A 60,948-nucleotide genomic window follows, 5' to 3' on the forward strand; every position below is an offset into this window, starting at 1 on the left:
TTTACTGTATTTTTGCGCAAGTTTTTTACCATTGTCTACATGTTACTCAGAAGCCACTGGTTGAGGATCACTGCTCTAGACTGAAGAAATGTAATGGTTCCAGGCCAGGGATAGCAAAATGATAGCTCCTACTTATAATAAGGCAAATATGTATGTATTGTTGGAATATATATATATATATACAGGTATATGGTAAGTTACAAGTTTCCTCCTTGTTGATGTGAGTGGTTTAAGTGTTGTGTTGCTGTCTAGAAAGTCTTGAGATGTTCAGCCACACAGCCTGAGTTATTGTTATTGGTCAATTCATCTACAGTGAAATATTTATTGGTTTTCCTTGTGGCCACACAGATGAAACTGAACCAATGACTCCATGCAGTGCCGTTGGCTTGCCCCTTTTTGTGTAGAAGGTTTTTTTTGTTTAGCAGCAAACAATATATATATCTCAAAGGACAGGCACAACATACATATACATAACAAAAGGGAAAATAACGAAACCTACTTCAATGTAGCAAATCATTTTAACATTGAAGCCTGTGCCCCAGGTCAGGAAGTATTTTGGCTAAAATTATTCTGTCTAGTGATATTATACATGGAATTATCATTGAATTTATTGTCCTAGTTTGTTTTTTATAATACATTAAACATAAGGAGGGCTTGGAGTCAATCCCAGTTACCCTGTAACCCCCCCCCCCCCAGGACTGTACCACTGATGAAACCCCAGGAAAGATGAAAGTCTTATTGCCTATAATGAAATCCTGGCCAATACTAATAGGTGAGATTTAGGGGCACATTTACTAAGCTCGAGTCAATGATTCGAAGTAAAAAAACTTCTACGTTTTTTTTGGGTATTTCGACCATCGGCTACTACGACTTCGATTCAAACGATTCGAACTAAAAATCGTTCGACTATTCGACCATTCGATAGTCGAAGTACTGTCTCTTTAAAAAAAACTTCGACTACCTACTTCGCCACTTTAAACCTACCGAGCTACAATGTTAGCCTATGGGGACCTTCGTCATAAGTTTTCTAAGCTTTTTCTGATCGAAGGAAAATCCTTCGATCGATCAAAATCCTTTAAATCGTTCGATTCAAAGGATTTAATTGTTCGAACGATTTTTCCTTAGATCGAAGTATTTGCGGTAAATCCTTCGACTTCGATATTCAAAGTCGAAGGATTTTACTTTGAGGGTCAAATATTGAGGGTTTTCCAGATAAAAAAGAATACAAACAAGAAAAACACATTAAAAGAAGAAAAATACAACAAAATACAAACATCACAAAAACAACAACAAGACTCATTTGATGTCCCTTGGTGGGCTACGCATATTCATTCATATCCGGCCTTATTCTCCTTTTCATTATCCTTAACCACTCCTCTCCCTCATCTATATACTCTGACAATTGGCCATATTCTATCCCCATTTTTAGCAATATTTCTTTATAAGGAGCCTCTCTCTTTTAAAGCTTCTAAGTATATATGGGCTTTTCACCCCTCATTTAAAGCCCACATATTCTTCAAGAAATATTGGCAGCCCGTTTCAGCCGTCCTATCCCCAGTCTGTGAATCCCATGTGATAAATGAAAAAAAAAAAAAAAAATATTCCCAAAAAGTGTATGTCTCTAATTAAATAAATATCAATTGTTCTTGCATATATGTCTTGCACTACTGTAGCTCTAACTGTAACAGGAAGAGGTGTGGAAGCAAAATACACAACTCTGTCTGTTAATTGGCTCACGTGACCTAATATATAAGGGGGCGGCCGTTATATATTAAAATGGCAATTTTCTATTTATGATTACCCAATGGCACATTCTACTAAAAAAGTATATTATTATGAAAATGGTTTATTTACATGAAGCAGAGGTTTTACATGTGAGCTGTTTTATGCAGTATCTTTTTATAGAGACCTACATTGTTCAGGGGTAGAGTTTTCCTTTAATGTCTTAGAACCACTGAGCTTCTGTCCTCTCTGGTTATACCAGTTGTTCTCAATTCAGTGCCACAATATGTGCCAATTACCTTGATGCACCTATTGACACAACTGGCAAGTGGAAATACTGAGTCATTCCAGGGTTCCTGAATGCCAATACTATTTCATCAGAGCAGGCTGGGCAAGCACATTGGCACGGCCCACATGTACATGGAAGTGTGAGGAGCATGGATGGACTCAGTATAGTTTATAAATGTGCATTTTAGTGATCCACATTTGCAGTTGTCCTCATAAATGAGCGACCTTATGACCACTAGGCATGGTTATATAGTTGGGGATATTATATTATTATGAAGCCATTTGTATTCTCTTGCTTTTAAAGGAGAAGGAAAGCTACGAAAGCAGTTTATTCCAGTAGATTGGCCACAATATTGCAAGCTATTAGGCATATATACTATAGCATAGTGCCATCTACTGTACACTTGAGAACTGCGAGGGGCGTAACTCAATGCAGGATAAGGAAATAGATCTCACCCGCTAACTGCATTCAGGACCCATTAAGGCGTCTATAACATTAGGGGATTACCTGCCAATATTAGTAAAGGTTTACCAGACCTCTACACATCCATTGGACAATTGTGTCAAAAACACACAGGTAACAAGTGACAAACAACAATATGAACTTCCCAAGGTCTTTACACAATGCTCAATAATCAACTGGGTCAGATTACTATGCGTGATTTGTAGTTGATATTTATCGGATGTGTAAACAGCCACCGCCCTGGAGCCGGTCGATTAACTCCAAGATAAAATATATCAGTAGCTCCTATAAACGAATGGAAACATCCTATAGCCACTAAAACAAACTGTGGTAGCATATCATGATTAAGAAGCCTAATAGTTTTAATAGGATAAAACAATTTTCTAAACCTCTCTGTTCTGACCTTAAAGGAGAACTAAAGTTTAACTAAAGAAGTAGCTAGAAATGTTGCACGTTATGTTTTGTGTTTCTGTACCAGCCCAAGGCAACCACAGTCCTTTAGCAGTAAAGATCTGTGTCTCCAAAGATGCCCCATTAGCTCCCCATCTTCTTTTCTGCTGATTCACTGCACATGCTCTGTGCTGCTGTCACTTACTGAGCTTAGGGAGCCACTCACAATATACAGTACAAATAGAATAGAAATGTCACAATATAAGGCTGATTAGTAGTTAATACAGATAATTACTACATGGCAGCACATAAACCAGTGCAATTAGCATCAGGATTTAGCAAACAAAATAAAAAATAGCATCCTCTCTTTGGGGCATAGAACAAGTAGCATGGGCCCAGTATTTCTGTACTACATTTGAATGGCACTAAATATATTTTGGGTAAAACGTGGAATATTTCTGAAACCCTTGAAACCTTATGTTATGTATTCTGATGAAAATAAGGAGTGCACCCCTTCCCCCAAAACAATGAAGGTACACTGGTTGGTTTAATAAACAGCCCAAAGAGATCTCTGCTATGGGGTCAGTCCATGGAGGTGTTCATATCTAGGGTTAGTGTTACTCAGTTGACCTATATCTAACTCTAGTGGTATTAGTAACAAGGCTGAAACCAGGGGTTCTGGCCACTGCCGAACATCAGACAGTTGAGACATGTCTTGTGACATGTAACAGCCAACCACAAATTATCTTTTTTCAGGGATACCACACCCAATAGGTGTTTGATGTATTTTGAGACATGACATGTCATGTAATAGCCAACCACAAAGTTTCTTTTTTTCAGGGATACCACACCCAATAGGTGTATTTTGAGACTATATAAGAGTCTTTACAGCTCTCATTGAGAAGATCATCCATTTTTAATAACCCTGTTGACACTCTAGGAGATCTGAGCAGTCAGCATAGTTTGCCAACATAATAACACAGTCGTAACCCTTTGCCAAAGGGAAGTCTTTTCAGTTTCACGGTTGGTCACGTCATTACAAATCTTTCTTAGGTGACTTGAGCTGCAACCTACAAACTCTGGGGTAAGTTTTAATTGTTGGTTTCATGTGAACCTTGGGTTCAGCCATCCTTAAACCCTACCTACATACAGTCTAGGAATCTCATTATCATAAGTAGCACCATCAAAACCACACGTTCAAACGAGAAGTACAGTATAGGATATACATACAAATCATACTGTATTAGAGATAGTCATTTGATATTTCAGTTATAAATAGCAAATACAAACATCAATTGCACAATACTCATTTCTATTCTCAGAATAAGAAAGATAGAGACCTGATTACTAAAAATGAAACCCAAGTGATGTTTATGGAATACCCTAAAATGCTGTCATAGGTCAGAAACAGCCCCTGGTTAGGTTGACGTAGGAGGAGACAAGCAGTGGACCTGACAGAATGCGTGGACCTGTTTTATGTGATTTTAAATAATGTAAATGAGCAGAACAATCCTAGCCTGGTATCTGCTTGATCTAGCAGGCACAGCCCAAGAGAGTCTTCCAGTTGACATTGTGCTCTGGAGCTGATTTAATCAATAGAGACTGGACATCTCATTAAAAGGTTAGGAAGAACTGGTGATGCAAAATACAGGTTGGTAGAAAGTTGTTGCAAGAAGACAATGATCCCAACAACAAGGTCAAGTAGAACTGAACTATCTTACAATGGCCCCATCACAGCCTTGATCTCAATTCAAGTCTATGGTCATCTTTGACAATCGGGAAGCAGAAGAAACAACCAACCAATCATGAGAATATGCTCACCTAGGAGTAGACTAGCCATTATTGCCATAAAAAAGTGGCTCCACCAAGTGTGAGGGGTGGAGGAATACTTACCCACAGATCTTATTTCTGATCTTTTATTCTTCTTACAATTTCTCTCATATCCCATAAAGCCAGCTATTTTTCCATTTTGGTGCTTTGAAATAAAAATAGCAAAATGGACAGAATGTCATTATAAAATTTCAGTCAGTACAATGAGAGCATTGGTCAAGGTGCTGAATACTTTTGCAAAATGCTGTCTATATGTGTTGCAATTTACAGTGGTTGTGGTTGAGCTAGAGGTTATGCCAGTGCTCAGAGAGGGAGTTTTGACATTCATTTTGAACAGAATGCACCCAACCGTATCCCGACATGCCTCCAAATTTATAGACCCTTCTGTGATGTCATTGTGGGTGGGGCCATGCAGGCGCAAGTCTATAAAAACCACATGACTAGATATTATTGGGCCCCACAGCAAATTATTTTTCAGGGCTCCATAATGTCTAGCGGTTGACCTGTTTTACCAATATTTATTGAAATTGTATATGAATTAGAGTCTCATGGGGCCCCTATACCTCCTGTGCAGCCGCAGGGTCTGCTTCCTCTGTAGTTACACCCTGCGCTGAGGCAGAAGCCGGCACGGTAAGGTCATGGGCAGGTAGAGCGGAGGAAAGAACTCAACCAAAACCCACCCGCAACCTGACAATTGTATAAGGAAATCGACCTGAACCCACCCAACCCATAGGTCCTGCAGGTATCGGTTTGGCACAGGTCCTGCGGGTATCGGTTTGGCACATGTCCTGCGGGTATCGGTTTGGCACAGGTCCTGCGGGTATCGGTTTGGCAAAGGTTCTGCAGGTATCGGTTTGGCACAGGTCCTGCAGGTATCGGTTTGGCACAGGTCCTGCAGGTATCGGTTTGGCACAGGTCCTGCAGGTATGTGGATATTGGGTTGACATCACTACAGCCTGGCCCTAAGGCAGTGGTCCCCAACCAGTAGCTCGCGAGCAACATGTTGCTCTCCAACCCCTTGGATGTTGCTCCCAATGGCCTCAAAGCAGGAGCTTATTTTTGAATTCCAGGCTTGGAGGCAAGTTTTGGTTGTATAAAAACCACGTGTACTGCCAAACAGACTCTCCTGTAGGCTGTCAGTCCATATAGGGGCTACCAAACAGCTAATCAAAGGCCTTATTTGACATCCTGCTGGACTTTCTCATGCTAGTGTTGCTCTCCAACTCTTTTTACATTTAAATGTGGCTCACGAGTAAAAAAGGTTGGGGACCCCTGCCCTAAGGACTGAATATATAAGTGCTGGGATGGCAGACATGAGAGATGATGATGGAATTGTGTGGCTCCGTATCTGTGATCATTTACCTGACACTTTTCTGGAGGCAAAACTCTTGAAATCTTGAGATAATAGAAGTTGTTCCCTAACAGTGCAAACTAATAAATGCTAGTTGGTTCAAGTGAAATATATAGTTACATACACTGAAAGAAAAATACTTGATGCTCTTGAGTCCGTGCTCAGAGCATAAATGATCTATAATTAAGCCATAATACATATATAATGAAGTTATACTGCACCAGAGATATAAATGTGGCCTTCAAGCTGCTTGTAAAAACGTGCAATTAAAATGTGTTTGTATTTCCCTTATCTCTATAATTACAGTTACAATGACTGGGGATTACCCAATCAACCTTATAAGCCTGACAGTGTTATTGTGTTGACATTGATTGAGTCAGTAACTGCCAACATTGCAGCACATTATTGATGACAGAATGTAAACACTGGATACAAAGGTGAATGTTTATCAGTATGAATGAACTGCCGAGGTTGAGGAATATCAGTGCCAAGTTTTGCCACAAAAATGATGCACCAAAGACTCCAATGGGTGAAAAAATATCATGCAGCAAAAACAAAATGTTCCCATAGACTTTAATGCATTTTGGCAAATTCTCGCCATTTTGCGCATTTTCAATGAATCGAAATGGGTCAGATTCACCCATCACTGCATTGATATTATTCATATAATATTGTTCACACAGGTATGGCACCTGCTATCCAGAATACTTGGGGCCTAGAGTTTTCCGGATAACTTTCCTTAATTTGGATCTTCATACCTTAAGTCTACTAGAAAATCATATAAACATTAAATAAACCCAATAGGCTGGTTTTGCCTCCAATAAGGATTAATTATATCTTAGTTGGGATCAAGTACAAGTTACTGTTTTATTATTAGAGAAAAAAAGGAAATCATTTTCAAACATTTGGATTATTTGATTATAATGGAGTCTATGGGAGATGGCCTTTCTGTAAATCTGAGCTTTCTTGATAACAGGTTTCCGGATAACGGATCCTATACCTGTATTATATTTTATATACTTTATTAACCACCCCAACTTTGGACTGTATAAAAGTGAATCGTCTTAATTTACCTAAACCACAGCTTAAATTCCTAGGGTTTTTTTATATTCAATTTTGAAATCTGACATGGGGCTAGACATATTGTCAATTTCCCAGCTGCCCCAAGTCGTGTGCATGGTCAAATACCATGCAGATTGTAAGAATGGAGGTTCAGTGGGTAGAACACTTACAGTGCTGGGATCATGAATTAATTTCCAGCATGGGAACTTTTTCCTCCTGCTCCAAAAATATACAGGCAAGTTGATTGGCTCCTGATATCATTGACCATAGTGTGAATATGATATGGACCTTAGGCTGCAAAGCACTATGATAATGTATGGTTGCTATATACCTATTTTTGAAGCCGTCCCATGTTATAGGCTTATTCACTTATTAGTTGCTTATTAGTTGAGAAGGAGGAGAGCACTCAAAAAGCAGAATATCTACTGTGATTAGTGTTCATGAAGACATTACATGTTTCAGGCCCTCTCGGTGCTGCATATTCTATGCCTACGAAACATCAGGGATGTAACTACAGAGAAAGCAGCCCCTGTGGCTGCAGAAGGCCCAGGACATATATGGGCCTCATGAAGCCCTAATTCATATACAATTTCAATAAATATCTGTAAAACAGGTCAACCCCTAGACATTTTGAGGGCCTGAAAAAGAATTTGTTTTGGGGCCCAGTAATATCTAGTTACGCCGCTGTCAAACACACATCTCTAACACTGCTTAAGGCTACACGTTTAGATATGCATCAGTTCAATGATCTTACCATTATCTTTAGCCATGAAGTTGCATTCTATATTCATATACAGTAATCAAGTATATTCACTATTCATATATTCAGGGTCTGTAAAAGTGAAAAATAAAAAAATAGAATCATAGATAGAACCAGGAGTTCATGTATTTAGTTTCTTAATCCATTTACAGTACCTTCTTTTTGCAAAAGTCTTTTGAGTCCGTTATCACAGCAGCCTCATCCAGGAGACACCACCTCAATTGCGTGGGCCTTCTCTCCCTTACCCGCAGCAGCCTGCCATGCTCAAAACTAGCCGCATTTAAAAACATAACGCTGAGCTTGCAATCAGTCATTAACTACATGTAATGTCCTTTTATTTCTGCAATTTAGAAGCACAATAAATACTATAACCATGGGGATAGGTACAGTATACATCATTCATCTGGTAGGCAATGATTTAGGTAAAATGAAAACCATTGATCTCGTCGGGTTGATTTTACTCATTACAATTGGTGTTGGCCAAGCTTCAGTTTAAAAGTGCATGTTCAATGGCATTCTGCAAGCCAACACATAATATGTTATGACCTAAATCGACCAAGTGATCACTTCTGTATAAGCCTTCACCCTCTTGATTCCAAATCCTGGTGTCTAGAAATCACCATATTTTGGTTTTTTGCAAATTTTGAAATAGCCAATATTAAAGAAGCATTGACTTTCCAAGTCAATCGAGGAAAAGCCTTGGACCACACTATGGGGCATATTTATCAAATAGTGAAACACTGTATCAGGCGTCACAAAATGGACGTGTAATAAATTATGATGAATCAACCGTATGAAATCAATGGTTTTCATTTTACCTAAATCATTGCCCCCAGGATGAATGATCAATATGTTAGGATGGCCCCATTTTGTTGACATCTAATGCAGTTTTGTCATGATGTCTGACCATTTGACTCCGCGAAGGATTGTTTTGCTTCCAATAAGGATTAATTATGTCTTAGTTGAGATCAAGAACAAGCTACTGTTTTATTATTACACAGAAAAGGGAAATTGTTTTTTCAAACCTAAATTATTTGCTGAAAATGGAGTCTATGGGAGGTGGTCTTCATGTAATTCAGAGCTTTCTGGATAACAGGTTTCCATATAACAGATCCTATACCAGTATTTAAAAAAAAAACATTAACCTCTTAAAAAAAATCATAATGAGTGAATTTGATCACGATCTGCATGATTGTACTGTGCATACTCCAGTCTTGGAGGTAAAGGGGGCTGCCAGATGGCCTGTGCCTAGGCCAGGCAGCGCCAGATTTCACCGGTGGGCGCCCCTAGGCCACGCAGTCCTAGCGCCCTCTTCCTGCACAGCTCTATGGATCACAGGTGCACCAGAGCACTGAGGAGCTTCACGTTCCCAGTGCTCTTCAGCAAGTGGCTGGGCGTCATGTGGCCCATAACAACTTGCCACCCTAGGCCCAGGCCTTTTTGGCCTCGCCACAAATCTGGGCCTGAGGCCAGGCCTGTACTGAAATAAAGTTCTGTGAAAGGGGCATAGCCCTTTTTAGAAGGGTATTAAAACATATTGCTAGACAGCTACCCCTCCATCTGTAAAAGATTTAATGAATTGCCTAATTAATTTTGTGTCACTGACAACATATACATTGCTTAGCATGCCCGCAAGTCATTAATAAATATGTTATGCAATAATAAAATATGGGGAGGTGGGCCTGGGTGCAGGCTGTGCCCAGCGCCCTCCATAATCAGCCCCCCCCCCCAAAAAAATCACCCCTGTCCACGTTTTTTGGCTTACTCAAACTACCAGTGGACTTGCAGGGGGTTCGGGCCCTGGTACAATTAACCTGCTCCCTCGGTAGTTCTGCCACTGACATTATGGTAAGCAAAAGTGAACCCAGGCGAGGTGAGCTTGTGCACTCAATTTTTCATTTTGCAATCGCAGTGGCATTCAAAAAAGCACTGTCATTTTATTAATGCATATTCTTCATAGCACACTTTTTGCGTAAACTGTTACAAATTTTCAATGATATAGAGTTAAGTATGTATAAAAAAAATTAAGAATACCAAGACTTGAACCTACGATCATTCGAATCAAAGCCTCTTACTCTAACCACTTGGCTACAAGGTAAGTCTACTTAACTCTGTTTTCCCATTTAATAGTACCTTAACAAGTACTCAATAATATTTTATCTGTGGAACACTGCAATCTCATTCAAATAGTTATTGAATATTAATAGTTAATTAATATGTAAGTGCAGATTACTTTATAATATGTTTGGAGGTGCGATCAGCTTGTATTGTGTAACCTGCTTAATATGTGCCAATATAAAGCTGTCCCTACATAAACCTTCTTAGAACTACAGCTCTCCATCAGAACTTGTGTTCCACACATATTTAAATAATTTTTCATGCTGTCCACCACAATAACCATAACGGTTGCGCAGACGCAACTCTAGATAACTCGCTTGCTGCTAATTAGCTAGCATTACAGCGCGTTAAACTCTACCAAAAAAAGTGGCTGCATCTCTATCTATTTACCAAGTTTTTATTTTTATACTGAACTGTTCCTTTAATCATTCGCCTGACTGCTGGTACCTGGTGATATCTCATTTGTTTTGCATCTGAAAATAAAAAGAATGAGATTCCTGCAATTTGTTTTTTAATATAGGAAATGGAACACTGAGTGTCATAGAGCTCCTGTAAGTATAGAATCACATTGTCAATGCTCTTTCCTTGGAACTTCGATTTAGAGGAGAGATTAATTACTTGAACTACTGCCAAATTGTCGCAATGCCAGAGAAATCTTTTGTCAGCCAACTGGTGTCCCCATAGATGTAGCGCAGATAATAAAGAAAATAACTCGAGCAAAATAAGATTGTTACATAACCGGTAGGGTTGCCATGACGCAATGGGGGCGGGTCGTGACATCAGGGGCAGGGCTATGACATGGCTATCGGTGTTTGGTAGATCGCCGCGTCAATCATAAGGAATCCTGCTGGTTTTCCTAATTTGGACAACTGGGCAGGCAGTTTTGATCTGGGCATCCCTATAAAAAACCAGATTTACAAACTGGGAGCCCCTAGTCTGGCTCTGCTAATCTGAGTCCCCCCTCCCCGTCCACGTCCCCCTCCCATTCCCTTTGTCCAAATGCATTAAAGTCAATAGGAATCAAAATAATTTTGACACGCGACAATTTTTTTGTTCCCCAAAATTTTTTACACATGCGACTTTTTCGTCCTACTGCATTGAAGTCAATGGGAACCAAAATTATTTTGACGCGTGACAATTTTTACACAAGCGACTTTTTTAGTCAGCAATTTAGTTCGCAAAACAATTTGCAGGTGGCGAAATGTGAAAATTCGCCGCAAATCCATGCCTGGTGAATAAATTCGCCCATCACTACTGAACTAGATGGGTATAAACCTACTGGTGTAACTTCACAAGTAACTGCATCTTATAGGCTGCTTTTATGCACCCCTGAGGTTGAATGTGTGTGCGCCGCATCACAGCATTGAGTGTTAATATAAGTCGTGCAGCGAAAATGCTTTGACCACACCCCCCCCAAATGCATACCATGTTCATTTTACACAATTTGGCAGGTTATGAAAGTTTGAACACATTTCTGGGATTTTTAGGACCATGTTTTATGTGTTATATCAGTTTTGCTAATGAAGGTGAAATTGCTATTCAATTAAGAGTCAATAAATCAATGGGGTGAAGGCTGCGCTCAGTCCGATAGGGGGGGAAGAGCTGCACCAAAGTTCAATCAATGGATCCACTTATCCACATGTGAAATAATTCAGAAAAAAAGAGAATAAGAGGTGCGCTGGGAATACCTATAGAAAATGTCGATATTAAGACCCCCAATGGTATTAATATCGACATTGATATAAAATGCTTCTTAAAAGATTGAACTTTTTAATCTGTTTTATTATATATTTATATTTTAGTTTGTACAATTAAATAAATGTGATTTGCATTTTTAATTGAGGGAACCACCCACGGAGGGGATAAAAATACATCCGTGAAGCAACATGGGAAATCAGCCCCTGAGGAAGTATCATTGTATACGAAACGCGTTGGGCCTTTTACTGTGTATTTAAAATATCCGATTGTAATAAATTCTTCAAAGGCAAATACGGTGCCGTGAATTTTCTTTTTGAAAAAAAACCCCTGAGCTAAACTATCTTGGGGAGAAGTGGAAGGCATCGCTGACAACATACCCAGGCGAGATCAGAGACCGCGTGTAAGAGAACGCCGACATTAGAGACTGCGGGAAATACCGGATCAGTGTCTGCAAGAAACGATCGCATTCCTTCCAGCGCAGAAACATCTGACCGCAGTCTGACAGAAATCCGTACATCACGGCCGTAAGTGCCGCTCAGCCGGCTCAGAAGAGGTGGACCCGAATGTAACCGTTCCTGATAGCGGACGCCCCGACAGTGATCTATAAGCCAGCTTTACACATACTTCAGGTAAGCGCAATACTGGCTTACAGCTTTATCTAAAGTGGCGGTACTACACTATCCGGCATTCCTATTCAACAGGCGCAAGGCCGACCGGTGACAGACGCGGTTAGGTTCCTGACAATAGACGCCCTGACAGTGATTTACACGCTAGCCGCACACAAACTTCAAGTAAGCGCATTACTGGCTAACAGCCCTTTCTAAAGTGACGGTACTACACTATCCGGCATTCTTATCCAACAGGCATAAAACTGACTGATGACAGACGCGATCAGATTTCTTTTGTGATACGATCCTTTCATGAATGTGAGTAGGTTTAATTACATAATACCTGCTCCGGTGTACAGACGATACTACACCATATAGGCTTTGTCTTCTTTTTCTATAGGTATTCCCAGCGCACCTCTTATTCTCTTTTTTTCCGAATTATTCAATTAAGAGACCTGCTTATCTTATTAGTTACTATTGAAAACATGACCAATAGGAATTATACGAGTGGCAATGATGCCAAATGGCTTAAGCCCATTTGTCAGACATAAATCGCACACAGTTGACAGAGAATTGGTTAGTTAAGGGTAACTCATTTGTATGTTTCTAGTTGCTTCTGGTTAATTATATCTCAGCCGAGAAAATGAAACACTACCTATGCTGTTAAATTTCAGTTCCAAGATGGCAGCCAAAGGTATTGTGGTCACTCTTGATGGGTTGTGAGTTATAGTTCTGCACCTACAATATTATAGATTTGACTATTGCACTTATTCGCTCAAACACCTAAACTATAATCAGACTTTCAAAATAATTTTCATGTGTCCAGTTCTACTACAAATACACACAGAAAAATAAAAAAGAAAGCCAAAAGATGACCAACCTTATAGTCTAAGAAAAGATCATGGGCCCCCAGAAGCCCATCTGTGATCTGCTCAATCCCAACCTTGATCCTCCCAAACTATGGGTGTAACAACAAACGAAACAGACCCTGTGGTTGCAGGAGGGGGCCGGGAGTTCAAGGGGGTCCAGTAAGTCTCTAATTAATGAGAGTTTTCAATGTATATTGGTAGAATAGGTCAACTTACCAATGTTTTGGGCCCTAAACCAAACTTGCTGTGGGGCCCAGTAACATCTAGTTACACCACTGACCCAAAATAAGCCCTTAAAGCTGAAAGCCCTGCCCCTTTGATGCCAATCTATACCCCCCATTTGTACTGGCTCTTGAAAGGACTCTGCCTGATGGTGGCCCTTATTCGCTGGCGGCGAAACACGGAAATTTGCAGAGAATTAGTGCCAGGCAAATTTAATCGCCCATCACTAGCGGCACCCCAATGCCACTGGGTCCTAGAGCTAACACCCGCACTCGCACCGCCCCCACCACAGCTGGGCCAACCCAGCCAGGAGCCCTAGGCAACCTCGCTGGCCACGGTGACGGCTGAGTGACGGCTGAGTGACGGCTGAGTGCGCACGAGATTGCACATGCGCATTTATGCAAATAATACCAGCGCCAGTCGGGGAGAGACGGGACTGAACATGGGGTAGGCGACAGAGCAGGTACATGCCTGGCGCCCCCCGAGCTTTACGCCCTAGGAATACCCCTAGTTCCACCCCTGGCCCCCACCCCTGCGTGCGACCACACTCATGCATCAGAGCACTGGGGATGATGCATCCTAGGCCCAAATCCGCACCTGTGTTTAGGATAGCAGCTGCCATATTAGCTGGGTGTGACATCACATCCTGGAGAATCATTTGTTCATGAGGAGTAACAGTGAGTCATTTCAGAAAGTTTCATTCAAGTCTTTGAGCTTTAGGGCAAAGCGCCTATAACTGTTTGTTTTGACCGCATTTTGGATACAATGTTCTGCAAAGGCATCATAGTCAATATAATGGACAATAAATGGTGTCTGATGTTGCACAGTATTGAGTTACCAAATCATTAAAGGAGAACTAAAGCCTTACTAAAGAAATAGCTAGAAATGTTGGACATGATGTTTTGTGCTTCTGTACCAGTCCAAGGCAACCACAGCCCTTTAGCAGTAAAGATCTGTGTCTCCAAAGATGCCCCAGTAGCTCCCCATCTTATTTCCTACTGATTCACTGCACATGCTCTGGGCTTAGGGACAGACACACAATATACTGCATATATATATATATATATATATATATACATATATACATACAGCTCGCTGAGCATGTGCATGTCAATGACACTCTTAAAGGGGTTGTTCACCTTCAGGTTAACTTTTAGTATTTTATAAATTGGCAAATTCTAAGCAACTTTTCAATTGGTCTTCATTTCTTCTTTTTAATAGTTTCTGATTTATTCACCTTCTTCTTATGGATCTTTCCAGCTTTTAAATGGGGGTCACTGACCCCATCTAAAAAACAAATACTCTGTAAGGCTACAAATGTATTGTTATTGCTACTTTTTATTCCTCATCTTTCTATTCAGGCCTCTCCTATTCATATTCCAGTCTCTTATTCAAATCAGTGCATGGTTGCTAGGGGAATTTGGACCCTAGCAACCAGATGGCTGAAATTGCAAACTGGAGAGCTGCTGACTTAAAAGCTAAATAACTCAAAAACCACAAATAATAAAAATGAAAATTTGCAAATTTTCTCAGAACATCACTCTCTACATCATACTAAAAAATTTATTTAAAGGAGAAGAAAAGTCTTCTTCCACTTAGGGGTGCCAAATGTAAGGCACCTCAAGTGATTGTATTTAGGGATGGGCGAATTTGACCCGTTTCATTTCGACAAAAAATCGCCGCCGACGTCCATTAAAGTCTATGGGCATCAAAAGAATTATTATTTTGACGCACAACGCCATACAAGTCTATGGGCGTCATTTTTTTCGGTGAAACAAGGCAAAACAAATTTGCCCATCCTTAATTTTATTAACTTACCTGAGACCCCGGGCCTGTGCTCCTATCAGCAGAAAACTGCACCAGCCCGGGGTTATACCAGTGAGCACCACGGAGCGATCCTCTTCCGGCTTTTTCTTTCTTCAAATTTCCCCCGGCAGACGCATCCGCAGTAGAATGAAATAGCCGATTTTTTAGTTAAAGTTCAGCTCTTCACTCTAATGCGCATGTGCAGCTGCGAGAAAAAAGAAGAAGCCGAAGAGGATCCCTCCGTGGTGCTCAATGGAATAGCCCGGGCCGGTGCTGTTTTCTGCTGATAGGAGCACCGGCCTGAGGTTTCAGGTAAGTCAATACAATCACTTAAGTTGCCTTAAGTTGTCACCCCCAAGTGGAAGAAGGTGAAAACCCCCTTTAACAAAATCCAAGATAGAGAGTTCCTGTGACAATGTTGAACTCCTGCTTCATTACTACTATAGAGATGCTGAACATTTAGGCTGGTTCAGCATGTAAAATATGGCATTTCTAGCCATATTTACCGTTAGGGTTCAGTTCTCTTTTAAGAAAAGACCACTATCAAGCACGGTGGCCAGTGCACAAGAGAGGTCTCCTAGTGTGGACGGCTGCATTGGGGTACACACATTTGCTTAATAAGTGAGGTGACTATAGCACTCTATAGGGGAATTTTCTTAAAAAAAATACAATTGTTTCCCCTGTCTGCATTGAAAGCACTGTTAGTCTGCACCTTTGGTGATAGGCGATCTTTTTTTTTAGCCTTCCCAAACTCGAAAGTCACCCTCCGCCTACAGTATGCATATCGTAAGTAGTATGTGGACAAAATCTGTTTTACTACAGTAAAAGCAAAAGTAAATATTTCTGTCCGAGCTGAGTTTTTATAAAATATGTGAAGTCTGCAAAATGAAGATTCCATAAGCATGACTACAGGGTGTCTAGAGTTGTAGTTCACTTGTTGTGGAACATTAAGCCATAAAAAAGTGTGTGAAAGTTTATCAGTAAAACAAGCTAAATTGACGAGCTACGATGGGTAAAACTAACACAAGGCAAGACCAAAACTCTGCAACACCCTCGCAAGGGACTCAAAGTTCCCTCACCAAATACCTGGACAAAAAATCCCGTAAGGCAGAGAACCCGAGCAGCCCCAAGATGGCGGACCAAAGACGGTGGAGCCCAAGTCCAACAGGCTCCACTGCATCGGGACTCAGCTCAAGATCCGACTCTCCAGACATGGGCAGGATACTAGCGAGTCTTCCATCTAAAGAAGACTTACACACGGTCGCTAGAACTATACAAAAGGCACATAAAGCGGATCTAGCGGAAATGCAGGCCATTGGAGAGGCCCAAACTAATATGGACAGAAGGGTGGAGGTAGTGGAAATTACCAGCAACAAAATCACCGACCGAGTCAATGATCACCATAGGTATATATATATATCTTGTGCGAAAGCAAACGGAAGACATTGATAATCGAGGACGCAGAAATAATCTAAGGGTCAGAGGGGTCCCGGAGTCAGTTCCAACGCAGGAACTACGCCAAACTGTATGTGCCATTTTCAATACCATACTGGGCAGGGACACTAACGAAAACTTGGAACTGGATAGAGTACATCGGATACTGGGGCTATTATGTACTCAAATTTATCATAAAGGATGAGATCTTACGCAAGATGCGCTCCCAAACTCCGTTCCAATACCAAGAATACGAAGTGACGATTTTCCCAGACTTGCCATGGCTGACACTACAGCAACGACGGGCACTCAGACCTCTCACTACAGTTTTAAGGGAACACAACATACAATACAGGTGGAGTTTTCCCTTTAGTAATTAACAAAGATGGCAAAACGACTCCCCTGATGAAGCAGAATCCTTCTGCCAAGCATTAAACATACCTACTCAAAGTGTATCGGAATGGACAGAATTGGCTTTTAACGGTGACCCCTTGGACCCAATACCTATAAACCATTGGAAAACACAGAGAAAACAAAGAAAAAGTAAAATTGAAAAGACAACATGACTTTTTATTGTTCAGAAAAGTGTTCTGCTTAAAATCACACTCCAAGACAAGAAATAACTCCCACCTATACCCAGGGCCGCCATCAGAAATTGCAGGGCCACATACAAAAAAATTTCCTGAGCCCCCTGGGCTGCGCCCACTACAAGCCCCAGCTACAAGTCCGCCCTCCCCACCCCACAGGTCCACCGAACACTAAAAAAAAAAAAAAACATTGGTGGCTATGGTTCCCACATGTTAAAAAAAAATATTGGTGGTCAGGGCCCCCCCATTAAAAAAACATTTGTGGTCAGGGCACCCTATTAAAAAATATTGGTGGCTAGGACCCCACATGGGGAAAAACAATTGGTGGCCAGCCCCCCCCCACTTGTAAGAAAATTGGTGGTAAGTGCCCCCCTTAAACGTCCATGTAAAAAAAACTTGCTCCCCCCCACAGAAGTGCCCAGAGCCCCACCACACAACAGGGACCACAAAGGGTTCCCCCCTAAACGTGAGCTGCCAACTGGAGAAGGGAGGAGGGGAGCACAGGTGGCTGCATCTTCTTCCAGTGACAGCATTTTCTTCCCTTATTGGTCACAGAATTTCAAGTCCTGGTAAAGCTGCATGGTGATTGGATGAGCTGGAGGAGAAGTTCAAACCTCAGCTATCCAATCCCTGAGCAGCTCAACCGGGACTTAAACTCAGTGACCAATAAGGGAAAGGAATGGACAGAAGATACCTCCCCTTGTGCTCCCGCCCTGCCTTCCCTAAATCAGCAGCTCTCAGAAAGCAGGAGGGCCCGGCTAATCAATAAATTGCGGTGTGGCTGGGCCCCCCTTACCTTCGGGGCCCCCTACAACTCTCCCCCCTGTCCCCCCCTGATGGCTGCCCTGCCTATACTTAATTATAGCAGAGAAAAGAGAATATACACCTTCCTTTTCCCTCCCCCCTTGTTTTATTTTTTTTTAATTTCCTCTCTCTTTTAGAGACGATAGAACTACCTCTGCGACAAAGAGGAAGAAGCATAAAACCACTGATGAACCTACATCTTGTTTTCTCATCTACATATTCCTACAGAAGACAGCGTGAGACAACAAAGCAAGCCAAGGCATTTCCGGAAAGTCTCAAGCATTTCAAAAGCTCACACAGATATCTGATTCAAGAGGAGAAACACCCAATTTTTGCATCTCAATGGCTGAGGTGTGATTTCCAAACCCTCAGAGAAGTCTCCACATCTGGGCGGCGGACCATTTAGACAATAGCTGAACCTCTATTGCAGCTGGACGTGAACAGCAGAAAAACAGCAAATAGTCGGAGACTCCTAAGTATTTTGAGACTTGAAATGCGTAAACCTTTCTTTTGCATGTCTCTTACGTTCTCTTACTTTACATATATTGTGTTACAGTAATAGGCATTTATCTTGCTTCACACTTTTTCCAAAATTTTACCCAGTCTATATAACACTCACTCAGAATTTTTTAGGGCCAGTTCATAATGTCACGCCCAGTAGCCCAAACTCCACATTGGAATGACCAGCAGGGCCATTGGTTCAATATTTAATGTATAACTAGGAGGGAGTACTTTTGAGTTTCACCGTGGGCGAATAAATTTGCGAATTCCGACGCCGGCGACAATTAAAGGCGCCCATTGACTTTATTGTGTCAAATTGACGCCGGCATCGGAATTGTCACCAGCGTCAAAATGTGTGTTTTGCAAATTTTTCGCTGTTTCACGAATTACGCTGGAAATTTGCGAAATGCAAGAAATTCGCCCATCACTATTCACCAACTAAAACCTGCTGAATTATTTACAAGTCAATGGCAGAGGTCCATTGCCTTCCTGACATTCAAGTTTTTTTCTGAAGGGAAAACTTAATTCAAATTCGATTAGAATTTTCGGGTCGGGATCGAATATTTTTTCTTAAATACCCTCCCATTTGAGTTGTGAGTATATGTGAATTTATGAGAGGAAAACAAATTCACATAGATTCAAAATTCGACCTTTCATAAATGTGCCCATTATTGTTATTGCTACTTTTTATTACTTATATTTCTATTTTTATTACTTTCTACTCATCTTACTATTCAGGCCCCTTCTATTCATGTTCCAGCTTTTTATTCAAATCAATGCATGGTTGCTAGGGGAATTTGGAAACTGCAAACTGGAGAGCTGATGAATAAAAAGCTAAATAACTCAAAAAACACAAATAATAGAAAAATTAAAGCAAAATTGTCTCAATATACTAAAGTTAAGGCGAACAACCCCTTTAAAGTGATACTGACAGCTTATGGGTAATACCTTTTGGGTGATACTGCTCCTTTAACTTTTGAGTGTGATACAGCGAGTGATATTTGGGAACAATTTGAAATTTGTTTTAAATAAACGAAATTTGATGGATTTAATTGTAAAATTATTTTATTGGTCAGCTCTACAGTTTACAAATTCAAAAAACTGGTTGCTAGGGTCCAAATTTACATAGCAACCAGTAGCAATAACATGTTTCATCTTACCGAGATTTTGTATTTAAATGGGTCGGTAGACAAAAGAGCAAAAAAAAAGGACCGCAAACAGCTCACCGCTCTCCCCTCAGGCCAGGTGCTCGAAAAGCAGACGGCACTTCTGAAATTGGGGTTTATTGGAGTTCCTGCTGGAAAGACCCATTACATGCCAGCATAAAAGTACAGCAAAGTACCAACAATGTTGATTTTGAGTTTCCATGTTCCTTTATGGTCCATGCCACGCTGTGTGTTTACTGGCAAGAAGTTCTGTTCTGAGATCAAATGGTTAAAATAAAGATTACAATATTATTTCATTTTACTAAGCTTGAGTGAAGAATTTGAATGAAATTTTTTTTTCATGGGTACTTCAGCCATCGAATGGGTCAAATTCGAAGTAAAAATCGTTCGACTATTCGACCATTCGATAGTCAAAGTACTGTCTCTTTAAAAAATAATTTGACTTCATACTTCCCCACTTTAAACCTACCGAGATACAATGTTAGCCTATGGGGACCTTCCCCAGCTCTTTTCTAAGCTTTTTTTGATTTCGAATACAAATCCTTCGATCGATCGCTTAAAATCGTTCGATTCAGGGTCGGACTGGACATGGGGGGGCCCACCGGGTAACTATACTCCGACTGGTGTGTGCGCAAACGCCGGTGCGCATGCGCAAACACCGAAGCGCATGCGATACCGGCGCACGATTAATTTTTATTTGGGGGCCCAGACATCGGCGGAGGGGGGCCAGAAAATTGGGGGAGGGGGGCTGGGCCGGCGGGGGCCCATGAAGGCCGGGGCCCACCGGGTTTTTTCCCGGTTTCCCGCCGGCCCAGTCCGACACTGGTTCAATTCGAGCGATTTTATTGTTCGATCGAATGATTTTTATTTGATCGAAGCATTTGCGCTAAATCCTTCTAATTTGATATTCGAATTCGAAGGATTTTACTTTGAGGGTTTATTAACCCTCGAAATTCGACCCTTGATAAATCTGCCCCCACATGTCCTTTTAAAGAAGAACTAAAGCCAAACTAAAGAAGTAGGTAGAAATGTTTTACATGATGTTTTGTGCTTCTGTACCAGCCCCAGGAAACCCCAGCCCTTTAGCAGTAAAGATCTGTGTCTCCAAAGATGCCCCAGTAGCTCCCCATCTTCTTTTCTGCTGATTCACTGCACATGCTCTGTGCTGCTGTCACTTACTGAGCTTAGGGACCCACTCACAATATACAGTACACATAGAATAGAAATGTCACAAGATAAGGCTGATTAGTAATTAATACACATAATTACTACATGGCAGCACAGAAACCAGTGCAATTAGCATCAGAATTGAATAATCAGCAAACCTGTAGCATCAGCTTATATTACAGCCAGGGAAGCTCATTTTCTACTGGATAATTAGTGACGAGCCCTAAACTTAACTTCTCAACAGCCAATCAGAGCCCACTGAGCATGTGAGTGTCACAGACACTTTCCAAGATGGTGACCCCCTGTGACAAGTTTGAAGTCCTGGATCATTGCTGCTATTGACAAGCTGAAACTTTAGCCTCGTGCAATAAGTTCACTATATAAAATATGCCATTTTGAGCCACATTTATTTTTAGGGTTTAGTTCTCCTTTAACCCCCATGTGATGACTTCATGTGGCCTTATTTCATCACAGAGCCGTATCTGTAAGTATAACAGCATTGTTGTGACATAACTGAATTCTCGCTCCACCCTCAGAAAGAATAAAAGCCGTCCCCCCAGCTCCCACTCCCTGTCATTCTGCAGCAGGACTCTGAGCTGAACTCACTGCTCGTCGCTTGTGAACAAGGACCTGTACTTCATTCTTATCCACAGAGGGAGATTTATTAATAAGGGAATATAAAAGCTGATGTGGAATAAGGATTTAATGCTGTTTAGCTTATCCAGGATCAGGGGGTCAGTGCAATACATTTGGTGCTTAATGAGACAATAACTGCCCTTGTGAATTAAAGGAACGTGTCTCTATCACTGGCACAGCTCTACGCTCTAAGGTAAGAATGGATTTAAACATTGGTTTCATGTTAAAGGGAAAGTTCACCTAGTACTTAGTTGTGCCTGGTGGGTGCTAAGTGGCCAGAATGTCCAGTTTGTTTTAAATGTTTCAGTGATGAGCCAATCAGATTGCAACTTAACTGTGAACTGCCGCCATCATTTAATTGCTGTGTCTCAAGCTTACAGATAAGGTTGAGTTCATTTTACAGAGCTTCTCCCTTTGCCACAAATGCTCTGCAGGTATAGGACCTGTTATACCTGTTATGCTTGGGACCTCGGGTTTCCCTGGATCTTTCTGTAATTCGGATCTTTATACTTTATGGGGCAGATTTATCAAAGGTCAAGGTGAATTTTTGAATGAAAAAAAAAAATCGAATTTCGAGCTATTTTTTGTGTACAAATTAATGTCATGTACTGTATCTTTAAAAATTCAGCTTCGACCATTCACCATCTAAAACCTGCCGAATTGCTGTTTTAGCCTATGGGGGACCTCCTAGAACCTATTTGGAGGCAATTGGTGGACTTCGGAAAAAAACCAAAGTTTTTTGGGGGAAAACTTTGATTCGAATTCAGATGAATGAGCTATTCCTTTGATTCGTACGATTCGAATTCGGGCAAATACGGACCTATTCAATGGAAAATGGACTTATTTGATCAAGAAAAACTTCGACTTAATTTCGGTTGGTCTTTTTGAATTCGAAATTCAAAGTTTTTTTTCAATTCGAAATTCGACCCTTGATAAATATGCCCCTGATGTTTTCAGGACCTCCTGTTTTATCACATTTTCAAAGGTAGTGATAGCTGCATTATCCACTAGTGGGTTAAAGTTGCTGGGTTTTTTTTTAATTGCATGGGGTCTTTATGTTTACCAGTATCTAAGTCTGGGTGATCAATAAAATACTTTTTGAGTTTAATACTTCTGACAAATTTCAAAAATTCAATTTCCCAATCATATATGTTGTTCTCATAATAAGGTACATATCCCAGGCCCTTATTCAACAGGGAGACTTCCGTGTCAGTCAATGAGTGCGAGGAAATGTTAATACATAAGTCAGTTACCTCGGCTCGGAGTGCGTTCTCTGTGGATATCGTTCCCTTGGGATCTTTCAGGTTCTGAAAAACACCACATTACTCTACTGTGGGAATATTTAGCAAATGTCTTGAGATTATTATGTAGCAAGTACAGTTTATGATGAATACATGTCGAGTATCGTATGTCTAGTTTAGTAGGCTTATATAGAGCAGTACTATACTAACAACTTTTTCAAGACATTTTATATATTTATTGATGCTTTTTAGAAATACAATTACTTTTAAAAATATTTCAGGTACACGCTGGGACTTTATTGTGTGGATCAGAGTATAGGATCTTACAGTTAGGGCTCTTACTCATGAGCGTTTTTACCTGCGCTCCCCTGCGTTCCGTTTTTTGGCGTTCAGCCGCAGGGGAGCGCAGGAATAGACACATTTCATTATTTCAAATGGGGCTGTACTCACACAGGCGTGTGTAGGCGCCGAATGCAGGAAAAATGCAGCATGTTGCGTCTCAACCTGTGTTCGGCGCCTACATGCGCCTGTGTGAGTACAGCCCCATTTGAAATAATGAAATGCATCTATTCCTGCGCTCCCCTGCGGCTGAACGCCGAGAAACGGAACGCAGGGGAGCGCAGGTAAAAACGCTCATGAGTAAGAGCCCTAACAAAAGGACACTTGTAACAGTGCACTACCACTTTAAACACGGACCAATTGGTTTCTTAATTGCACTTTTTAACCTCTATGACGGGTGGGGGCGGAGTAACACACCCCTTGTGGTTATTTATTTGTCTTGTATTGCACTTGTATCTCACACTTGAAAAAGGGCCTGTGACGCCCAAAACATGTCGTGTGGATAGCAATAAATTGCACATTGCCAGTTATTCTGCATATTGTCCTTTTGTCCTCCGCTTTGAATTAATATATTTGTAGCCTTACAAAGCGTTTGTTTTTTTTTTTTGTTTTTTTTAGATGGGGTCAGTGACCCCTGTTTGAAAGCTGAAAAGAGTCAGAAGAAAGAGGCAAATATTTTGAAAACTATCAAAAATAATGAAGACCAATTGAAAAGTTGCTTAGAATGGGCCATTCTATAACATACTAAAAGTTAACTTAAAGATGAACCACCCCTTTAACAGTTTCAAGAATCAAGAAAACTTTATTGGCAATACAGCCATATAGTATATACTTGTTACTGCGTATTGACCTTCTGTCTCACCTGGGCCCCGCCCACAGGTGCAAGATATAAAAATATAATTAAAAAGATCTCAATAAACAGAGTGCTTGGCAATAATTAATTTCTAAGTTTTGCCATGAATATATGACCTCTATCTACTACTGTGAATTTTTTTTATTTTCAGGGAACTAAAAAAATCTATTTCCCATAATAAATCTTTTATCTCAAAGTAACATTCATATTTGTCCCACTCTCTTGCTTCCCCTGTAGTCTGTCACCCAATATGTATCCAAGTGACTTGTCCATGTTGGGTTAACGATCATTTTCCAATAATGAACTATAAAAACTCCAACGTGACCTGTGCATATTGTGGTAATAATTATTTATCCCAATTTTATCCAAACGATGCGCACATTCATACCAATATTTATATTCTCACGATATCTTTTGCCCATACTAAGGGGCACATTTACTAAGCTCGAGTGAAGGAATCAAAGTAAAAAAAACGTCCAATTTCGAAGGTTTTTTTTTGGGTACTTCGACCATCGAATTGACTTCGACCATCGAATTGGCTACTTTGACCTTCGACTACGACTCGAACGATTCGAACTAAAAATCGTTTGACTATTCAACCATTCCATAGTCGAAGTACTGTCTCTTTAAAAAAAACTTCGACTAGATATTTCGCCACTTTAAACCTATCGAGCTTCAATGTTAGCCTATGGGGACCATCCCCATAAGTCCCTAGACCATCCCTAACAGTTAGAATTATTTGTATAATGTAAATGATCAGCTCACTATTCCTTCTGCAAGATCTCCCCTATCTCCCCTGCAGTTCTAGCTGAGGCAGCCATCTTGGATTTCACTGGCTCCTCCTACCTATATCTTCCCAGCCAACTGTAGCTCTGAAATCTCGCACATGCTCAGTTGAAATTCCTTGTTGCTTATCAACCCTTCTAAGCTATTTTCAAATCAGCCAAACCTGTGTGTTAGCTGCTGTTCAGTAGTGCTGCCCCCTGCTGGAAGTTACTGTGTGCCCTTCATTTGCATAATAACATCACCAGCAGGGGACAAGATAGGGAAATCTCCTGATACTTCTAGTGGAGGAGTTTACTAAAACAAGGCATTCTGGGTAGAATACTCAAAGCAGTGTTACAATCTGAGCATGCTCCTGAAATTTGCATATTAGAGTCACAGCCTCCCTCAGTGAAAGAACCCATTTTACAAAGTAAGGGATTTTTTTAAAACCTGCAGTTTTTTCAGAAAACTAAATATGTAGTTTGTTTAAACGTGTTTAGTTTGTACTGGTCAGATTGTTAATATGTGTTTGATTTTGGCTGTGATAGGTGCCCTTTAACTTCTGGAAGAAATATAAGCATTGGTTTGCTTTTTTGTACAGGTATGGGACCTGTTATCCAGAATGCTCGGGACCTGGGGTTTTCCCGAATAAATCTACTAGAAAATCATATAAACATTAAATAAACCCAATAGGCTGGTTTTGCCTCCAATAAGGATTAATTATGTCTTAGTTGGGATCAAGTACAAGCGACTGTTTTATATCTACACAGAAAAAGGAAATCTGTTTTAAAAATGTGGATTATTTGAATAAAATGGAGTCTATGGGCGTTGGCCTTTCTGTAATTCAGAGCTTTCTGGATAATAGGTTTCCAGATAACGGATCCCATAGCTGTAATAGAGGCAATATTCAAGTTCCATGAAAGATCATCTGACAAATTCACCCCTAAGAACTTCCCATTTCCCACTATATGGACAGTCGTACCTTCGATGCATAATGAGGGGTGAGCTCTGGTTTTCTTTCTAAAATCAATTGCCATCTCTTTGGTTTTTTCCAACATTTAAAATGAAGTTGTTATTGTGACATCACTCCCCCAATAGCTCAACCTCATGCTCTATATTAAAAATTCAAAAAGAATTGTTGTTACTAATAAAATCCAAACCACCCCCTGGCCCCCCCAGCAACAAAGTACCCTCCACCCCCCCCCCCATTCCCCAAGGTCCAAATTCCCCTAGCAACCAAGCATTAATGTGAATAAGAGACTGGAATATGAATAGGATGAGTAATAAAAAGTAGCAATAACAATATATTTGTAGCCTTAATTTCAGAAACCTGGTTGCTAAGGTCCAAATTACCCTAGCAACCATGCACTGATTTGAATAAGAGACTGGAATATGAATAGGAGAGGCCTGAATAGAAAGATGAGCAATAAAAAGAAGCCATAACAATATATGTGTAGCCGTACAGAGCATTTGTTTTTTAGATGGGGTCAGCGACCCTCTATAAGAAAGCTGGAAAGAGTCAGAGGAAGAAGGCAAATAATTAAAAATCTATAACAAATAAATAATGAAGACCAATTGAAAAGTTGCTTAGAACTGGCCATTCTATAAGATACTAAACATTAACGTGAACCGCCCCTTTGTTCTTGCCGCAGGTCCAAGTATAAAGCTTCAGATGTCATTGTCAATTGTGACTCTTCTGGTCAGCGCAGCATTGTGTAAGTATAACGTTTCCCTAAAACTGGGGGTACAGTGAGTGTTCAAGGTAAGAAAACAACTGCTTGGCACGCACTCCACAGGACTCCAGGTAGCGGTAAAAACTTTTTACTTTATTGCACAAACATATATTATCCTAACGCGTTTCGTGTGTTACCACACGTAATCATAGGCAACAGCGGTGAGCGCATTTGTAATGAATGATACAACATACCGCTATGTAGAAAGGGTTTCCAATTCGTGATATCAAAGTGTGGCGGGTGGTTTGAGCGCTTCTGCCTTCCTTCTCTAAAAGGTACAGTGAGTGTTGCCTTATTTCATCTCTAGAGAAGGAGAGAGGTCTCTGTACAACACGCCTGTTGCTGAACTGTAACAATAACGTGTTTCTATACCTGCTACCACTATATACTGTATACACCAATGTAGGCGCTGCATATATCCCTAGCATAGCGGGCGATGGTGCTGAAGAATGATTAACTGTCTTTGTAAGTAACTGAACGCTCACTTGTTAAACGTTTTTCCTGCTTTAGGAAGCCACACACACCGCACACCCCATGTAAAATTTAAACCACAAATGCACACAATTAGCGACCGCGTACATACGCTCTCTGTGCGTGACATTGATACATGACGTTTCCTGGATTGGCAGAAGTTCAAGCTGGGTCGCACTCGTATCCATCCTGGGGGCCGCAGGTTGGACACCCCTTCTCTAAAGTCTCATCTGAGTGGTCAGATACAGTGAGGCTCATCAGAAAGACCAGCTATTGCCCTAATGATGATGCTAGTGGGTAGTGATGGGTAAATGTCTCCTGTTTCGCTTCTCCAAAAAATTTGCGAAATTTGCGAAACAGCAAAAGATTTGCGAAAAATTTGTGAAACTCGAAAAATTGACGTCCACGTTGATTTTGGACGCGCGTCCGAAAAGTCGCTTGCATCAGTTTTCCACTGCACATTCGACATCTCAGACCTGCCGAGGTTGTATATAAGTCAATGGGAGGGGTCCCTATCCTATTTGGAGATTTCTGCGGTCTGCGCTGGAATTAGCCAGAAAATCCGACTATTTTGGACTTTTTGGATAAAAATCTGAAAAATGCACGCTTTTCGGGAAAAAGCCAGAGAAATTTGTACGATTAGGGAAAAAAACGATTATTGAGTTTGTCCCTGATCGGATTATCCCATCTTTTTTAATAATAAATTAGGTCATATTGTGACTGATTTTGATAAATAACCCCTCTTGCATTCAGGGCAGGTCAATCTAACCACACAGGCCCATTAGGGAGAATCTTGCTGAATTGTTTTTGAATTGAAACATCTCATACAATAAATCATGAAACTGTGTTCCATGTTTGGCTCATAGACTGGGTTCCATCTTTACTAGGGAAGGACAATTGTCAGCCATTGGTGGAATACTAGTAAAAATAATATGCTATTCTATTCTAGTCATAACAGATGCCCTGATTTATTATTCACTCCTGATTTCTGCCTTTGACCTCCCAGCAAATGAACTGCCGGAAAATGAAAAGTAATGGGGCAAAATATCGTGGAACAGAGAAACCACATCAGGTCAGTTCTAGTCACACACATCAGATATTGGTCAATTTGACTTGGTGCACACGTGTACATGTCCCAAATAGTTTACATTTATAGCCACATTAATAATTTTATAGAGTGGACTGACACTGAGATAGTTGTTATTGAAAAATGCCTATAACGATTTCAAAAATATCCCAACTCTGGACTCATTTTCTAAATTTTCCTCTGCCTCCTCCAGCCTTTGCCAACAGCTGCCGGCAGTACCGATTCTCTACCAATGGGGAACACCTGTTGAACCAACATCTCTCCATCAAAATAGGGACCACAACAGAATACTGCCATTTCCAGATGAAGTTCCCTCAACATAAAGAAACTTGCACTAATTCCTCCCACGTGACTCTGATCAACGACACTTCTTTGCTCCTGGAAACAACGGACGTGGAATATAAGACTTTTTATCTGGAATACAGAGCTGGGAAGGTGGGGAAGTCGGTGGAGGCCATATTTGCAGGTAAGTGAAGCCATAACCAAGAAAGGCCTAAAACAATACCTATAATAACTAGACATTAAACCACAACAACCAATTGGTGATTAGGTTTATTCATCCAAATACAAGTACAGCAATGAACAGAGGGTGACATTTTGGTTTGGGAAGGCAATATTTGGTCGCATGGGTACCAGCTGTGAACTAGATACAACCTTGCCCCTGGCTTTTCAAGTCTACTGAGGTCCAAAGTGACTCAAAATAGGTAAAGGGATAAAACAGATCGGGGGCGCAGGGATTGTGGGATCATTTTGTCCAGTGTAAAATAGCAATAAGAAAAACCTTGAAGAGAAGGTAAGTCTTCCAGAATGAGAGAGAACAGATGTGGACAATACATAGGGGCTGTGTTCACTCAGGCCCAGAAGGTCAATAGAGGTGTTGGAATAAGTTCTCTGTACAAGTGGTAGGAGCCAGGAAGCGATGCAGCTGAGAGAGTTGAGGAGTAGAAAAAGAAAAGCCAGTGAAATACTTTTCTTTATTTGGATGAATTTGTCCTGGAGCTTTATCAAAGAACATGTTTATTGTAAATTAAGCCAGTCAGTGGTTGCCTGAAAAGTGCCTTGTTTTAGTGGACACCCCTTCACTTCTGTAATCTGAATCGATTCCCAATTCCCAACAACCCAAAGAAAAAATGAATCAATTCAGTAGACTATAACTTTTTTTTTTGTTTTTCAATTTCAGGTTTTTGCCAAAATAAATCTGAGAATCCCATCCCAACCACTTCCAATTACAGTTCCATGTGGCTGGTGATAGGAGCGATTGTTCTCATCTCAATAGTTATTTTCATAGTCACGTACATAATCTATAGAAGGTAAGTTCAGCTCATTCTGCTGACTAGGAGAGACCTGCTTAGATCTGAGATTTATGGGTATATTCTGTTTTGTAGGTGGAAAGCTCCACAGTTCATCTGTCTACAGTGAGTATTGAATATCTGGATAATAATTCCTCACTGAAGGAACTGATTTAGAAGGAAAACAGTTCTGTACACAGATATTTTGAAATGACCGTGAAAGGGATCTGACTTGTGTCAGTACATTCAGAATTATAGAGAGGAGAAATAGATTTCCCTTCTTAGTCACCTAAACAAAAAGGACAAAGGATGAGTCCAAAATGACCCAAATTTTTCTAAAATTACTTATTACAAATCAGAGGGTGATAATTACCCCCTCCTAATTGTCACGGCCGGCACCCAATACCAGAACAAGTGCCAAGTACCCTGGTCTCGGCTTCACCAGTAGTGTGACCACCTTTGGGCTTCGGGAGGAGCCCTCAGCTTAATTGGGTGCCACCTGGACTTAACGAGGGGTACAAGGCGAGGTGTTCTGGCTGGCAAAGGGGCACGACCAGATAGCAAGAGTCTTTGGGCAGAAGGTCAAGGACAAGGCGTCTGGTGGAAACGGAACAGACCGGATCAGGACAGGCAGATAATTGTCAGGCAGGTCAAGGGGTCAAAACCAGGTAATCAGACAGACTGGATCAGGCAGAAGGAGTAGTCGTTAGGCAGGCAAAGGGTCAAAACCGGGTAATCAGACAAACAGGATCAGGCAGGCTCGGTAGTCAATAAACAGGCAGGATCAGGATACAGAGGTCAGAATAGTCAGGAACAGGCTGGGTCAAACATGGGAAGAACAGTCAGGATAGCAAATTCAGGAACAGGTAGCACGGGGCTCAGGAAACCACAGGATATGATCCTATAACGGCACTGGCTACAGGTCTGAATGGGCCTTAAATAGGGTCCCAATTCGCGCCAAAACGTGTGCAAATTCGTGCCATTGCGCGCTGGTGCAATCACGCCAGCGTGCCTGCGCCTTTAAGAGACGCGCAGGCGCACCATGCGCGCCCTAGGAATCCAAGATGGCGCCGGCAAGGGGAGGACAGGAGCGGCGCAGCGGGCGTCCACACCAAGGACACGGCATGGACCCCGCTGCCCACTAGACCACCAGGGTAGGTTTCTTACACTAATATTCATGTATTGTGTTAAACACTTAAACCAATTTGCTCCTTTAGCGTTCCTTACTAATAGTTATATACAAATATAAAGCCCCAGTGTATTTAATAAATTAAATTGGTTGGTTAACCTCTGTTAAGGCTTAAATTAATTAATTAATTAAAGATACCAAAAATGAATAAAGTGACTCTGTGCTGAATTAGTGCCTAGCTCATAAACAGATTTAGAAATAATTATATATAATTCATTAAGAATTCATTGCCAGTGCTTAATGCCGTTTAGAAATAAGTAAAGTAGTTGAATAGTTAAAAAATTAATTAATAGAGTGCTAAAGTGCCAAAAGTTGGATTATCAAATTCATCCAATTAAAAAATAGTCCAAATGCTCTGATTTCATGAGAGAAGTAAGAACAGGAAAGTTAGGCAGGTGGAGAAGTCCCGTGTAATCGAACTTGTCTTTGGCTAACTACGGGACCCCACAAAGTGGGAGAAGTCAGTGCTTCTGGGACTATGGTCTCAAAATGATTTTGTCTAACTTGTATTAAGAGCTAACTTCCTATAAAACCACAAATCCCAGAGCACTTATAGCGAAAACAGATTGGAAGAATAAAGATGAAGTCTCTTGAGCCAGAGCACCAAAGGAGCACCAATTTTGCTTTCCAGAAAAATGATTTAAAAAAACCCCTAAGGTATTGGCTAAAAATGGTATAAACCGTTTATATAAAAAGTAGAAGCCGACGCGCATTTCGTCAATAGCTTTTTCATGGGCAATGTGCGCTATCATGGACGCCAAATATTTATAATCTTTGTAGAGTGCGTCCGTGTCATTGCGCAATCTTACGCCTGCGTAATAACGTCGTTGAGCTAAATTCAACTCTCGTCCATTTTGCTCTCAAATCTCGTGAGAAGTGCGGACTTAGATTCTAACTCTCCTCTATATATTTGTTATACTCATTCTGAAGGGAATTTCACTTTTTTTTCGCACATTATTTATTATAACAATTAGAACAGTTCTGGTGGTTCTTTATAAGATTTAAAAACACACCGTGATAAAAATCTAACCTTTATTTAATTATTTTAGAATTTAAAAGGGCAGTAGGGTCATATTGTTACTAAATTATAAATAATTATATCATAAAAATTAATTTTCTCAATTATACTATGAAATAGGTTTTTTTAATCTAATACATACATTCCATTACAGTTTTCAATTGATTGGGAGTTCATACCTGTGGTATCTTATACGTAGTGATGGGCGAATTTATTTGCCAGGCGTGAATTTGCGGTGAATTCCCGCGATTCGCCGCCGCCAAATAAATTCGTGAAACCACCGCGAAAATTAAACGGCGTAAACAAAACGAGTCACAAATTTTTCGGGGTTTCACGAACGCCCCAAATTCGCCCATCACTAGTCAATCGGTATTTAGATTTACTATTTGCTAAACCATTATAAATCTTTTGCATTTGGGTTTCGTAGGTGGATGTCCCAATATATGAAATATTTATAAAATGCTATTATTCTGATATATGAATTGTTTAAATGAGTGCTGTAAAAAAGGTTGTTTTCATTAATACCGTTTGGAGATACGGTATTCATTTTGAATATCCAATAACTTTCTCTTTTTAATAGGGTTTGTTCCAAATTTCCTTTTCTGATTCCCAAATTCATTTTTTCCAGTGCCCATACTTTAACTTTAGACGGATCTATTGAATGGAATTTTTTGTAATGTTGTTAGGGATGCACAGAATTCACTATTTTGGATTCGGCCGAACCCCTGAAACCTTCGTCAAGGATTCGGCCGAATACCGGACCGCATCCGAATCTTAATTTGCATATGCAAATAAGGGGTAGGAAGGGGAAAACTTTTTTTAGTCACGCGATTTCCCTCTCTGCCCCTAATTTGCATATGCAAATTAGGATTCGGATTGGCCGGACAGAAGGATTCGCCCGAATCCGAATCCTGCTGCAAAAACGCTGAATCCTAGCCGAATCCGGAACCGAATCCTGGATTCAGCGCATCCCTTAATGTTGTGCTACTGTGGATGCTTTCAGTTTTCCTTTACTTGGTTCCCCCTTCTCTTCTGTGCAATCTGCATGGGATGAGCTTCTGAAGTCAGAAGATCTTTTTCCAATTAGGTCACCCTATACTAAGCACAATTTAGCAGGCTAGACTCCCTATGATTCCGTCTAGCCTTTCTAGAGAGCTACCATAGAAAAAACAGCCTTCTTAGGTTGCTCAATGTCTGTATAGGGAGATAGAGTCCTATCCGACCCTCCCTGAAAGGTGTTAACTTTTTACAACCTGCCAAAAACTGGAAGTGACATTGGGAGTCTTTTTGCTTAAAACCCCAACCGATTTGAGAATATTCTGTGCGTACCCTTGGATGCATGATCCGATGCAGGAGTCTGCAGGGAGATACCATGAATCTATCCAAGCATAGTTAGTCCCCTGTTTTAAGGAAAACAGGGATTTATAATGACCGTTTAAGAAATAGACTAGTGGAAGTGATCTGCTGTATGTCTACTGTTTTCTCATTTCTCTTTCCATTTCTTTATGTGAAATGCTCAAGGCATCAGTCAAATATGAATGCCGAAAACAAGGGCATGGAAACTGGACCTGATGAACTTAATGAGGCGCTGATCTCTGCAGAGGGCAACTCCCAACACGGCAAGCATAAAAACACAGAAGAGGAACTAGAACCCCTGAGGGACAAAATGGAGACAACGTGTGAGACAGAATTCTTGTTCTTGACCACAAGAGAAGATCCATATGTTCTGGAACAGTGACCTGGAACTCTCACCTTGTCTGGCAAATGAGTGTATGGCACATGTATTATATCCTAAACTGATGTCAGTGCCAGCCAATGACTTTGCCTTTTCTTCTCTTTAAAGGAGAAGGAAAGGTATGGAGGCATTTTATTGCCCATCGATTAGCTGCAATAGTGCAAGCTAGAATGCTTGAAACTCTATGTTTGTTTAGAATAGGAGCTGCAGTATTAACATGGTGTGACGTCACTTCCTGCCTGAGTCTCTCCCTGCTCTGGGCTCAGATTACAGTAGAGAAGGGAGGGGTGGGGGGAGAGGAGCAAACTGAGCATGCTCTTGCCCAGGGCAATGAGGTTTAAGCTGAAGGCAGGAAGTCTGATACAGAAGCCCATGTGTACACAATAGAAGGAAAGAAATGCAGTGTTTCTTTTGACAGGGGACTCAGAGCAACATTACTTTGGGGGTTTACTGGTATATTTAGATGGACCTTTCTGATAAAGCTTACTTAGTTTTAACCTTTCCTTCTCCTTTAAAACCCTCCTGAATGATGCACTTTCATGTATTTGTGTCAAAAAAAAATCCAGCTCCCGCATCACAATTCTCATAATGTGCCTTGAATTCAGGAAGGGTAGCACTGATTAACGTGATCTGGACTGAGGCTTCATGAATTATTTCTGGACACTCGAGTCAAGGGTATAAATGACTGTCTGCTGAAATAATGATCTCCTCATGACATGCTTATCGTCCTTCGCAGTGTTAAAGGGATATTTTACTCTATACATGAGGTTTACAATTATTTTCTCATAGCTATTTATAACCCAACTTTAGTTACCAAATGCTCCTCACGGTTTATTCCAGGCAGATCACCAGTTACATTGCTGACATGGATGAGCCTTCAACTTATGAAGAAGATAGTGGTGCAAAAATGTGATCTTGGGTTCTGAAAACATGATCAGAATGTAAAATAACTATTTATTGCACATGCAAATTCAAATTCAGATACCACCATAGAGCCAGAACCTGGAACAAAGAACACAATTTAGCTCTTGGGTTCTAGTACTCACATTCCAGTTTCTGCAATGACCTACATGAAGGCCCTTTTTCCATCAGTCTAGGTACTTAGGTCACTAATGTGGTGGAATTGCCCACCTGGAGTAATAAGCTCATATTTCTTAATGGAACTGCAGGATGCTCGCTGTTTTGTACTTGTGGAGCACTTGAACGTAGGATCCAACTTCTTGCTAGACTTTATTCACAGGGCCCCTTGCTCAAAGTGGGACTTAACTTAATTCCATCATTATTGCTCCGCAGAGAAACACCATCCAGGTGGAGTAATAAGCTCATATTTCTTAATGGAACTGCAGGATGCTCGCGGTTTTGTACTTGTGGAGCACTTGAAAGCAGGATCCAACTTCTCTCTTGCTAGACTTTATTCACAGGGCCCCTTGCTTAATTCCATCATTATTGCTCCGCGGAGAAACACCATCCAGATGGTTAACTTCGATCCTTCAGTTTGCCTAACTACAGTGCATTGGAAATCGGTTTTTCTCTGCTCAAGACTCCAATTCCCACACTGCTTTGCACATCTCTGTAATTGTTCTTCCTCTGAGGTTTGTCAATTACAAACCAAGCAGAGAATTGTTGGAATTGAAGTCCTGACCGTAGGAGAGCTGAGTAACACTACAATGTTGCAGTGGCAAGAGTCGTTACAGTAGGATAGGAAAGGAATTAATGGGGCAGATAGACAATACATTTAATAGTAATTATATTTATAAACAACTTCACAATCCGCAGACATTATTAATGTGTATGCAATAAATACATTATACAAAAAACTATTTTAAGGGTCTCATATACATCATTCTATATGAAGGATCACATTACTAATGAGTCCTGATAAAGAATGAATCTACTAATCCTTTATTGTAGCTCTCCTTATGTTTCTCTAGCTCATAATCTTCAGTCTCTTTCCTTACTCCTTGGTTATATACCACTGTAATAATCATTAAAGGTTAATTGTAGAGTTGCAATATAGAGATGTATCATTATTATGATGGGCAAGATGCCCTTTACAGGGGAGCTATGACAAAAAAATGGACATTTTATATGAGCTTTCTTGCAGAAATAATCTTTCTAAATGTCATGTACTGTTTCTGAAATAATAAATGTAATCATCAATATCCCCCTCTCAGGACTATGTCTCTCTTAATTGTGTCTTTATGCAGCAGTTGCAGAGCCAGAACTAGGGGTAAGCAGAAGAGGCTTGTCCCTAAGGCACAAAGGTAAGGTGGCGTCAAGCACATACCTCATCTCCCTGGTTGCCCCAATTGTCTAGTCCACCAGAAGAAGATTAACACTCATACTGTGTGTCACTACCTTGTGGATGTGGTTGGGCAGCATGCCGCCCCCTTAAATCCTGCACCAAGGCCCGGGCCTTGGTGGCCTTTCCACAAATCCGGGCCTGATTATGGCATCCTGCAGGGGCAGTGGGTTGATGAGACAGAATTGCCTTTGGACTGCCATTGAGTTGGCCTGGCTCTGAGGAGCTGGAGTTAGATTTTGATTGACAGTTAGGTATAATAAATCTTTTGGAAGCGGGACTACCTTGGCCAGGAAGATTACAGTATTAGAGCTCACTTTTTCAAAATAACATCAATAAAAATTCTGTCTCTCCACATGTAGGATTTGAGTCAGAGTTGGTTATCTTGAAAATGATCTCTAATACATCTTCTAGGTAAAGAGAGTCCCAACCCCAAAAGATATATTAGACTGTCAATCCAAGTCTGACTTCAACTCCTCAGGTCAAAAGAAAAAAGGCAAATAACTATAAAACTATAAAAAAACAAATAATGAAGACCAATTGACAAGTTGCTTGGAATTGGCCATTCTATAACATACTAAAAGTTACCGTAAAGGTGAACAACCCCTTTAACTTCCATAAAACAAATGACATTGAAATAGATACAGTAGATTTAAAAAATGTATCAGTACTCTAGCACGTGATACAACACTAAGGGGGTTATTTACTGAACTCCGAATGCAAAAATCACGAAAAATGTGTGATTTTTTTATATAAAATCAGACTTTTAAAAAATCACGAATTTTTTGGAATTTATTAAACCCCGAGGATGGAAAAGTCATAAATCAGAAAATCCGGCATCTCAGACCTGTCGAGGTGCATATAAGTCAATGGAAGAAGTCCCAATGAGTTTTTTTCAGAAAATATTGATATAAATGCGGACTTTGATCAAAAAAACCCTACGGGTAAGGTCACACTGGGTGTTTTGGGGAGATTTAGTCGCCTGGTGACTAATCGCCTCGTCTTTGCGGCGACCAATCTCCCCAAATGCCTTCACTCACTCATTTTAGCCAGGGCAGAGTGAGGGAAGGCATTTGGGGAGATTAGTCGCCGCAAAGACGAGGCGATTAGTCGCCAGGCGACCAAATCTCCCCAAAACGCCCAGTGTGACTTTACCCTAAGGGGGTTATTTATCAAAAGGTCAAGTGTTAGAGTTTTTTTTATCGTGAATAAACTCAAATGACCTCGGAACTAGAATGGTATCTTATTTTAGATAAAACTCAAATGGCAAAAATCTGATTCTGCGAGTTCGAGTCCCGCAACCTGAAAACTCTAATTGACCAGGAAAAAAACTGAATCGAGTTCTCAATTCAGGTTTTCAGCCAAAAATGTCAAAAACATTTATGAAGGCTATTAACGTATATATTCGAGTATAAGCCAAGTTTTTCAGCATCCAAAATGTGCTGAAAAAGTCTACCTAGGCTTATACTCGGGTCAGCGGGCAGTAGCTGAGATTGCAGTCACTTTTAATCATTCCTATACCAACAGTTCACTTGGGGAGAGACTGCAATATCCCACAGTGCCCTCTGTTGGTTATATGAAAGAATAACAGTGACTGCAATATCACACAGCACCCTCTGTTGGTTATATGAAAGAATAAAAGTGATTGCAATATCACACAGCACCCTCTGTTGGTTATATGAAAGAATAACAGTGATTGCAATATCACACAGGGCCCTCTGTTGGTTATATGAAAGAATAACAGTGACTACAATATCACACAGCGCCCTCTGTTGGTTATATGAAGGATTAAAAGTGATGGCAATATCACACAGCACCCTCTGTTGGTTATATGAAGGATTAACAGTGATTGCAATATCACACAGCACCCTCTGCACATGGTAGTGGGACAGTGGGACAATGCACACAGTAATCCGTTTGGCAATTCTCTGTCACCATCAACTTTGCAAAGAAGTCCGGTTGATCGCTGGGGGGGTCGCTTTGGCGGAATGTACGCTGCTGGGAGACAGGACTGTAGTTATGTCTAGGCTTATACTAGAGTCAATAAGTTTTCCCAGTTTTCGTAGGGAAAATTAGGTACCTCGGCTTATACTCGGGTCGGCTTATACTCGAGTATATACGGTAACATCTTGAAATGGTTCAAGGGACCTCTGCCATTGACTTCTACAGAACCTCAACAGGTTTTAGGTGGAGTTTGAAGTATAATAAAAAAAAAAAAAAAAAGAAAATTAACCCGAAAATGTGAGTTTTGACCCAAACCCGTGAATATTCAAATTTTCCTGGAAATAACAAATCAAACCTTAATAAATCTGCCCCTTGATATAGAGTGTTTACTGACAATCTTAAATCCATACCCGAGTATGAAACCTTTCACCAAAATACACAGTAGATAACAGATAAGTACTACTATAGTTTATATAAACAAGCTGCTGTGTAGCCATGGGGGCAGCCATTCAAGCACAGGATACACAGTAGATAACAGATAGGTACCATACCTCCCAACATTTTGGAAATCAAAAGAGGGACAACATTTTTTTGACCACGCCCATTTTTGTGGCCACACCCCCGAATGACCATGTTCATTTTACAAATTGTAAATAAGCCGTATCACTTTAAATGGGCAGGGAGAGCTGTATTGCAGTCCCTACTAAGAGGGATGTAGAAGTCTGGTCTGGTAGTGCAACTGGCTTCCCTCCACAGGTTATTGAACTACAACTCCCAGCACCAACACCCAGAGAGCTACAGCCTTAGCTCAGGGCTAGTGGGGAGAGAAGAGGGGAAAGAATCTGTGCCTGGAACTTTATGTCAGGGTAGACCAATGGTAAAATAGAGTGAGTTTATTGCCTCGGCACTGTGTGAATAGAGTGGGGATAAGGGGCATGAGCGTGGGCACAGCTGGCATCACACACACACACAACAGCAAATGTACCAATCACTCACACACAGTAACTCTCACACACACAGAAACTCTCACACACACACACAGTAACACAGACAGACACACACAGTAATACACACACACAGTAACACAGACACACAGCAACACACACACACAGTAACACAGACAGACACACACAGTAATACACACACACAGTAACACAGACAGACACACACAGTAATACACACACACAGTAACACAGACACACAGCAACACACACACACAGTAACACAGACAGACACACACAGTAATACACACACACAGTAACACAGACACACACAGTAACACAGACACACAGCAACACACACACATTTGCTATGTATATTATAGCTGATAAACAGACACACACAAACTGTATGATAAGAGGACCAGGCTGACAGCTGTCACTCCAACTGGTTCTGTCACATGACCTCACTAAGGTGCTTAACAGCCCTGGTAAATTTCCGTCAAATGCTTCTATAAAATCACTTTCTGAGCAGCAACAGTCCGTTTCCACAACAGACGCAGGCCACACAGTCTCTTCTGCGTTCGTGTTGCCCTTTTTTTTTTTTTATACGAGACATGATGACGGCTTGCGCATAATCTTGCCCTTACGTGGGCGGTTCTTTCAAGCCGCACAGTATTATGCGCCTGCGCAATTACCGCTTGGTCCGGCTACTAACTTCCTGGTTCGGTATCTTCTGTTTGTCTGAAATGACAGAAGGCTCTGCGGAGCCCTGCCCCGGGCCTCGCGCCGTCGGTTACTTATTTCGCTACCAAACGTGTTTCCAGGAAGAACTCGGGCTGCTCCGGAGCCATCCGTGCCATCGCTGCCTCCCTCCCCTCTGCCGCCGGCAGGATGCGGGACATTGAGTCCACTATCCGGGACAGACAGCCAAAAACGGGACTGTCCCGCGGAAAAGGGACGGTTGGGGGTATGGATTCCCCTGTTTTAAAGAACCCACTCTTGTGGTATATATGTGTATTTTTATAAGTGTAACAAACAAGGGAAAGTTGTGCTCACCACTAATTTTTAAAACCATTAGGCGGGGGTGCAATGAGGCTGTGACCACAAAATACATATAGACAAATACAAGAGTCCTCTGCACTCAACCCATTATCAATATATTTAAGACAGCGAAATTTTGCGCATACTGCTACTAAAAAATGCCTTACCCTTTAAACAAAACAGGGATTGTTTGTCCATATATTGCAATATATTTCAGCTGGCCAACACTTATATTTTTATAAGTGCACATGTGTGAGCGAGGGTGACACCACCTTGCAGCAAGTTCTATGTAAATGAAAGCAGGGGAGGCAGACTGTAGCGGAATCTCTGATATCAGTCCTTCCGGGTAATGCTCACAAAACCACAAGCAGAATGAATGGAAAGGAAACTGTAAGTGATCTCTACAGGCAAGGCCCATGAAGTGGAAGCTAAAGCACTCACAAACCAACAGCCTGGCACGTTAAGCAGAAAAATATAGGCCGATGATTTCCCAGATGCAGTTAGCTTCTATGAATTACACCACAAAGTCTTGCAGCGCCCCCAATCCCTGTCTCTTATGTGTGGGGAGAGACCAGGAAGTACCCAAACTCAAAACCCGGAAGTAGCAAGATGCCGCTGCCCGTGCCGGATCCAACAACAAGAACAGCCGGCACGGGTCCGCGGGTCATCTTTGCTATTATCCGGGAGAGAGCGGGACAGAGGAAACTGTGACTGTCCCGCATTATGTGGGACAGTTGGGAGGTATGTAATTACTACTATAGTTTATATAAACAAGCTGCTGTGTAGCCATGGGGGCAGCCATTCAAGCACAGGATACACAGTAGATAACAGATAAGTACTACTATAGTTTATATAAACAAGCTGCTGTGTAGCCATGGGGGCAGACATTCAAGCACAGGATACACAGTAGATAACAGATAAGTACTACTATAGTTTATATAAACAAGCTGCTGTGTAGCCATGGGGGCAGCCATTCTACATATGGCTACACAGCCATGCTCCCATGGCTACACAGCAGCTTTTTTATATAAACTATAGTAGTACTTATCTGTTATCTACTGTGTATCCTGTGCTTGAATGGCTGCCCCCATGGCCACACAGCAGCTTGTTTATATAAACTATAGTAGTACTTATCTGTTATCTACTGTGTACTCGCAATGATAATATAGTTTTCATGTGTGGTAGGTATTTATTTATTCTGCATACGGTACTATATATACTGAGGTGTATAACTATGAATACAGTCCGTGTGCTCTAGGCTTAAGCTTTACTTAATCAAATGTAGAGTGGTATCACATAGCTTTAATGGAACATAATGGAGTGTTTAATACACATGATAAAGCAGATCATACATAGTATATATGAACCGGTATGGCCAGGGCTAAAGTTGGCCATACATAGGGAGATCCACTCGTTTTGTGATGTCTCCAAACGAGTGGATCTCTCCCCAATATCCCCATCCTAGGGCCCAATGAACAGATCACAACTAGAAGAAAACGGGCAGTTGTATCAAGGGCAACATCAACAAACTGATGTGGTCAGACGATCCAACAAGATTTTTACCCTACACTATCGACATCTGGTTGACTTTCAGCCAGATATTGATCGGGGAAACCCGTCAGAGGGCCAATAAGCTGCCGTCTTCATCCGTCGGCATCTTATATCTGTCCATGTATGGGGGCCTTAAGGTGCGTCTGATGCAATCACAAGCTCTTTTTATTATGCTAATTTTGCCTTTTGTTTACAGCAAAAGAATTTCAAGATAATGCAATCCAGGAGACACACAATGGCATGAACCCACAGGGGAATCAAGGTAAGTTTCCATGTAAATGATAAACCAATGATAAAGGAGCAGTTGACATCGGAATCATTTAAAGGAGAAGGAAAGGCTAAAATGAAGTAAGCTTTATTAGAAAGGTCTATATAAATACACCAGTAAACCCTCAAAGTAATGCTGCTCTGAGTCCTCCGTCAAAAGAAACATCACATTTCTTTCCTTCTATTGTGTACTCATGGGCTTCTGTATCAGACTTACTGTTTTCAACTTAAACCTCCAGGGCTAGGGCTTGAGCATGCTCAGTTTGCTCCTTTCTCCCCCTCCCTGCTGTAATCTGAGCCCAGAGCTATGAGTGAGCAGAGAGAGACTCCGGCAGGAAGTGATGTCATACCAAGCTAATATGGCAGCTGCTATACTAAACAAACAGAGAGTTTCTAGAGCTGTTTACTCAGGTATGGTAAAGCATTCTGCAGATTAAATATAGTGGCTAATCTATTGGCAATACTGCTTTGGAAGTTTTCCTTCTCCTTTAAAGTTATTTATTTCTTTGTTCTTGGTTGTGCAGCTCCTTTTTGGTTCTGAGATACAGCTGGAATAGGAAAACCACTTTCTCCCAGTAACAGCGTATTAGTAAGCCAATTCTCTTTATCTTTATTTGGTTGCCTCCACATGGCTGTTCTGACCTATTAGAATAATCACAAATATAATATATTAATTTCCTGCAGAATTACCTTTTGTGAGTATGTCTCATATATTCAACCATATGCCAGAATCTGGGCTATAAATAGATGTTGCTGGTCCTATAACTTTATTAGGGCTCCTACCCTATATCCTTATAGAAGATATTCTGCACAAATGTATTAAATATGAACATAAATTTGGCACCTTACTCACTGCTTAGTGTTTATCTGCCCCTGCAATTACACCCACATGTTTTTGTTAAAATATAGGTACAGGTATGGGATCCGTTATCCAGAAACCCATTATCCAGAAAGCTCCGAATTATGGAAAGGCCATCTCCCATAGACTCCATTATAATCAAATAATCCAAATTTTTAAAAATGATTTCCTTTTTCTCTGTAATAATAAAACAGTCGCTTGTACTTGATCCTAACTAAGATATGATTAATCCTTATTGGAAGCAAAACCAGCCTATTGGGTTTATTTAATGTTTATATGATTTTCTAGTATGAAGATCTAAATTACAGAATGATCCATTATCCAGAAAACCCCAGGTCCCGAGCATTCTGGATAACACGTCCCATATGTCTATAAGAAAACCCTTGTCCTTTTCATGGACTTAATGAAATTGTATAGTTCTGTGTTGCGCTGCATGGAAATAAATCCCAGACATTTGGGAAAGTACCAGTAATTACTAAATCCCTAATGCTGTGTGAAATATTTGGCTGAATACTGAACCCTCATTTGCATATGTTAATTAGGGGGGAAAGAGACATTTTTGAATACCTTGGTTGTGTGATGAAAAGTCACGTGATTTTTTGGATTCGGTTCTGCCAGGCACTTGGATTTGCTCGAATTCGATTACTGCTGAAAAAAGCCGACTCTTGGCCAAAACCTGGATTTGACCTTTTTCAGCAGTAATTCTCATAAAATTCAGACTACAGGTATGGGATCCATTATCTGGAAACCTGTTATCCAGAAAGCTCCAAATTACGAAAAAGCAATCTCCCATAGACTCAATTTTTTCCAAATAATCCAAATTTTTTTTATATGATTTTCTTTTTCTGTGTGATAATAAAACAGTAGCTTGTACTTGATCCCAACTAAGATATAATTAATCCTAATTGGAGACTAAACCAGCCTATTGGGTTTATTTAATGTGTATATTATTAGTAGACTTAAAGGGATACTGTCATGGGAAAAAACATTTTTTTCAAAATGAATCAGTTAATAGTGCTGCTCCAGCAGAATTCTGCACTGAAATCCATTTCTCAAAAGAGCAAACAGATTTTTTTATGTTCAATTTTGAAATCTGACATGGGGCTAGCTAGACATTTTGTCAATTTCCCAGCTGCCCCAAGTCATGTGACTTGTGCTCTGATAAACTGCAATCACTCTTTACTGCTGTACTGCAAGTTGGAGTGATATCCCCCCCCCTCCCTTTTCCCCCCCAGCAGCCAAACAAAAGAACAATGGGAGGGTAACCAGATAGCAGCTCCCTAACACAAGATAACAGCTGCCTGGTAGATCTAAGAACAACACTCAATAGTAAAAACCCATGTCCCACTGAGACACATTCAGTTACATTGAGAAGGAAAAACAGCAGCCTGCCAGAAAGCATTTCTCTCCTAAAGTGCAGGCACAAGTCACATGACCAGGGGCAGCTGGGAAATTGACAAAATGTCTAGCCCCATGTCAGATTTCAAAATTGAATATAAAAAAATCTGTTTGCTCTTTTGAGAAATGGATTTCAGTGCAGAATTCTGCTGGAGCAGCACTATTAACTGATTCATTTTGAAAAAATTTTTTTTTCCCATGACAGTATCCCTTTAAGGTATGAAGATCTAAATTGCAGAAAGATCCCTTATCTGGAAAACCCCAGGTCCTGAGAATTATGGATAAAAGGTCCCATACATGTATCAAGATTTCATCAGGAAACCCCAGTTTCCTGCATCTGCTCCTATTTTTTTTTAAATTCCCATAAACTGTGATAAAGAGAAATTATAGCTTGGTGTCCTCTATAAAGGCCTCTCACACCCAAGTTTTTTAATTTGTTTACAATGTTTTTTTTCTGGAATATAATAAGATTTGTCCATGGGTATTCCTGATAAGAGTATAGAAGAATAAACTAAAAGTCTCTTTGCTTCTGTCCAATGCAGCTTCTCTTGGCCAATGCCGGCAGTACTTGTTCTGTAGCCAAGGGGAAGAACTGTGGGACGACTATATGGTCATCACAAACGGAATGGAGAGAAAATACTGCCACTTCAGAATGACAAAGCCTAAGGGTACCGCAAACTGCACCCGAAACTCCACTGTGACTCTGACTAATGACACTTGTCTGCTCTTGGACACAGCGGATATAAAGGATGGCACTTTGACTTTGGAATATGGCAAAGGACACAAGGGGCAGTTTGCACACTCCTCGCTCATAGGTAAGATGTTTTCTAAAGGAAAAGTACAAACATTGTTGTGAATGCCTTTTACAGAAGCAGCAACATTGCAGGTTGTTTTACCTTGAATATAAGAACAAAAATGCTGCTGCACAAAAGCCTTAAGGGCAATGGCACACGGGGCACTGTGTCACCTGGCAGAGACTGGCAGTTGCAGTGGGCACAACATTTGAATCTCATAATCATATGAAGCTGCATTCTTCTGCATTTTTTTGTGTTGAATAAGTATTTTCGGGCATTTTGCCATCTGTCCGGAGTGTGATCTCCCTACAAGTCACAAGCACCGGTGTGCCCTTGCCCTCAGGCGTAATGTTTTTATCTGCCTGTTGGGGTTAAGGTTAATTAATGATCTGGGAATTCACTCATTTAAGCATCTTCCATAAATTGGATATAATTTCATTAAGCATTTCATTAAGCTTTACTTGGGCAGATAATATTACAGCTATGGGATCCGTTATCTGGAAACCCGTTATCCAGAAAGCTCTGGGTTACAGCAAGGCTGCATTTTATACAAATAATCCACATTTTTACAAATGATTTCCTTTTTTCTCTGTAATAATAAAACCATATCTTGTACAGGTATGGGACCTGTTATCCAGAATGCTTGGGACCTGGGGTTTTCCGGATAATGGATCTTTCCGTAATTTGGGTTTTCATGCCTTAAGTCTACTAGAAATTCATTTAAACATTAAATAAGCCCAATAGGCTAATTTTGCTTCCAATAAGGATTAATTATATCTTAGTTGGGATCAAGTACAAGCAACTGTTTTATTATTACAGAGAAAAAGGAAATCATTTTTAAAAATGTGGATTATTTGGATAAAATGGAGTCTATGGGAGACGGCCATTCCGTAATTCGGAGCTTTCTGGATATCGGGTTTCTGGATAAGGGATCCTATACCTGTACTTGGTCCCAGCTAGGATATAATTCATTCTTATTAGAGGCAAGACAATCCAATTGGGTTAATTTTATGTTGAAATTTTTTGTAATAGACTTAAGGTATGAAGATCCCTTATCTGGAAAACCCCCTGTCTCTAGCATTCTGAATAACAAGTCCCATACCTGTAATATTATTGTATTGTATGCGACTGAAATTTAATTGTAAGCTCCTCTGGGGCTGAGAATTAGGGTTGCCAGTTTTACCTGTGGGTAACTCTGGGTAGCGGGGTCCATGATGCAATGGGGCGGACCGATGATGTGAGGGGGGCTATGATGTGGCGATCAGCGATTGGTCAATCTCCGAGAACCTTGCTTGGTTAATTTAGAAAACAGGGCAGGCAGTTTAGGGATGTCCAGGTTACAACCCTACTGAGAATATTGTGGCCAACTGAGCTTTCTCCAGAAAACATCTAAAGCAAAAGTCACTTCCCAATTAACCAATAAACATGGGACTGTGTTATGTCATTAAACTGTCCCCTAATTCTTGTTCATTTCAGGGTTGTGCGATGTTGGGAGATATGAACCTGATGCCAGTGGGTTGGTTCGCCCATCACCAAATGGAGTTGTTGGAGGCACCTTGATGGTAGTGTTATACCTTATACTTTGGATATAAGAAATACATTAAAAGGTATTTTCAGCACTTTCTTCTGCCTTGACCCAATTTGTTTTTACCCAGGATTCATGAGTACTTTCTCTGTCCAACAGGAACCAATCACGAGGCTCCTCTAAGCGGTGAGTATGGGGATTCAATTAAATGGTTCCTTGCACATTCCCATGAACTATTCCCATGACTATCTGTTCTCATACTATACAATTTAACCCAGTGCAGTATACATATAGTATTATATTTGTATAATGAGAATTCAGGCCCCATATTCTGCCAAAGGAAAACTTCACAAACTCCAAGCTTTTGGGTTTTTCTTGGGAGAGCATCGCTGATAATTCTCTTTATTCCCTTTGATTCATATTACCCCATTTACCACAATATTCCAAAATTTTAGTTACATTCGTTTTCCAAGCTAAAGCTGGTGAAATCCACAAAGCTGCCCTATTAGCTCATCACATGTACCATTGCCTGTATTCCAGCAAACCAGATATTGCTACAAATCATTATGTTTTACAGATAAAGGAAACAGCAATATATTTATATCTATATATCTATATAACAAGTCCTCTCTATTATGTGTTTAGTGTGGAACGCTCTGAGAATGAGAGAAATGGACACGTACCCACTGAGGACATTGAAATGGGAGGCTAAGGAGAAGAAGATGGAGAAGACATGGCCCAGACAGTAGAATTATTAAATTCTGATGCTAATTGCACTGGTTTCTGTGCTGCCATGTAGTAATTATCTGTATTAATTACTAATCAGCCTTATATTGTGACATTTCTATTCTATGTGTACTGTATATTGTGAGTGGCTCCCTAAGCTCAGTAAGTGACAGCAGCACAGAGCATGTGCAGTGAATCAGCAGAAAAGAAGATGGGGAGCTACTGGGGCATCTTTGGAGACACAGATCTTTACTGCTAAAGGGCTGTGATTGCCTTGGGCTGGTACAGAAGCACAAAACATCATGTACAACATTTCTACCTACTTCTCCTTTAATTACTATAATGATGTATGACCAGGGCTGAAACTAGCAGCAGGCAGTCTTCCTTTGCTGATTGTGAAACCTCCTTTCCTCAAGGTCTTTTAATGGCCTGTGTTCCATCTCAAGTCACAGTTTAGCCCAGTAATGGTGAATCTGTATGTTCACTTTTTATTCCAGGGTAATTCGTGGAGCATTACCTAATCCTGTATACAAATTGTATTCTGTTTAATAACATAATGTGCCTCATTTGGCCTGTGCCTCATTTATAAATGTGCCACTTTCTTTCTGTGGGTAAATGTTTAGCTGTTGCTGCCCTGCTGGGTTCTTACTTCATATAAATACTGATTATTATTATTATTATGCCTTATATTATTTTACTGTTGAGCTATTACATATTTTTAATGAGAACAGAGGGATATCACAGGAAACATGTTAACATGTATTTTGTTTAGAACATCTCAAACCAGGGCTAACAAACAATTCTGTATTTACCTGGGAGAAATATCTTTTGGATACGGAGTGGAGTGACTTATCCTTTATATAAGTTCATCATTTTCCCCATTCTCTTACTACAAAGAACTGGAGGAAGAATAAAAACCCTGAACATCCTGTAAAATAAATCAACGGCGGTTTGCTTTTGAATCACATGACTCATTTACAAAGAAGTAATGGAAAACTATGACTGGAGCCTCACGCATTTCTGTGTCTTTATAGTTCACAATAGAAGATTTTTCCCTATGTATTTGTATAATGTCTGACCCTCAAAAAAATCTAAGCCTGTGTATTTTACCGTTTCTTTATACCTATGGAATTTACTTTATAAGCATTATACTATACAGGTATGGGATCCGTTATTCAGACAGTTCCAAATTTCAGGAAGGTCAGTTCCTATAGAGTCCATTTTTATCAAATAATTAAAATTTTAGCTTTTTCTGTGTAATAATAAAACAGTAGCTTGTACTTGATCCCAACTAAGATATAATTAATCCTTATTGGAAGCAAAACCAGCCTATTGGGTTTGAATAATATTTAAATGATTTTAGTAGATTCAGGGGCAGATTTATGAAGGGTTGAATTGAAAATTCAAATTCGAAATTCAAATTTAAAATTTTATGGTCAAAACTGTTAAATTCGACTAGGGAGTTATTCAAACTCGATTCGAGTTTGACTTTTTGCCACCTAAAACCTGCCGAATTGCTGTTTAAGTCAATGGGAGAGGTCCAGGGATCAATTTTGAGTTGTTTGCAGCCTTCCTGACATTGACTATTTCAAATTTGAATAGAATTCGATTTGATTCGAATTTTCAAATTAGATTTTTCAAATAAATTTCGATTGGTCAAATTTTGAGTTCATGGGAGTTTTTAAAAACTCGACCCTTGATAAATGTGCCTCCTCATGTAAGGACAATTACAGAAAGACCCCTTATCCAGAAAGCCCCAGGTCCCGAGCATTCTGGATAACAGGTCCCAGTGAATATATATCCCAGCGCACATCATTTATCAAATAAAGCATATTACAAATGAGTCACATTTTCTCGTTCATTTCACAAATATTTATAAAGTAAAATAGAAATGAACCACCTTATTAGGATTGCCACCAACAGGTGTTGACCCAAACAGTTCAGTTTTCCTTAAGCCTCTTTGGGTCGCAACTGTCTGTTCGTTTTTCATCCTTGAGAAACATCATCATGTTTTGATTACAGAGGGAGAAAAAGCAGATCAGTCAAACACGAGGGATTGTCATTGCTGTATTTTAGAGCTTTTTGGATAATTAATATTCTGTACAATCGTTTGGCCCATATAAAGATATATATATATATATATCACTCCAATTCATAGTGATTGAAATTTCTTTAATTACTTGCATCTGTGCAGTCAATGTTTTAGCCCAACATTTCAAACGTTGGATGCACAAATGCAAGTGATAAAAGAAATTTGAATCGCCCGATTTTGAATCGTATTATCAGGCTGCGGTGCTCTCTACTTTATTAGACTATAATAAATTGGATTCACTTTGTCAATGGCGTACAATAACTGACTTGTGGATTGGGAATATGCTTCATAGCTTGCCGTGGGTACAGAAAGGTAGTATTCCTCAACAGTTTAAGGGCCATGCTCTGTTAGATAATTGCTTGGCGATATGGTTTAAAGTGAATGCTAAACTGGGCTTAGCTCCTTACCCCTCACCTTTGTTCCCAATTAGAAATAATTTGGAATTTTTGCCTGGGCAGTTTGACACTGGATTTGATACGGCGTTTGCTTGTATTAACCCATTATTACGACACTTTATGGGCTCGCAGATAGACCCAGTTCCAAAAGCTGTACAGACGAAAGAGAGATGGTCTTACAAGGATCATTGGTGATATCAGGTGCAAACGACAGTAGCGAGACCCCTTACAGCATTTGAACAACTTTGTGCATTAGACGCCCCGTTAAAGCATACTTTATCACTGTTATATGGTATAATTATAGATAGGAAATACCCTGCATATCCGTCCTTTACCAAGCAATGGGAAAAAGATCTGAACATTACGTTATCTAATTGTGAATGGGATAAGGTGTTCCAAACAATAAGTAAATGCTCTATTAGTAATAGGCTACAGGAATCCTCATACAAGTTGTTATCTCGTTGGTACAGGACTCCGGTGGTTCTTAGGAAAATGGGGTTGGTGCCTACTGATCTCTGCTGGAGATGTAACAGCAATCCGGGAACATTAGATCATATTTGGTTCAATTGCCCAAGGATCCAGATATATTGGAGGGAGATATTAGATATATGCTCTTTGATTGTTGGGGAGCCAGTTAAGAGAAATGCACCTGCTATATTGTTATTTCACGATTTTGCTCCTGACGGTTCAATAAGAAGAGACTTGCTAAGACACCTTCTTATAGCAGCTAAAGCACAAATTCCTATGTTATGGAGAACTACGCTCTCCCCTAGTAAGGACAAGTGGTTTCAGTTAGTGACTGAGATATGTGTGATGGAGGAACTAACAGCCTCCCTAAATAATAAATATGCGAATTACATTGCTACGTGGTTGCCGTGGAGAGAATACATAACGACAGTTGATCAATAGCTTAATATTTTTCTGAAGACTGTGTAGATCGGGGTTTTTAACAATTTATAGACATTTCAGAGGATACTTACCAAATCGAGACGGGTAGAGATAACACCTGTTTCGCTGATAATGGTATAGGGAAAATTATTACTGTACTGGCAGCGACCTTAACAAGATGTTTTGTCAAAGCAGCATACAAGTTTTGTTTTGTTTTGTGTGATATATAGATAGGCAAATATGACTGATTGAACTGTTTTTTTTTGTTTGGAAATTATGTATAATTTGAATGCAAGTCTTGCACGGTAATTGTTCAATACTCGTGATGTATGGTGCATATGAAATGTATGTATATATGCATATTTGTCAATAAAACTGATTACAAAAAAAAAATTTGAATCCCTATGAATTGGAATGCGGGTCTATGTGAAGATATAAATGGGTATTTGACCCTGCACCCACAATTGTATCAGAGCGCAGCTGCTTGTGACTAAATAGATATATATTATACAATTTGACAACAAGAATAGTGATTGTGACATTATCTAAACAATAACCTAAATGTCAATATATATATTTTTTGTTATATTCAAGCCATTCCATCAGTGTCTATAACAGGGATTACCTCAACAGAGCAAACATGGCAACTCCCAGCCTTTGTTATGTGGATTTTTATACATTAAAGGGCCAATTCACTAACTTCGAGTGAAGGATTCGAAGTTTTAAAAACTTCGAATTTCGAAGTATTTTTTGGGCTACTTCGACCATCGAATGGGCTACTTCGACCTTCGACTACGACTTTGAATCGAAGGATTCGAAGTAAAAATCGTTCGACTATTCGACCATTCGATAGTCGAAGTACTGTCTCTTTAAAAAATACTTCGACCCCCTAGTTCGCCATCTAAAAGCTACCGAAGTCAATGTTAGCCTATGGGGAAGGTCCCCATAGGCTTGGCTAATTTTTTTTGATCAAAGGATATTCCTTCGATCGTTGGTTTTAAATCCTTCGAATCGTTCGATCGAACTATCTGCGCTAAATCCTTCGACTTCTATATTCGAAGTCGAAGGATTTCAATTCCTAGTCGAATATCGAGGGTTAATTAATATATATTGTCTATATATATATATATATATATATATATATATATAGACAAATACAAGAGTCCTCTGCACTCAACCCATTATCAATATATTTAAGACAGAGACATTTTGTGCTACTGCTACTGAAAATGCCTTACCCTTTAAACAACACAGGGATTGTTTGTCCATATATTACAATATATTTAAGCTGAACAACTACGTCACAGTCATCCCATATCTGGCCAGTCCTACGCTCAATTTTATCTGATTCATTAAGAATTCTATTGCTTCATTATACATTTTACACAGGGACTAAGTTTTACCTGCAGCCGGTGCTAAACCAGTACCAGACAGATTAGAGTCTGTAACCAGCAGCTCATTTAATGCCCAGGAGTAGAAGGGCAGGATTATTCTACAGAAATTCTGAAAATGATCTGTACAATGTTTTCAAGCTAGAAAGGAGCATTGTGAAAGTGCCCAGTTGGTGCCCAAGACCTGGACATAGCCTGGTGCAGCCACCGCCAGATCAGAGAAGTGATGATGTATCTTATCCCTTATTTATTGGTACAAGGAGAGAACATGAGTCTGAGGAGTAGAAAGGCACCAAGGGAAACAGGAGAAGCTACACAAGGAGATTTCACCTTCCTCTAGATCAGCCGGCAGGTTACACTGAGGCAGAAAGGTTGTAGTTACCTCACAAGGGGGTCTATTTAGGAAACCTCGATTTTTTTATGGTCATGCTTTTTAGGGGGGAAAACTAATTTTTAGAGGGAAAAAAACTCAAATTTTTTGAGATTTATTATATCCTGAAGCTGCTAGCAATCGGAAAATACTCTATACAAAACCTGTCACGGTCATGTAGAAGTCAATGGTAGAAGTCCCTTGTAGTGATGGGCAAATTTTCAGCGTTTCCCCGAAAAATTTGCGAATTTTGCGAAACGGGGAAAATTTAGCGAAACGGCGCCGGCGTCTTGTTTTTGACGCCGGCGGCCGTTTTTTTACACCGGCGGCCATTTTTTTTATGCCGGCGGCCCATCACTAGTCCCTTGTACAATTTGAAGATATTGTGATCTGCGCTGAGTTTGGTCTGATAATCCAAAAAAAAATCAGGGTTTTTCGGGCGATAACTCAACAAATCAAACCAATCAGACGACAAATCTGAAAAAGTTGTGCGATTTGACTTTTCGCTCGATTTTGTCGAGTTTGTTTTAGACAAAAAAACATAAACATTGGGTATAAAAAGGCTTATTGTCTGTAGGATAAACAGAGAATGAACAGCAGATAACAGAGAAACTGATTCGATTACAATGGTTGCCTGTGTCAACAGAGATAACAGGGCTCAGATAAGAAGATAATAAAAGATAAAAGGGACTGGCTACTGAAACATGTCCTGAGTGAGAATACACCAATAAAGGTGACTGCAGACTAAGTACTGCTGATTCCTGGTCTGTTTTTAATCTCTACAAATTGAATGTGCCGCCCCTGGACCCTGCCGTCCTAATCACAGGCCCTCAAGTGCCTTATGGGAGATACGGCCCTGTACCCACCCGAGGTTACACTATTGCCAGTGGAAAAGCATTTGCAGCAGCCACTTGGGGTACAGCAGATTTATTGTGGGTGACTAATCTCCCTTAGGGAAGGAATGAGAGGAGAAAATCCTGAATAACTGATAGAGGTGGTTCATATTCCCAGCTGCTTCCTTGTATTACTCCTGATAATCAGTTTGTATGGAGATGTACACTATGAATACAATTAAAGCTTTAACTTTCAAGCAGTTTTACAATTCATGTCTTTCGCATCTTTCTATTCAGGCCTCTCCTATTCATATTCCAGTCTCTTATGCAAATCAGTGCATGGTTGCTGGGGTAACTTGGACCCTAGCAACCAGATGGCTAAAACTGCAAACTGGAGAGCTGCTGAATAAAAAGCTAAATAAGTCAAATAAAACTCTCTACATCATACTTTAAGTTCATTTAAATGATACTTTAATTATATCTTAGTTAGTCAGGTACAAGCTGCTGTTTTAATATAACTGATAAAAATGAAATCATTTAAAAAATGTTAATTATTTGATTGGAGATTATAATGGAGCTTTCTGGATAACAGTGTTCCAGATAACGGATCCCATGCCTGTACTTTATATGGTAGTTTTCCCCATTGGGAACTAAATGATATACTGTATTTATTCACACGAGGGGCCCCTCCAAGCGCTGTGCTATGTTTGTTTGTTGGGATTTGATATTTTAACCTAAGTGGAGTGTAAATAAAATTTCTATAATTATTTTATGGGTTCTTTTTGCACATAGTTAATCACGTGGCTGAGATACTCTGGACCTACCAGAATACAGTCATTTTTCAGTGTGTTTGGTATATTTGATATAGTTACATAGATGCCAAGTAGGCCCAGAGTGTCCAAGATGGGAGTTGTAGTTCATCTTTAGTGTCGATCCTAATGATAATATCTCTACATGTATTGCCTGATCAGATGATATTAGTTGGAGACTGTCACTACTAGTGATGGGCGAATCTGTCCCAGAGAAATTTGCGAAACTCTGGAAAAATTCACAAAACAGCGAAAAATATGCGAAAAGGATTGAAGTCAACGGGCGTCAATTTTTTTGCCGCACGACAATTTTGACCGGAGCAACAATTTTTATTGTTTTGTCCAAATGCATTAAAGTCGATCGTTGTCCAAATAATTTTAAAATCAACAATTTGTTTGTCGCAGTGAATTTTCCCGTAGCGAGTTTGTCGCAGCAGTTTCGTGAAAGCCTACGCCGATGGTGGGATCTGAAAATTTTGCGCGAATCCAGGCCTGCTGTATAAATTTGCCCATCACTAGTCACTACTAAATCTTGTACACAACTTCCCGTCCTCTAGTGCAGATTCACAAAGACTTGTGTCGTGCCTCTTGCCTGTACACGAGTCATTGGGAGTTTTGATGGCAATGTAAGAGTTGCAGTGAAAAATCTGCTGGTTCTGCAAAGCTGCTGCTTCACACACATAAGATCACTGATCCATGAAACATTTCCAGCTTCATTTGCATCAAAAACAATTTGTGGATATGGCTCTTAAAAAATGTGCGATGTGCTTGTGAAAACACTAAAGCTACACTAGAACCCATGTAGCCAGGGAATTTCAACTGATGACTTGTAAACTAACAATAGAGTCAGTTCAAAAGTGTGAGGTCTCACCTCCCTGGTGGTCCAGTGGGTCAAGGGGGTCGGCGGGGACAGCGGTGATGCCGGCCGGCTCCTCAGCAGGGACACCCGCAGCGTTAGCAATCCTCCTCAGTGCCTGATCTTTGCTAGGGCGCGCGCGGCACGCTTCTTCGGGGTTGTAGGCGCACTAGCGCTGGCGTGATGACGCCGGCGCGCAGAAAAGTGGCAGATTGTATTTGTCAGTGCCCGTGATAGGATTTGTTCCTGGTGCTTAGCTGTTGCTATTCTGATTCAGAAAACCTGTTATTGACTACCTGTTGTGACCCCTGCCTGTTCTTGATGATTCTACTTTCTGTATCCTGACCCCTTGCCTGATATCCGACGCCGATTTTGCCTTATCCCTCTGATTGACTTCCTGGTTTGACCCTTGCCTGCCTGACTATGTTTGTTCTCTGCCTGCCCCGACCCGGCCTTTTCTGATTACGATTTGTCTCACACTTTGTACTGTGACCTTCAGCTCAAAGACTCTTGCCTTACAGTTGTGCCCCTCTGCTTGTCTAGAACCCTCGCCTTGCACCTCTCGTTTTAAGACCTGGTGGCATCTGAGTAGCTGAGGGCTCCTCCCGAAGCCAAAGGCGGCTGCTACAGGCGGAAGCACGAGCCGAGACCAGGGTGCTTGCCATCGGTTCTAGATTTAGGGTGCCAGCCTTTACATAAAGTTTGGCTTGACAAATCCATTCCGCTTAAAGGAAAAAAAAATTCCTCATTGTATCATAAATGTTTCTACAAATGCATCACAAGCAGTTTGTGTCTCCCTCTCTCTTGAAGGTGCCCTGTGTAATTCATGAAATATCGGCATGACTCTCATATTCAATGTACATTCTGCTTCTATCCCGTGAACTTTTATTTTTGTTCACAGTTGGAGGGTTATTTACTAAAACTTAAATCTGTCTAATTTTTTTTTATTAAAACAAAGTCAACCTACGTACCATCCACGAATTTACCTCATTTATCAAAAAATCAGGTAATCATATGACTTTTTTTAAATTTGATGCCCTTGAATTTTTTTGAGTTGTTGCCCAGAAACCTTTTCGGATACTTTTTTGGATTATTGTACAAACCCAGCGCAGTTGATGATGCCAAGAACATCCTCAAATTGTAAAAAGGAACATCTGCCATTTACTTGTACGTCACCTCGACAGGTTTTAGATGCTGGGTTTTCAGATTTGAATTGTTAGCAGCTTTGGGGGTATAATAAGTCTCAAGTTTTTCCTCTAAAAATTCAAGTTTTTCTTTTTCTCTAAAAATTCAAGTTTTTCTTTTTCTCTAAAAAAAATGTTTTTCCCATTTAAAAACTCAACCGTTTAATAAATACAAATAAAATAGTTATTTTGCCTTTACAGAGCAGATGTTCCTCTCAGCATCCCGGAGAGCAGGTAGGAGTGGGAACAGATTCTAGTTAAGATGAAAGTATGGACATACAACAGTTTCAAGGGCAGGGAGTAGTGATGAGTGAATTTTTTCACCAGCCATGAATTTGCAATGAAATTCTGCATTATGCCATCTGCAAATTTCTTTTTTTGCAAAACTGCGATGAAAATTTGCCGCAGCAAAATTAAGGGCGAGGAAGTCGCCAAGACAAAAAAGTTGCCATAAGAAAAACGCCCATTGACTTTAATGCATTTGGACAAAAAAGTCGCCATAAGAAAAAACGTCCATTGACTTTAATACATTTGGAGCGAGAAAATTTTTGAAGCCCATTGAATTATTCTCCGTTTTGGCAATTTTGTCCGCAGTTTTGTACATTTTTTTGCAAAGCAAAATGGGACAGATTCTCTCTCTCATCACTAGATGTATTTAGTTGTTTGAGCTGTGTGTCAGTCCAGTAAAGGAAATAATTTCCATCTCCCCTGTCTTGTCACTTGTGGAATGTGTTTCCATTCAATCTTCTGAATTGATTCTGTCTCCTCATGTTTAAGAAATCAAGTTTCAATAGGAGCTGCCACTCTATAAGAAAATGATAGACTGTAAGCTCTTTTGGGCAAATTCCTGGGTTACTTCCCCTAGTAGGTTGGGAATTTCCATGCCTTGTGCTGAGCGAATCAGCAATTCTAATGCCGTTATTGACTCCAGGCACATTGCCACAGCACAAGTGATGCCATCTGACCTATAAAACTGAATTACACCTAGCAATCAATTCACAAATAGCACAATACTACTGTAAATTGGTGCATCTTGTGCAAGTTCCACTGGAGAAAATGATGCTGAAAACATGACGGTTGACTTACAAAAATGACACTTAGCACTTTGCACAGCTTTTTTAAGTCTCCCCTAAAAGAATACTTTTGGGTTATGGGAACTTGTTGAGCTCACACATCCTGTAACTTTGTCTTCAGCAACTGGTGGATCTACAAGGGGATTGTGCCCTGGATCTACATAGCTGAGCCCCTCTGTTGGGCACTACCACTAATGCTGCAATTCACTACATCATTCACAGCAGCTCTACCTGCTTACTCATTTCTCCTCACTCCATCATATCCACTGAATGACTCTACTTAGAATCTAGCCCTCCTCTAGCTAATCCTTGTACCTGTTCCTCCTGATTTCCACTGAGCTCTTCTCTTGGCCCACGGATCAATCCTCGTTGAGACCCTTTCTCCACCCAAGCCTATGGAATCACATCTACCGTCTTGGAAATCCAATAGAAATAACTCAACCTCCACCTTCCATTTATAAATACTAACATAAACCCTATGATACCCAGTAAAAAAGCATTGCAACCACCTACAAGACCTTTTATCCCCCAGTTATATTAGCCATCTTACCCACACTTACACAATGTCATTCTATAATTCCAGGCATTAACAATGTACATATTAAAGACTAGATGCCTCAGGGGTGTCTACTTGATATTCCCCTAAATCTATATATTGAAAAAAGCTTTTCAACATGATAAATATAAACACAATCTCATTTGGACATTACGGACAAGTCTACCTATTTCCAGCAATTTTTGTATTCATTACATTGTGATTTTGCATTGTACCTAGAGAATGTGATCATGGCAAGACCAAGGTAGACCATCAAGAGGATCCTACAGAGGATGTTGAGGAGACGCAGCCAATGGAAATGCAGTTGAGGCCCAGGAGAAAGTAATGGGTCAAAGGATGGGATCTCAGTATTATCTTCACCAGAAACAAACACAAACCATGACTTGGCAAAAGCAATAAAGAAGCCAAAGCAAAAAAAAAAAAAGAGGAGTAACAAGGGTTCAGTGAAGGAGCTGAGAGAGACCAAGGTTCCGCCATCACATTCTCTATACAAAATTATTTGCTTATGAAGATGATACAACTGCTGAAACCAGGTGACATTTATGTAAAGTGATGATCATTATACTTAAGCTGGCCATAGACGCAAAGATCACATCGTACAAATGGAGGATTCGTACGACTCTCTTACGACTTTCGGACCGTATGTGGAGTGCTCCGACATTTGTCGTACCATGCCGATCGGTCGTTCAGTCGTTCGGACAGGTTTGAAAATTTCTGCCGGCTGCCGATCGTATCTCTGCGTGTATTGATGATCTGATGATATCCATGAAACCTCTGACGGAAGTACACGACAATATCCTTGGCTGCTGACGGAAGTACGTAGGACCAGTCGTAGGTTGAACGTATGGAAACGTTCACAACGAACGTTCCCGGCCACATATTATGGCACAAACCCCTTTTTCCCAAATATGTTACTACATAACTTAACTCTATAGCTGGTTATGAAATGCTGAAACATACTTGAAACTCAACACAAATTTGAACAATAAAATGTTTTATTTCTCATACTCTCGGTTTTGTTTCATAAATATATCACAATATATTCAAATATTGATAGCATTGTGACGATATTAGAAAAAAAGCTGGGTGCTGTGTCCAACTGTGGGCCGTGGACCCAAACGCTGCAGGCTCTGCATGAGCAACTGGGACAAATATTATAACAACATTTTGCTCTAGTCTACATAATAAACAAGTATTTTGAAAAAACAAAACTTTTCAACACGTTTCTGAACACATTTAAAGAATAAAGAAAAAAAAAATGATTCTGTGTCATTCTCCATTTCTCCTATCAGACCAGTGATTTGTTCTTGAAGTAATAGTATGGCTTCCCCACTGTCAGCTCTCAATGCAGCTCCTTAGTTTGGTCTGGTAATGGATTCTTTTTTACACATTTGTTTTATCAGGTGTACAAACTGCCACTTCCACATCTACAATAAAAGATAAAAATAATTAATTATTGAAATTAGTTATTGAAAAAAAAAAACACTTACTACACTGTGTACAAACCTGAAATTGGCATTGCGAGGAGCTGTGGGTCTGCTCCGTCATATCCTCCTGATTTCCACCCAGAAAGCCTTCTATCACCTGTACCACTTCAGCCACTTCTGCTGAGGCTTCTGCTGAGGCTTCTGCTGGGGCTTCTGCTGAGGCTTTTGTGAGGTCTATAGCAGAATCCTCACTTGGTTGTGTTCGGTTTCTTTTGGCAAGAAGTCTTGCTTTCTTGATTTGTTCTAAATATAAAAGACAGAATGATAAGCAGAAAGGAAAACATAGCTGCGTTATAACGAACGAACGTGGAACTTGTTATTGCAAGTCAATATTATGGTTTCAAGAGCACAATGGAATGTTTTATGTTCTGCTGACGTTTTATCCATGAATACATTTCACTTCTGTGTCCCTTAAAGGAGCAGTAACATCAAAAAATTAAGTAGCTATGGGGACAGCCATTCAAAGGAGAAAAGGCTCAGGTTACACAGCAGATAAGCTCTGTAGAACATAATGGTGTTATCTGTTATCCACTATTTAACCTGTGCCATATAGACTTTTTTCAATTTCCACCATTGCTACTCAGCAGCTTGTTTATATAAACTATAGTAGTACTTATCTGTTATCAACTGTATATCCTGTGTCTGAATGGCTGTCCCCATGGCTACACAGCAGCTTATTTATATCAACTATAGTAGTACTTATCTGTTATCTACTGCATATCCTGTGCTTGAATGGCTGCCCCCATGGCTACACAGCAGCTTGTTTATATAAACTATAGTAGTACTTATCTGTTATCTACTGTGTATCCTGTGCTTGAATGGCTGCCCCCATGGCTACACAGCAGCTTGTTTATATCAACTATAGTGGTGTTTCTGAAGCAAACACACCAGTTTTACCAGTGCAGGGCAACAGTATACTATATTGACATTCCTTTAAAACACTTTCATTTTTTGGTGTTGCTGTTCCTTAAAAAGATTGACAAAAAACATAAATGACGTATCTGTGCAATGAATGCTTTATTTATTTATTTTTACACAATTTCTAATTTCCAGCAAATTTCCTTTTAACAGATCCTGTCATAATAAGTTAGGTTGAAAAAAGACACACGTCCATCAAGTTCGCCCTTTTTACTTTTTTTAACCTGCCTAACTGCCAGTCGATCCAGAGGAAGGCAAAAAAAACCCATCTGAAGCCTCTCCAATTTGCCTCAGAGGGGGAAAAATTCCTTCCTGACTCCAAAATGGCAATCGGACTAGTCCCTGAATCAACTTGTACTATGAGCTCTCTCCCATATCCCTGTATTCCCTCACTTGCTAAACACCATCCAACCCCTTCTTAAAACTATCTAATGTATCAGCCAGTACAACTGGTTCAGGGAGAGAAATCCACATCTTCACAGCTCTCACTGTAACAAACCCCTTCAGAATATTTAGGTGGAACCTCTTTTCTTCTAATCGGAAAGGGTGCCTCCTGGTTTCTGGCATCTGTAATGGGTGCCTGTGATGTTTCTGCACTGGTCCCTGATCCTGGAGACGTGGTTCCTGACTCTTGCAAAGTGGTTTCTGTTCCTTTTGATGCCCCCATTCCGGGTCCTAGTAGTGTTCCACTTATTGGACTAAAATGTATGGGGGGGCATTCGACTTTGGGATTGCCCGGTGGTCGATCCTCAAGGGGGGGGTAATGTAAGGACAATTCTGGAGGGGTTCCTGTGCCACAGACCCTATGTTTGCAAAATGGGTTTAGTTTTCCTTTAATAGCTCTTCAGCTTGAAATGAGCCACATGCAGCTTGGCAACAGGGGTAATAGATGTGCCCTAATAAATGCCCCTATGGACATTGACTCTTAGAGTGGATGTACTGCATGCAAGTAGCTGTTTAGGGCTAGTAGCCTAATTTACACTAAAAGGGTGAATCTCGTGCCAATCCATTAGAAGGCCAAGCTGACGGAGTGAAGGAGTGATGACAGGGTGGCTACATAAAAAGATGCCTGAAATGGTTCAGCAAAGGCTGAATGCAGGAGAATGGGAAGTGGTACTTGAACATAAGATGCAGAACAAATTAAAGGGAATTTTAGACATGTTCAGTTTAAGAACTGGTTGTATGATTTTTGAGCTCCTGAAATCAATAAAAGAATTGCATTTTTTTTATTTAGTTTATTTATGAATGTGCTTTTCTGCCTTTTATTCTAGCATGGCACAGAATATTGTTATATAAAATGGTATCTTGTTAGTAAATGCTGTACTCATTATAGGACATAATTCTTGTGTCCATTGTTACCCCAGTGTCTTTATATTTACACACTCCTTTACCTCAACAACACGACATTGCTCCTTCTGTAGCTACAAAAAACCCCTATACATTTGCTTTTCCCATCCTGTACTTTTACACAGCCGCCATTAACCCATATTTCCCATTCTGTATGACTGCATGTCCCACACTTCACTCTTTCCCCTTCTATTATACT

General features: G+C 40.4%; 1 protein-coding gene and 1 long non-coding RNA gene across 4 annotated transcripts; both read left to right on the plus strand.

Moving 5' to 3' along the window:
- The first annotated feature begins 21,395 nt into the window (after positions 1-21,395).
- Positions 21,396-33,410, plus strand: LOC121395702. 3 transcript variants are annotated; one of them, XM_041569984.1, is made up of 6 exons: positions 21,396-21,675; positions 26,333-26,395; positions 28,165-28,437; positions 29,152-29,281; positions 29,357-29,386; positions 32,989-33,410. In XM_041569984.1, exons 2-6 carry the CDS (start codon positions 26,353-26,355, stop codon positions 33,203-33,205), a joined length of 693 nt encoding a protein of 230 aa, XP_041425918.1. In that variant the 5' UTR covers positions 21,396-21,675; positions 26,333-26,352; the 3' UTR covers positions 33,206-33,410. The 3 variants fall into 3 exon arrangements, with proteins under 3 accessions (XP_041425918.1, XP_041425917.1, XP_041425916.1); XM_041569982.1 differs by lacking the exon at positions 21,396-21,675 and adding an exon at positions 25,510-25,681; XM_041569983.1 differs by lacking the exons at positions 21,396-21,675; positions 29,357-29,386 and adding an exon at positions 25,509-25,681.
- Positions 33,411-41,177: 7,767 nt separating this feature from the next.
- On the plus strand, positions 41,178-46,646 carry LOC121395707. The gene is made up of 5 exons (XR_005962631.1): positions 41,178-41,243; positions 44,048-44,320; positions 45,776-45,906; positions 45,984-46,010; positions 46,470-46,646. It is a non-coding gene; the product is annotated as an uncharacterized LOC121395707 (long non-coding RNA).
- Positions 46,647-60,948: the final 14,302 nt, after the last annotated feature.

This window comes from Xenopus laevis, chromosome 7L (assembly GCF_017654675.1).
Source record: "Xenopus laevis strain J_2021 chromosome 7L, Xenopus_laevis_v10.1, whole genome shotgun sequence".
Lineage (NCBI taxonomy): Eukaryota > Metazoa > Chordata > Amphibia > Anura > Pipidae > Xenopus > Xenopus laevis.

Coding starts and splice junctions, on each gene's coding strand:
- LOC121395702 (XM_041569982.1), top strand. CDS start 25,597: ATGAAAGATCATCTGACAAATTCACCCCTAAGAACTTCCCATTTCCCA. Junction 25,682..26,332: donor CCTTCGATGCATAATGAGGG/GTGAGCTCTGGT, acceptor TTCTTGCCGCAG/GTCCAAGTATAAAGCTTCAG. Junction 29,282..29,356: donor ACGTACATAATCTATAGAAG/GTAAGTTCAGCT, acceptor TCTGTTTTGTAG/GTGGAAAGCTCCACAGTTCA.